This window comes from Gobio gobio (genome assembly GCF_949357685.1).
Source record: "Gobio gobio genome assembly, chromosome: 23".
Classification (NCBI taxonomy): Eukaryota; Metazoa; Chordata; class Actinopteri; order Cypriniformes; family Gobionidae; genus Gobio; species Gobio gobio.
This window is the reverse complement of record NC_137119.1, coordinates 39,578,284-39,633,294: the sequence shown is the minus strand read 5'-3', so window position 1 is coordinate 39,633,294 and position 55,011 is coordinate 39,578,284. Positions and strand designations below refer to the sequence as shown.

The window sequence follows — 55,011 nt, the reverse complement described above, 5'->3', positions numbered from 1 at the left end:
GTCATATTTTGTGTAATCAAAAAGGTTTTTAAAAGTATTAAGGTCAGTACTGCTAGATGAAATAAACTGCAAAATATTCGTATTAACATTTTAATATTTTCAAAAGTACTGTTTTATTAACTTTTTTGCGTAATATCCAAAGTAAACTTGATCCAAGAAGGCCGTAAAAAAATATTTTCAATTTATGTGCTACATGTACATTTATCAAAACTGACAGTGGCGTTATTATTTTATATATTATATATAATTTATATTATATTATTATTGACAAATGTTATGTTGGCCTCAGCTGTGTGGGCGGATCTTCTAATGAGAGGGCGTATTGTGATTGGACAGCGGATGCCAGAGGATGCAAGCGCTCCGCTGCTGTGTGGGCGGGTCTTCTTTCAACGGCGTGCTGTGATTGGTCAGTTGCAATCCCGCTGCCGTGTGTTGGACGCGAGGACGTGCTGTGATTGGTCAGTATCTCTCCTGGTTACCAGCCCTCACTGAAGGCAACAACACAGACGCCCTGCTCTCTAGCAAACCGAAGGGCGATTTCAGCCGAGAAATGTCATGGACTGTAAGTTGACAGCTTTTATTATCCAACTTGTTTATTGCAGGGTGTTTATAAACGGACACCAGAGGGAATATGATGGTTTTCGACGTACAGTTTAATGGCGGAGAGGGTTTGTGTGTGCTGTTAGCAGAGAGGCTAGTTTTCAGCATCTGTATAACATCTGTTTGTAAGTCTAGGTTAGCTTTTGGAATAATAATAATAATAAGCTTTGGAATATGGTAAAAACAAAAGCTTTACGTTGACACAGCATTATTAAACATTATAGGTCTGTATAGATGCACATACAGTATACACAATCAATGGATGTACAGTATTTAAAGTCACAGTGTTTATTAGTTACTCTTCCATCTGTTTAACTCATGTAGTGTTAGCTAACTAGTGTCTCTTTTCTCTAGCATGAGCTGTGTGATTTCTTTTAGCAGTTTCTGCCTTTCTTATTGTTTCCATTTTATTTCCATAAGTAACACTGTGTGTGTACTGAAAATACTCAATGTTCAGAGACCAGGGATATTATAATAAACTAAAACTTAAACCATCAAATAAATTAATAAATGAACAAATAAATAAACCTTGTGTTTTATTTCAGATAGTTGCCACGGCCGCGTTTCTCGTTTCCATTTAGTTTAACTTGATTTATTAAAATAACTAAAACTAAATAAAATTACTAAAACTATAAAGACATTAAAAAACGAATAAAAAATGACAAAACTCACAACAAAATTGCTACCACAATGAAAACGGAAAATAAAAAAATGTATTAATTAAAAATAAATATAAAATCAAATTATATATATATATATATATATATATATATATATATATATATATATATATATATATATATATATATATATTCTGATTTATCTGTATTTTTCTTCTCTGACAGCTCCATCTAGTTGTTAGTGTTATATATTTGGTTATGAGATTATAGTGTCAGGCTGAGATCTTTTTATATAACCTGATTTAAAGGTGCACTATGTAACATTTTTGCAGTAAAATATCCAAAAACCACTAGGCCAGTGTTATATATTTCGTTCAGTTGAGTACTTACAATATCCCAAATGTTTCCAACTATTTGTAAATCGTGAGAAAATTGCTATTTTAACTGAGGAACCGGGACGTGTGATGGAGTCGCCTGTCGATGGCGTCATATCTGTTTTCCCCTCGGTTTCCGGATTTATTTTTGCAGAAACGCTTTACTCTCACTGCAGTGTGAACAAGTGTCATAGCAGTCGCCGAGAGAACGCACAGAGTAACGCCATAACATCATTAACACACTCAGATGTGTCTAATATGATAAACTGAGCTGCGTTACCTCATACTCATGACCGGAAAAGCGGAAGTCCCGCTGACGACTGTGGCATAATAAAAGTCCCGCTGCTCGCGAGGCGTGTTTTCCGTTCATCTTATTAACAATCGCTCCAGTGGCCTTGCTCAGCTCCACAACACTCGTCCTGCTCTGCTTCAGACTACAGTAACGTTAATAATCACATCATGAACATGATTTCTGCCCGAGTTCTATCCCGAGTCTTTTCCACCGGTTGAGGTGAAGACCACATGTCCCAAGATTCTGCGCTCAAACGTGGCGTTATCAAACTACACCTTTGTTTTGAACAGGCGACCTCTAGCGGACGGAAAAGTTACACAGTGCAGCTTTAACATGATGCACAAATGTGTTTCATTAAATAATAATAATATTCATAATAATCATTTAATTTCCTTTGAAGAGGAAAGCTATAAAAAAAGGTATTTGAATTCTTATTGCAGCTGCTTAAAATAAATTATTTATGCTAAAAGCTCATGGTGATTCAGCAGAAGTAGGTTTGGGGTTACAGCATCAGTACAGCGATTTTACATTTCTGAAATGTGATAAGATGTGTCACGTGCGGTGGACACCTGACAGAAACACACGAGCTGCGTATTGAAATCATATTCTTTTCAATCAAGAGCAAATCTCCTTAGTTTCTTGATTTAAATCTAATATACACTTCGCTTCCTTCTCTTCCCTGTCTTTTCCCTTCTTCTCTTGTTTCACTCTCAGATGCTGTGATTGAAAAACAGTGCAGGTTCTGTAAGAGTCATCCTGACTATCACGTCTGTCTTCCTTCTCTCATGTCTGTCTCTCACGTCTTTCCTCGACAGCATGCAGCATGACCGGTGTAATTCAAATGACTCTTTTGAACTGATTCTTTTCAGTGAATCGTTCACAAACCAGTCTCAAACTCTTGAGTTATTGGTTTGATTCAGGCAAACAAATCAGTCGCTGAATCAGTTGAAACGGTTTTTGCTTGAAACACGTCAATATTTTTCAACTCAAAATGAACCATAAATTCATAGTTTGCGGCGTGTTGTCATGGATATTGTAATACATATCAATGTTTTGTTTAGCATATAGTTAGGGAGTTGACTTTCCTATTTAGTAGTTTTGTCTTGCCATTACAAATATTGAAAAATTATTTAAAGAAGAAAAATGACAAGATATGAAGTCTTGTTTTCTGAAAAATGTATCAAAATTGAGTGAGTTTATGCTTAAAACAAGAAAGAAAGACAAAATCTGCCGTGGGATAAGAAAACAAATAGTTTTCCCTTTGAGTTAGGTTGTTTTTTCTGAACTCGCTGGCAGATATTTGTTCTTATTTTAAGCATAACCTTAGAATATATATATATATATATATATATATGTATATATAAATATATATATATATATATATATATATATATATATATATATATATATATATATATATATATATATATATATATATATATATATATATATATATATATATATATATATATATAATATATCTTGATTTAAGAATGATGAGATATTTGCGCTGGAAAACAAGACAAAAATACTGAGGAAGAAAATCATTTTTTTGCAGTGAAAGTACTAAAATAATCATTAAATGAAAGCATTCCCATCCCAACTCTCTTCTTTCTGTCACATCTGTCTCTGTACGTGCATGAGTTTTTTGATCATCTAGTGTGTCATATATAGTTCATGATCATACTTTGAGATTGACTGAGAGTTTGTGTCGTCTGCAGGAGCTCAAGAGGAGCAGGGGAGGAAAACTGTCCTCCGCAGAGGAGAAGCTGGATGAATATTTAATCAACCTGCAGCACAAAAACAGGTTTGATGACACACCCGAACACAAATGTACAAACACAGGTCAGATAACACAAAAATAGGTTAACTGTGTGAGCTCAGGTTGAGCCATATGGCTTCAATTACGAGCGCAGCAGGAATCACACGCGGACGCCGCTCGTCCATGTGACGTTCGACAAGATTGGACCTGCTCTGATTGGCTGAAACCTGCTGGAGTGAAATTCTAACGGGCCGTGGAAATTTGTAACATTAAGTGACGTGTAGTCTTTGAACTCGGCTGCTAGTAAATATCTAAGCGCTCTCGCCTTTCTCCAGAACACATGAGAAAGAAGTTGCATGTTCAGCTTGTTTAGTCTGCATGCTAAAATTGCCAAGTCATTTACTGTATATGTAATTTAAGTCTAATATTATTAGATTCATTACTAATATTGCTCTCTAATATTAAATCTAATAAAAACACAAGGCGGGTTTTAACAATAAGGTTTTCTTCTTGTCTAGTTTTCCAGAAATTATGCATTTAAATGTATAATTTGAGATGCATTATTTAATGTTTATTTTCAAATGATTTAATTAATATTATAATATTTATTATTACATATAATTTTTTTTGTCTCTCAAATGTTAAGGGTTCTTTATCAAGAAAACTTGCAGCAATAGCTGTGAATTATATGGTTGTTATAATCATACAGGGAATACAAAAACAGCAATAGATTTCATAAAGTCTTTTGCTGGAAAAATGTTTTTTTAAAATTGATGGTTTTATTCATTTTATTGATATTTTATTTTCATAAATTTATCAAATGTCTGGCAGACAGACATTTATAATGTTATAAAAGATTATATTTCAAATAAATGCTGTTCTTTTGAGCTTTCTATTCATCAAAGAATCCTGAAAACAATCACAGTTTCACAATAATATTTAGCAGCACAACTGCTTTCAACACTAATAATAATCATAAATGTTCATGAGCAGCAGATCATCATATTAGAATGATTTCTGAGGATCATGTGACACTGAAGACTTGAGTAATGATGCTGAAAATACAGCTTTGATCACAGGAATAAATGACACTTTACAATTTATTATTCACATAGAAAACGGTTTCTTAAAATTGAAATAATATTTCACAATTTTACTGTTTATTGTACTGTATTTGATCAAATAAATGCAACCTTCGTGAACACAGGACTTCTTTCCAAAACATTTAAAAATCGTATCAACCACAAACTCGCAGAACCAGAACAAAATCACGTGCATGTCATCAAAATGTAAGATTTATTGCTGATCCAATAGAGACTGTGGGATTAGAAATGCCTGAATAATTACATGAATAAACTTAAATTAACACAATAGATTTAGTTTGTTTGTTTAAGAACAGAATTGTTTATTTTCCTGCCATTCTACCTGCATCTTTCTTCCACTCAATAAATGTGGGGATGTTTAATTTCCCCCCTTTAGGGCGTTGAGAAGACTGCAGAGGAAGGATCCCCGGCAGGCGGAGTTGGAGCTTTTAGAGCAGGGTTTCAATCTGTACATCAACGGCGCTCATATCAGCACCGCTAATGCGGCTCACAACAGCCAATCCAGCAGGAAAACCGCACAGCCTTTAGTAGAAGCCCATCCGCCGACACAAAGAACCACACGCACTGCAGGTAAACACTCACCCCACACTGCTGTATGAGCCCAGGCTTCCTGTGCTGTGACCTGACGAATGAGATAAAGTGGCCGTGTTCACATAGATTCCTCCAGAGCGAGTGCAGAGAAGAGTGATCGACTAGATCGACAGAAGCAGAGGAGCCACACGGCACCTGAGAAAACACAGAGACGGCGATGGGTGCAGGTAATGGCTTGATGTGTGCTTTCTACATCACTGATTTGAACAAATCATCCCACACTAAAGGTGGACTTCCCTCTCCTTCCTGGCACTGTATGTACGTGACTATAGGAATCTGTCTACATCTGCACTGAGAAAGGAAGTAAAGTGAAGATTTCACCAGAGCACAGATACTCTGATGACTTTGACCCGTACGAGAGCGTGGATATGGAGGTGAGAATATGTGTTTGTGTGTCTATGAATGTTCCAGTTTTGATCGCTAGAATTAACGCTGCATCCATAATTACATATTTGCAACGTCTAAGCCCTGACTTCCAGCTCCACCTGACCTTAAAACAGCTAAAATAGGTTATTCTGCAATATTCTGAGGTGAATTGATGTTGTCAAGTATTTTGCTGTCATTACTGATGTAATGAATTATTTATTAATTCAAAGACATGATCAACTCATAGTGTACAGTTGTGGCCAAAAGGAATGTCTGGCCTTGTACAATTGACATCTTGTATTAAAATATTATTTTAAAAAATTGTTAAAGATTTTTATAAGCACATTGCATAGTTCGGTGAATATTGTTTTATTTGTGACAATGCAATTAAACATGCCAAATTGTGCCGACATAATTTTTGGCCAGATTATCATACAAAGAAATCATGAACACAGGCAAAAACAAAGGGAGAACCAACAGAAAATATTAATAACTGATTATGTTGTATTCAACGTATGCTTTCTCCTGTGAGCTTTTTGCTTTTTTTTTTTCTGTAGTTTTCCTTTCTTTGAAAAAAAAAATAATTTTTTTTTTTAGTGTTTTGTTCTTCTGTCATATTTAAAATAAATAAATATAAGTATATTCACAGTACTGGTCAAAAGTTTTGAAACATTGCTATTTTTAAAGTTTTTAAAAGAAGTCTTTTATGCTCATCAAGCCTGCATTTATTTGATCAAAAATACAGAAAACACTGTAGTATTGTGAAATATTATTACAATTTTAAATGTACTTTAAAATATATTTTATTTCTGTAATCAAAGCTGAATTTTCAGCATCATTACACTAGTCTTCAGTGTCACGTGATCCACGAAGTGTTAGGCCACATAAAATCACAGGGCGGGGTCAGCGCATGCTGAGGGTCACAGTGCGCAGAAGTCGCCAACTTTCTGCAGAGTCAATATCTACAGACCTCCAAACTTCTGTGGCCTTCAGATGAGCTCAAGACCAGTGTGTAGAGCTTCATGGAATGGGTTTCCATGGCCGAGCAGCTCATCCAAGCCGCACATCACCAAGTGCAATGCAAAGTGTGGGATGCAGTGGGGTAAAGCGCGCCGCCACTGGACTCTAGAGCAGTGGAGACGTGTTCTCTGGAGTGACCAATCACGCTTTTCTGTCTGGCAATCCCATGGACGAGTCTGGGTTTGGCGTTTGCCAGGAGAATGGGACTTTCCTGACTGCATTGTGCCAAGTGTAAAGTTTGGTGGTGGGGGGATTATGGTGTGGGGGTTGTTTTTCAGGGGTTGGGCTTGGCCTCTTAGTTCCAGTGAAAGGAACTCTTAATGCTTCAGCAAACCAAGACATTTTGGACAGTTTCATGCTCCCAACTTTGTGGGAACAGTTTGGGGACGGCCTCTTCCTGTCCCAACATGACTGCACCAGTGCACAAAGCATCGGCCCATAAAGACATGGATGAGGAGTTTGGTGTGGAGGAACTTGACTGGCCTGCACAGAGTCCTGACCTCAACCTGATAGAACACCTTTGGGATGAATTAGAGCGGAGACTCTCGTCCAACATCAGTGCCTGATCTCACAAATACGCTTCTAGAAGAATGCTCAAAAATTCCCATAAACACACTCCTAAACCTTGAGGAAAGCCTTCCCAGAAGAGTTGAAGCTGTTAGAGCTGTAAAGGGTGGGCAAACTCCATATTAAACCCTGCGGATTAAGAGTGGGATGGCATTAAATTTCATGTGCATGTGAAGTCAGAAGTCCCAAATCTTTTGGCAATATAGTGTGTGTATATATATTCTTCATATTTTGATGGTTTCATTGAATTTGTAGGGTAATTAAAAACAAATATCCCCTCCAGACATCACTTTTGGCCGCTACTGTATAATATAATTATGCTAATTCTGTCACACAGCAGCATAAATATGGTGGTTTCGCATTTATAATCAACAAATAATGAGCATCTGAACAAATACTGTCACTAGCACATTACATTGTGGGATACAATGTGCCCTGGTACAGTTTGGCAAAAGTAGTTTGTTATCCAGAAAATACAGAAAATTAGTGTACATTGTCTGTTATACATACTGCACAGTTCTTTCAAAAATATCAGGTTGTATGCCATTGTGAACATTTTTCCAGTGGTTAAAGCATTTTAAAGTTTTTGCTGTATTCACCCTGTGTTTCTCTCTCAGTCTGCTCATGAAAGCAGTAAAGTGACACATTCACTCGGTCAGAGGTCGCGCAGTGAGCCGGAGCCTGTCGACAGGGTTCTTCTGAATGCTGACCAGGTCAAGGTCAGGAGCACGTCACACACTCAACCTTTGACCATATGCAGCTTTCTCTTAAAAGCATAGTTCACCTAAAAGTGTTTGTTTGTGCTTTGTCTGCCTTCACAGTGCTTGACTAGTGTTTGTGTGTTTTAGGCACTGCGTCGCAGCCTGGAGGTGAGCGTCAGGCGTAGCAGTCGAGACTCGGCCGGAGAGGAGTCGGAGGAGGAATGGATTGAGGAACAGATCGAAAGAGAGGAGAGCAGCGACAGCCTCCCTGACCTCACACTTCCTGTCCAACCCGCAAGCCAGCCAATCAGCAAGCAGCTCGGGCGAGATGACCTCATCATGCTGGAATTTGGCCCCTCATCACAAGGTAATGATTTCTGACAGCGAAGTGTCATAATAATCACAACATTTGCCAATGCAAAACCCTTTAAAAAAAACACCTGGAGCTCTTAAAAAATGAAATAATTATTTAGTTTTTTCTTCCCAAATGCGGCGCTAGTTTTGTTCTTGATTCCTCATACACCAGACAAGTGTCTAACCTCTCAAGTGAACAAACCCTCAAAATGAAGTTGTTACCTAGTGGAAATAGTCCATATTTTTAATGAGTTTTTGTGTGCAGGTGGACGAAAAATCGAACACTCTCTCTCAGCTAAAAGAAAGGACAACGTGGAGTCGTACATCCCTACCAAACCAGTCACCGTGAGGAGACAGACCGAGGGAGCATGTGGAAGCAGACAGGCCATGTCACGTAAGCGTCACTCACACTTACTCATCAGTATATGCTTGCAAACATTAACAAATTATAGTGAAATATGGACATAAGGTGTGGGCTGCACTGCAGCAAACAGATTACAGACGAAGTCAAAGAAATTTAGATTAGAAATAATTTATTCAGTGACAAATTCAATATAATTGAAATATTTTATCAAATATTTACGTGTTTAGGGTTTATTAAAGTAGGGCTGCACGACTGAAAATGAAGACATTAAGATTAATTAGTAAAAGTATTATTACTATTATTATTATATTATTTTTCTATATTATTATTATTATTATTATTATTATAGTAAGATTGATCTATATGATCATGACATTGCCAAATTGTGCAACCTCACAAACAAGCACAGGAAACTTTTTTAAAACAAATTACATTTTGAAATGTTTAATTTTTTTGCCTTATCGGAATGGGATGACACTTGGTGACTTTTGTTGCTTTAGCTATGTGAACACACAAAAAAATCAAGGAGATGATTCGGATATGTTAAAGGGATGTAAAAAAAATAGTCACACTTGTCTCCTTCGCGGTCAAAAATGACGACATATTTTACGCAAATATATAACCGCAAAAATACGAAAACTCAGAGAAACTTTTGGTGGTACAAACTACAAATCAGCCACTGTGCAGAAAAAAAGTGCACAGCAATGAAGGGGTGACACTCTAAAATGTCAAGAGTGCAAATTAGACACCCACACTCCCACTCCCACGCACACAAACACGCACACACACACACATAGAAATGAACAGGTAAGACTGCAACAGCAAATTTTGAGAGTATACTAAATAAAATCAATAAATGAAAAAAAAATACAAAAGTGACTCTCTCGCTCAAATGCGCACACACACACACACACACACACACACACACACACACACACACACACACACACACACACACACACACACACACACACACACACACACACACACACACACACACACACACACACACACACACACACAAATCGAGAGAGAGAGAGAGAGAGAGAGAGAGACAGAAATTAACAGACAAGACTGCATTTATTGAAAAAAAAAAAAAAGCTATAGCCTACAGATGGTTACACGACATTACACATGTTTTTATTTTTTTAACAGCTCCAGAAGGCGCTATTCTCACTTTAAAAAATGGATTTTAAAGGCCTGCACTCTATTGTAATGTGAAATGTTGCATTTTTGGGAAAACATTTTTTTTTATTTTATTTAAAATTAAATATTAATTCTAATGGAAAAATTGCTCATTAAAATTGTATAATTATTGCATAGTACCATAGAATCCCTTCAAAATTCTAAATAATAATTTAAAGTTAGTTAAAGTATTGCAGCATTCGTCTAATAACATGTTAATGCTTATCTACTGGAATCAATGCACTGAATATGGTTTGTTTTGTTGTAGGGCCGTGCAGTCGTATCGAGCGGCCCCTGTCTGCGGCTCGTAAGGTGCAGGAGGAGAGAGATTCAGACGAGATGGCTGTCGGTGTGTTTCAGGCCCTGCAGAGAGAAAACACACCGCTGCAAACACACCGGCAGAGAGGACAGGAGAGGAGCACGGCCCAACACACGCCGGTAGAGCTTCAGAACTCTTAATATGTCTTATATGTAAATGATAGATAATATAGCCTTATTAAGATGTCTATCTGCGTGTTTTTAAGGAGGAGGAGGAGGAGGAGGAAGATGATGATGATGACGCTCAGTATCGGGTTAACAGAGCGATGCGGAGAATCGCTCTCATGGAACCCAGGTATACATTCCTCTAGCATACAGTACATCAGGATTGTGAAACTAGATCTTCAAGCTTTAAGTTACTTGAAGTAACAAAAAGCAGCTATATTACTAATTTGAAATTATTTATGGGGGCAATATCTGGTGGCATAATTAAATATAGCCCCGAGCTGTATTCATCTGGCATCTCAACATGTGTGACTGACAGCATTAAATCGCGATGTATACAGTCTTGCTCAAAAGTTTAGACAACGCTTGCAGAATCGGTGAAAATGTGAATGATTTTAACAAAATATGAAAAATCACACAAAATGCATGTTATTTTTTATTTAGTGCTGTCCTGAATAAGATTTTTTAGCTAAAATATGTTTACATACAACCCACAAGACAAAAAAATTGCACAATTTAAAAAACTCTGGGTGTGAAAACTTATTGAATTTGAAGATCAAGGTAAATTGTACTTAATTTGTCTTCTAGGAAACATGTAAGTATCTTCTGTTGCTTCTGAAGGGCAGTACTAAATGAAAAAATGTCAAAAGTTGTCACCCCCCAGCTCTTAATGCATCGTGTTTCCTTCTGGAACATCAGTGAACGTTTCAACCTTTTTTTAATAGTTGAGATAAACTGTAATACAGCATTATTTAGTTATGAACCGCAGAATGCAACTAAATGGTTAAAACAATTTTAAAAACGTGCACACTTTGTCTGTCTCTCAGGCAGCAGAAGTGTTTGTTAAAGGCTCTCGAGAGGATCGATGCTGACGATCAGTCTGATCTCACTGACAGCAGCAGCTTCACTCTCGCTGTGAGTATATCTGATATCTCATTTAATATCTCATTTAATCGGATTTGGACCATGGCAATTGTTCTACCTGCTCTAACCAGCTTGACCAGGATGGACTCCCTAGTTTAGCAACTGGTAGGGCTGGATATATATATCGCACATACACATATATACTGCAGCACGTGAAATTGCATCATTAATTTATAGTTTTCAGTGAATTATTCATTCCAGTGTGTGTTTTGAAACATGAGCACTGTCATATTCTGTGATTGTTTGTGAAGAGTGCGAGCCTTCACGCATCATGCTGTGTGAAATACAGACTGAACGGAACGTCAAAACATCCCACCTCTGTATGGCCAGATGATACTGTACACTGAATTCTGGAAAGTTTTGTTCTGTAATGTTTTTTTTTTTCATGGGTGTGCATAAATGTATGAATTATGGACTCCTTTGGTTATTTGGTGTCTCCAAGTCTCCTTTTTGGAAAGACACAAATTTACAGTTTTGAAAATACAGTTTTGTGAGAATCTTCAATCTGATGATTTACTTTGCTGGATATATATCGAATTATGACAAAACTTAATTTAAGTTAAACAAGGTAAATGATGTATGCTTAATTACACGATAAGTAAAATCGCACGAAAGTGTGATAAATAGCAATTATAATTTTTAATCTATTGACTCTAATATATATATATATTATAATATATATAATATATATAATATATATATATACCGATCAGGCATAACATTATTCCTAATATTGTGTTGGTCCCCCTTTTGCTGCCAAAACAGCCCTGACCTGTCGAGTCATGGACTCCACTAGACCCCTGAAGGTGTGCTGTGGTATCTGGCACCAAGATGTTAGCAGCAGATCCTTTAAGTCCTGTAAGTTGCGAGGTGGGGCCTCCAAGGATCGGACTTGTTTGTTCAGCACATCCCACAGATGCTCGATTGGATTGAGATCTGGGGAATCCGGAGGCCAATTCAACACCTCAAACTCGTTGTGCTCCTCAAACCATTCCTGAACCATTTTGGCTTTTTACATCGGACCACACGGGCCAGCCTTCGCTCCCCTTGTGCATCAGTGAGCCTTGGCCGCCCATGACCCTGTGGCCGGTTCTCCACTGTTCCTTCCTTGGAGCACTTTTGATAGAGACTGACCACTGCAGACCGGGAACACCCCACAAGAGCTGCAGTTTTGGAGATGCTCTGACCCAGTCGTCTAGCCATCACAATTTGGCCCTTGTCAAACTCGCTCAAATCCTTACGCTTGCCCATTTTACCTGCTTCTAACACATCAACTCTGAGGACAAAATGTTCACTTGCTGTCTAATATATCCCACTCACTAACAGGTGCTGGGATGAAGAGATAATCAGTGATGTTCACTTCACCTGTCATAATGTTATGCCTGATTGGTGTATGTATATATATATATATATATATATATATATATATATATACACCAGTTTGTTATAAATTACATACAAATTGTTTACTGCAAAATCAACAATAGTTAAAAAGACCACTTGTTTCTTTTTACTGAATGAACACACAATTAGCACTTAAAATAATATTTACTTAAAGATACCAATATAAAATCATGAAACACAAAAAATATGAACATTTTACAAAAACTGCAATCTTCCTGTTAGTTATAATGAAAGCATCCACGAGCATGTAGAAGAATGAAACTCCAGCATATTGAGTTTTACGAATCGTACGTTCTTTATTTCCATGACAGCAGGAAGACGTATCTCTGCAGGTGACGCCCACTCTTTATGTTACGATGGAGATCTTGTCAAACTGGGGTAACCCGGGCCAGGTCGGGCTCACAGAAGTTCAGTTCTTCTGCCCACAAAACCAAAAACTCTACGTGTCTCCACATGACCTGGACATTCGAAACTCGGACCAGCCCGGGAATCTTGCTGCCCTGGTCAACGGGAAAACTAAAGTAAGTATTTGTGTACGTTACTACTGTAGTCCACTAATGCATAATAATTAAAGCATGATATTAGAATGTATTCTGTGTCTGTTCTGTGTGCGTTTAGACCACAAAAGAGCGTCACATGTGGACGTGTGCGTTCCACCCGCCGGTCCAGCTGTATTTTATCATCAGGAATGTGGAACGATCTCCAGACTTCAACATCTCTCGGATCAAAATTTGGAATTATAACCACAGCATTAACGTAAGTACAGCCGACAGGACAAACACCCAGAATTGTAACAGCGTTTACTGAAAGCAAGGGCAGCACCTCCTTCATTCCAAACGGTCAACTCAGTCTTTATCAGCAAGAATGTTTGCTGACCTGCACTTAGAAAACACATGGTCCACACATCAGTGAGCAGTGAACTTCATTGTTTAAAGCTTTCTCAGGGATGTGAGGTTTCTGTATTTATTAGGGGTGTAACGACACACTCATGTCACGATTCAATACAAACCGCGATAATGAACTCACAATCTGATACTATCGTGATATTTCTTATCTCAAGAAAGCGTGTCAAAATGACTATTCCTAAACTGTAAACGGTTAGTTCATCCAATATTTAGCATTTACTCTCTCATGTTGTTTTCACGTGCCACGCAAGCTTTTGAACGTCCGTGTTTACTACAGTATGCGCGTTGTTGTAAATCTGTTCGTCATTTAAAGCTATTGTGTGTTTGTGTGAGAGTGTGTGTGTGTGTGTGAGAGAGAGTGTGTGTGTGTCTGTGTCTCTGTGTGTGTCTGTGTCTCTGTGTGTGTCTGTGTCTCTGTTCGTGTGCGTGTGTCTCTGTGTGCCTGTGTCTCTGTGTGTGTGCCTGTGTCTCTGTGCGTGTGCCTGTGTCTCTGTGTGTGTGCCTGTGTCTCTGTGTGTGTGCCTGTCTCTGTGTGTGTGCCTGTGTCTCTGTGTGTGTGCCTGTGTCTCTGTGTGTGTGTGTCTCTGTGTGTGTGCGTGTGTCTCTGTGTGTGTGCCTGTGTCTCTGTGCGTGTGCCTGTGTCTGTGTGTGTGCCTGTGTCTCTGTTTGTGTGCCTGTGTCTCTGTGTGTGTGCCTGTGTCTCTGTGCGTGTGCCTGTGTCTCTGTGCGTGTGCCTGTGTCTGTGTGTGTGCGTGTGTCTCTGTGTGTGTGCCTGTGTCTCTGTTTGTGTGCCTGTGTCTCTGTGCGTGTGCCTGTGTCTCTGTGCGTGTGCCTGTGTCTCTGTGTGTGTGCCTGTGTCTCTGTGTGTGTGCTTGTGTCTCTGTGTGTGTGCTTGTGTCTCTGTGTTTGTGCCTGTGTGTCTGTGCGTGTGCGTGTGCCTGTGTCTCTGTGTGTGTGTGTGTGTGCCTGTGTCTCTGTGTGTGTGTGTGCCTGTGTCTCTGTGTGCGTGTGTCTCTGTGCGTGTGCCTGTGTCTCTGTGTGTGTGCCTGTGTCTCTGTGCGTGTGCTTGTGTCTCTGTGTGTGTGCCTGTGTGTCTGTGTCTCTGTGCGTGTGCCTGTGTCTCTGTGTGCGTGTGTCTCTGTGTGTGTGCCTGTGTCTCTGTGCGTGTGCCTGTGTCTCTGTGTGTGTGCCTGTGTCTCTGTGCGTGTGCCTGTGTCTCTGTGTGCGTGTGTCTCTGTGTGTGTGCCTGTGTCTCTGTGCGTGTGCCTGTGTCTCTGTGCGTGTGCCTGTGTCTCTGTGTGTGTGCCTGTGTCTCTGTGCGTGTGCCTGTGTCTCTGTGTGCGTGTGTCTCTGTGTGTGTGCCTGTGTCTCTGTGTGTGTGCCTGTGTCTCTGTGCGTGTGCCTGTGTCTCTGTGTGTGTGCGCCTGTGTCTCTGTGTGTGTGCCTGTGTCTCTGTGCGTGTGCTTGTGTCTCTGTGCGTGTGCCTGTGTGTCTGTGCGTGTGCCTGTGTCTCTGTGTGTGTGTGTCTGTGCGTGTGCCTGTGTCTCTGTGTGTGTGTGTGCCTGTGTCTGTGTGTGTGTGCATGTGTCTCTGTGTGTGTGCCTGTGTCTGTGTGTGTGTGCCTGTGTCTCTGTGCGTGTGCCTGTGTCTCTGTGTGTGTGCCTGTGTCTCTGTGTGCGTGCCTGTGTCTCTGTGTGCGTGTGTCTGTGTGTGTGCCTGTGTCTCTGTGTGCGTGCCTGTGTCTCTGTGTGTGTGCCTGTCTCTGTGTGTGTGCCTGTGTCTCTGTGTGTGTGCCTGTGTCTCTGTGTGTGTGTGTCTCTGTGTGTGTGCGTGTGTCTCTGTGTGTGTGCCTGTGTCTCTGTGCGTGTGCCTGTGTCTGTGTGTGTGCCTGTGTCTCTGTTTGTGTGCGTGTGTCTCTGTGCGTGTGCCTGTGTCTCTGTGTGTGCCTGTGTCTGTGTGTGTGTGTGTGCGTGTGTCTCTGTGTGTGTGCCTGTGTCTCTGTGCGTGTGCCTGTGTCTGTGTGTGTGCCTGTGTCTCTGTTTGTGTGCGTGTGTCTCTGTGCGTGTGCCTGTGTCTCTGTGTGTGCCTGTGTCTCTGTGTGTGTGTGTGCCTGTGTCTCTGTGTGTGTGTGTGCCTGTGTCTCTGTGTGCGTGTGTCTCTGTGCGTGTGCCTGTGTCTCTGTGCGTGTGTCTCTGTGTGCGTGTGTCTCTGTGCGTGTGCCTGTGTCTCTGTGCGTGTGTCTCTGTGTGCGTGTGTCTCTGTGTGTGCCTGTGTCTCTGTGCGTGTGTCTCTGTGTGCGTGTGTCTCTGTGTGTGCCTGTGTCTCTGTGCGTGTGTCTCTGTGTGCGTGTGTCTCTGTGCGTGTGTCTCTGTGTGCGTGTGTCTCTGTGCGTGTGCCTGTGTCTCTGTGTGCGTGTGTCTCTGTGCGTGTGTCTCTGTGTGCCTGTGTCTCTGTGCGTGTGTCTCTGTGTGCGTGTGTCTCTGTGCGTGTGTCTCTGTGTGCCTGTGTCTCTGTGCGTGTGTCTCTGTGTGCCTGTGTCTCTGTGCGTGTGTCTCTGTGTGCCTGTGTCTCTGTGCGTGTGTCTCTGTGTGCCTGTGTCTCTGTGCGTGTGTCTCTGTGTGCCTGTGTCTCTGTGCGTGTGTCTCTGTGTGCCTGTGTCTCTGTGCGTGTGTCTCTGTGTGCCTGTGTCTCTGTGCGTGTGTCTCTGTGTGCGTGTGTCTCTGTGTGCCTGTGTCTCTGTGCGTGTGTCTCTGTGTGCCTGTGTCTCTGTGCGTGTGTCTCTGTGTGCGTGTGTCTCTGTGTGCCTGTGTCTCTGTGCGTGTGTCTCTGTGTGCCTGTGTCTCTGTGCGTGTGTCTCTGTGTGCCTGTGTCTCTGTGCGTGTGCCTCTGTGTGCGTGTGTCTCTGTGCGTGTGCCTTTGTGTGCGTGTGTCTCTCTGTGCGTGTGTCTCTGTGCGTGTGTCTCTGTGCGTGTGTCTCTGTGCGTGTGTCTCTGTGCGTGTGTCTCTGTGCGTGTGTCTCTCTGTGCGTGTGTCTCTGTGCGTGTGTCTCTGTGTGTGTGTGTCTCTGTGCGTGTGTCTCTGTGCGTGTGTCTCTCTGTGCGTGTGTCTCTCTGTGCGTGTGTCTCTGTGCGTGTGTCTCTGTGCGTGTGTCTCTGTGCGTGTGTCTCTGTGCGTGTGTCTCTGTGTGCGTGTGTCTCTCTGTGCGTGTGTCTCTGTGCGTGTGTCTCTGTGTGCGTGTGTCTCTGTGCGTGTGTCTCTGTGCGTGTGTCTCTCTGTGTGTGTCTCTCTGTGTGTGTGTGTCTCTGTGTGCGTGTGTCTCTGTGTGTGTGTCTCTGTGTGTGTGTGTGTGTGTCTCTGTGTGTGTGTCTCTGTGCGTGTGTCTCTGTGTGTGTGCGTGTCTCTCTGTGTGTGTGTCTCTGTGCGTGTGTCTCTGTGTGTGTGTGTGTGTGTGTGTGTGTGTGTGTCTCTGTGTGTGTGTGTGTGTGTGTATGTAGAACAGTTGGAGATTAGCTGTAGGGATTAGCTGAGTTTAGCTCCCCCACACCAGCGCTCCGTCAGTCTGATCACTGCACACGTCTACGGCACAGAAGCGAAGCTGCTTCATCTCTTTACACATGAACTGATGTACAGATCGTGAGAGATTCAACGGTAGGGTGTGACTTCTGTCCTTGTGTGGGAGAATGTATGAGTGTTGCTATTCCTGATGTATAGATGCCCTTCCAACTTTTATTTTCTCCTAGTCTTCAGTATTTAGTGTTTGCTAAGTCAAGCATCACTATTGCTATCATTTATAGTTTGGGGCTTGTTCAAGTAACTTGTGCAGCACCTTATTTGACAAAAAATGCAATGTTTTGAAGTGAATTGTTATATTTTAATTTAATTACATCTTCAAAGATTGATTCAATTGTTTTAGGACTTAAAACCCACAATTAAAAGGCAGCTTCTCTGCAGAGTTTATATTTGCATTAATCACTGACATCTAGCAAACACGTGGAATTCATTTTCTTCCCCAGTAATGTTGTGGATATGGTGATAATTATTGATCGGTTATATGCACATTGGTAACTCTCACATAGTGAATATGCATGTGTTTTTCTGTCAGGATCTGGACGTGGGCGCTCGGCATGTTCGCTTGTATGTGAACAGCACTCTGGCCTTCGAGGGTCAGTTGGAGAAGGGTTGTGGTAACCAGGTCTTTGACTACAGCAACTCTATTGAACTCCAGGAACAACATTTCCCAGAGTGCACCTCTCCAAGCCCTGTCTCTTCAGGACACAGCCCACATGACCATGAGCCTCAGGAGTCAAATGCTGATTTCCCAATAGTAGAAACAAGCCAGGACAAATCAGACAGTGCCACAAACACAGCTGACCCTGGCAGCTGTGCGGCGGCCATGCAAAGAGACTCTCTAGAAAGAGAGTCGCCCCCTTTGGATCTCTCTTTACCCTCTGACCGGAAGGACGGGTTTCCACACATGGAGGTGATGAAGACTGTGACCACGCAGCCATCCTCCAGTCGGATCCCACATTGGCTCCAGCCTGTGAACCGGAGCGTAACGGAGGAAGCCGAAGGGTCTCTGGAGCGAGAGCTACCTCAGTGGCTCCAACAGCAGAATGCATCCGAGCGCAAATCCAAACACTCAGTGCTTCCTGAAATCTCATGCAACCCTGTACGTGCCTGCAAAGAGGCCTCGAGCCACAAGAGGCCGCAGAGGACAGCGTCCCGTGAATTCAGTTCTGATTCGTTGGATTTGGACCCTGATCTGGGGTTGAATTATAGGTTAGAGGCCAAACATGAGAGGGACCTGAGCATGCAGACAGAAGAAGAATCACACTTAGAGCAACACTTGAGTGATCGGTTGGACCAGGATTTGGACCTGTGGGATGAGCAGTTTGAGAGGACGGAGCGGCCCATCAGTGGCAGGAGAGGTTCAGCACGGTCTGTAAACAAAATGCAACCGAACCGCAGCAGCGACTTCACCACAACAGGTGCATTTCTCAAACTACACCAAAGCTACATCCGTATTTGCATACTAGCCGTCTAGAGTAGTATGCAAGATTAAGGTTAGTGCTGCGCAGATCATGTCTTCGCAAAACGTTTTCATGGAGCCTAAATTAAAAGGTAGCTATTCTGTGGCATTTATGTGGCATTTATTATTAATGTAATGTTCACATTAATTATTGAGTTCTCTAACAAGCATGTGGAATGAATTTTCTTTCCCAGTAATGATATGAAATGTGCGTGTGTGTGTTTGACCCTATTTACTGACATAATCTCCTGGTTTTATAGTGCACTTTATTCTAAAGATGAAAATGTTTTTGTAATGTGTTTGTAAATCCCACCCTTTATTTTCATATGTATATACATACAGCTCTGTAAAAATTAAAGAGACCACTTAATATTGAAAAATCAATGTTAAGTGGTCTCTTAATTTTTTCCAGAACTGTATATATAGTGCATACTAGAAATGTGCAAATTGGATGCAGCCAATCGCTTCCTCGTGGATTTATGCACCTTTTACACCATGCACCTTGTCTTTTTGTACATTTAGGGCGTTTTCACACCTGAAAGTCCGCACCAAGGTCCGAACCGAAGTTCATGTTTTGATACATTTTATACATTCGGTTAGTTTTGGTTTGGTTTCACATTGCAATTATGCGAGCGCACTACAGAACTCTACATGACACACTTACGTCCCCTCGTCTTCATCTATGTGAGCTGCATCTGGACATTGATTGGTTTGTAAACGGACGTGCGTCTGACGTCAGCATCTTTGACAAGAGTGAATGAACGGACGCATATCGTTGCCACTATTGAACAGTTCGCATTGCTTGACTATTTTCTTTTCGTTACGTTTAAAAGTGGACATTTCAAGCTTTATATATACACATATTTCTCATGTTTGTGAGACGAGTAGCTGCTGAGTTTCGGTTTATTTGAGACGTGCTCCAGTTCATGTGTAAAGCATGTGATCGCTCCCGTGATTATTGCCTGCTATAGACTATTTGCTTCTTATTTATTAAATCCAGGCAATTATCTGATTAAACGTTGATTAAAATTAAGATACAATTTATACAAAACGAAATTCACATGAAAGAAAGGCTTTCTAAGCAAAATCATACAAAATTTCTTTCAAAATCATTTCTGACCTTCTGTCTTCTGACATATTGCGCATCTTTTCACTTTTCATAATCAATATAGCCTAGATAAAATTTAAAAATAACATTATAATATTTAAACATAAACAGGAACTTCCTGCAAATGGTCTGAAAGTACGAACCGTACAGAAAATGCTTTCACACTAGAAACGAACCGAACCTTTGTTCAGTTTGATCCGGACCGAGACGACCTCTTTTCGTCGGACCAAATTTCGTCTGTTTGGTCCGGACCGTGGTCAGGAGAGGTTTCACACCTGTAATTTTGATCCAGACCAAACTGAAAAGTCAGAAAATCTGGACCAAACAAGGAATTTGTGAAAGCGCCCTTAGGGCTATTTTTTTGTTCATCTGTTTGTTCTTGTTGCCATAGAGGAAAGCAGCCCAGCGTCCGGCCGTAACAGAAGACTCAAACCTCATTGGTGTGAACCGGATGACCCATTAATGGAATCCTGGGACTCGTTAACAAAGTTTAACCAGTGTCAGCGAGGGCGAATCTCCAACATGGGACTGGAGGGCGATATTTTTGATGAGTTTGTTCAGCGTCAGTCCCGTCCGACACCCGTCTCCGCCCGACGCCCCTCCGCATCAGCGCTGCCTGATTTTGACGACCCTGAAGACGACCCTCGCGACCCTGACGAGGACTTCGAGATCCCGGTTCTCCCGCAAGGTCGCCACCTCGTCGTTAACATCCTGTCCACGTGGGGCGACCGTCACTACGTCGGCCTCAATGGCATTGAGATCTTTACCTCCACCGGTGAGCCGGTCAAACCAGTCCACATCACGGCCGACCCGCCTGATATCAATATCCTGCCGGCCTACGGGAAAGACCCACGGGTCGTTACCAACCTCATAGACGGCGTACACCGGACGCAGGACGACATGCACCTCTGGCTGGCTCCGTTCACCCCGGGCCGCAGGCACATCATCTCCGTGGATCTAGGTGTTAGATGTAACCTGGCAATGATCCGTGTTTGGAATTACAACAAGTCCAGGATACACTCGTTCAGAGGAGCAAGAGAAATGGAAATGATTCTTGATGGACGTTGCATCTTCCGAGGGGAGATCGCCAAAGCTTCTGGAACGCTCTCAGGAGGTATGGACAAAAAGATAATTGAAAGCAAAATGTTTGCCTATTCATTGCATTCCTGTTGCTCAAACAGCCCATGGGTTTGATTCCCAGGGAATGCATGAACTGATCAAATTAAAGGGTTAGTTCACCCAAAAATGAAAATTCTGTCATTAATTACTTCCCCTCATGTCGTTGGACACCCGTAAGACCTCCGTTCATCTTCAGGAGCCTCATTTATAAACGTTGCGTACGCACAAAAGAAGGCGTACGCCGCTCTCTACGCAATAATTGGTATTTATAAAAAGCAAACTTGACGGGAAAATGTGCGGTCCTTCACGCAAGTTCTGACCCAGGCGTACGCACAAAAACGGGTGAAATGAGAAATGGCGACACCGTCGGCAGATGGAAGAAACACGTGAAAGTGTGTGAAACTGTAGACCGTTGTGTAAAAGAAATGGCAATACTGCCTCTCATAAATAACAAGAAGACTTCACAAAGCAAGTCTTACGTAATCGAACAAACGGGTGTTCGTGTAGGCTGTTAATTGTACAATTAACAGCCTACACGAACACCCGTTTGATCGATCTGCAGTGTAAAACAAACAAAATCAAACGAAAATTACAACAGATGCAAATTAACCCATATTTGCAAAAAGAAAAGTGAAATATGTTCTGCAATAATATTGGCATGTTATGCAATTCATCCTCATAAATAATATGGTAAACAGAACGAAATAATGTGCAAACTGATATTCTCGTCAATGTGTCCGTCTGGCGGAGCAGATAGGCTATAGATTCAAGACAGATAGATAGATAATTAGGGAGATATATAGATAAATAGATAGATTGATGTATTCATTGTCCACTGGGGAAAGTTGTTTTCATAGTAAAAATGTCTTCATCAGCTACGGAATCATGGTATTCATGCATAGGCTATGCCTTTAGTTTGTTTTATTTTTGATAAAATAACGTGTCTCAACCATTCAGAAAGCTGCAAGACTTTCCATTTGCACTGAACTAAAGCCTATTTCCCATTTCCACGTAGATTATAACCGACATCTGTAGCTTGTCAGATGCAATTAAATGGATAGAAATAAAATGCCCCATCACAATGCATAATGACGCACAATGGCTGATATTGCGCTCTTAGAGGATGTGGCAAATGGAAGGAGTCGGAGTGAACGCATCTTCAGACAGCAAGAAGAGTTGCTGGCAAACGAGGACACACTCAGGCGATGGTGCGCTAGACGCTTTTTTGCCTCGACTTTGATGTCCGACCATTTCTTTTTTATTTCGGCCACGGTCCGAGGTTGTGAGGCTACAGCATTTACGGCGTCTGCAACCTTTTGCCACTCAAGTGCCTTTTTGGCATTAGTAGCCTAATGCCCACACTGTGCCCTCCAAAACAAAATTTTTCTCATCTTTTCCACCTCGCCAACGATAACTTCTACTTCACATTGAGTGACGTTACGTTTTTTTAGTTTTCAAATGTGGCAAATGTGTTTGCCATGATTTCCTCTCTGTGTTTGCCATGATTTCGCAATCGATGAATATTAACTTGGGGGCGTTTCGCGGACTATTTATAGGCAACTATGGGCGTGACATGAAGCCGCAAAAGCTACGCTACATTTAGAATTGATTGTGATTTATTAAGGGAAATCTGCGTAGGACGTGCGTGCGCACGGTTTTATAAATCCGAATATTTCTGTGCGTACGCACGTCCTATGTTTCATCCGTACGCCACTTCTGACGCAAATCCTACGCAAAGTTTTATAAATGAGGCCCCAGAACACAAAGGAAGATATTTTAGTTGAAATCTGATGGCTCTGAAAGGCCTCCATTGGCACAATGGCACGGTTCACTCTCAAGACCCTTAAAAGGTACTAAAGACATCGTTACAAAGTCCATCTCACTACAGTGGTTCTACAATAACTTTATGAATCGACGAGAATAGTTTTTGTGCGCAAAAAAACCCTAAATAACGACTTACATAGTGATGACGATTTCAAAACAAGGCCTCATGAAGCTTCGAAGCGTTATGAATCAGTGAGTCGATTCAGCGGTTTGAATCGCCAAATTTCAGCAGTTTGGCGGTTTGACACGCGATCCGAATCATGATTCGACTCACTGATTCATAACGCTTCGAAGCTTCATGATGCCGTGTTTTGAAATCGTCATCACTATATAAGTCGTTATTTAGGGTTTTTTTGCGCACAAAAACTATTATCGCCGATTCATAAAGTTATTGTAGAACCACTGTAGTGAGATGGACTTTGAAACAACGTCTTTAGTACCTTTTAAGGGTCTTGAGAGTGTAAAGTGCCATTGAGCCAATGGAGGCCTTTCAGAGCCATCAGATTTCAACTAAAATATCTTCATTTGTGTTCTGAAGATGAACGGAGGTCTGACGGGTGTCGAACGACATGAGGGTAAGTAATTAATGACAGAATTTTCTTTTTTGGGTGAACTAACCCTTTAATACCTTCAATGTAAATTGCTTTGGATAAAAGCATCTGCCAAATGCATAAATATTAGGTGTGTAACAATATATCGTGTCACAATATATGGCTATACAAAAATGCGACAGTAGAGTATAGTTCACCCAATATTTAAATTTAGTGTAACCCCTCCTGTTTGAACCGCCTGCTCCAAGCGGGACTCGAACCCGGGTCCGCTGGCATGAGTGTCAGACGCTCTAACAAGGAGGCTAAAGGCTGCAACCTCTAGGGCCAGTTGCTAGAGCGTCTCTTGAGATCAGAGGAGTGAGGTTTACTCGCACAGCAACTACTTGCTGGCCTCCGTTACATTAGCATTAAAGGGATAGTTCACCCAAAAACGAAAATGTTATGTTTTCTGCTTACCCCTAAGGCATCCAAGATGTAGGTGTCTTCGTTTCTTCAGTAGAACACAAATGAAGATTTTTAACTGCAACCGTTGCTGTGTGTCACTCATATAATGCTTGTCAATGGGGTCGAATTCTATTAGAGTAAAAAAAACATGGACAGACAACTTCAAATTAAACCCTGCGGCTCGTGATGACACATTGATGTCTTAAGACACGAAACGATTGGTTTCTGAGAGAAACCCAACGGTATTTATGCAAATATATCACCTCATATCAGACGAACGCTTCAGCTCTGCAGACTGCCATCACTTCCTGTCAGTGAGGTCAAAATTCTGGCCGGGTCATAGATATATACATAGATACCTCATTCGAGTGATCCACGCCTTGATCCGCGCAGGCACTAATGAGGTATCTATGTATATATCTATGACCCGGCCAGAATTTTGACCTCACTGACAGGAAGTGATGGCAGTCTGCAGAGCTGAAGCGTTCGTCTGATTTAAACCCAGGAGGTCATACAATTGATCTTCCATGTTTACTAAAGACTCCCTGTGGTGAAAAGCAAGTTTTTAATGTAGTTCATATGTCTATGTGGTGTTTTTAATATGATTTAGTTGGACAAACCATCTGCAAATTCATGATAATTGCTCAGTATTTTCCCCTTAAAATTGCAGTGAACCAAAGACGTGGTTTGAAAACTGCCCCTGTTTCCGTCACAAACATGTAACCGATCCTGTCCACATGTGGGGCGGGGCTTTTCCTTTCATTATTTCTAAGGACGCTGGTTTTAGAAAGCAGCTGTCTGACTGAGATGGTGAACGAGAACATGGCTTGTGTAGCATTAACAACACATTATTAGCTTGGTAGTAATTAGTTTGGTAACGTATTCAAGCCAAAGTCTAATCATATCAATTACTGTTATGTGTCCAACATTATAGAGAGCGATACATAGAATGCATTATCATTATGATTCATCGACTCGTAATCGAGCCTGGATAATTCACTCTTCCTCTTCTTCAGTTTCTATTTTAAATAATTTTCCACTTGTCTTTGTGGAGCGTTTACTACAGTTGAGCCAGTGGATCAGGTAATACAAGCTGCTGTGATTGAGTGGAGGTGAAGGCGGAGACTAATTTGCATATTAATGAGTCTACGTATACTAAATGAAGCAGAGGTGTAGAGTTACATTCAAGCAATTTTAAGGCATGAAGAAATTATTTTCACAGGAAAAACATTTAAATAGGCCTATGTCATTTTGATTATCAAAGATGAGTTTGAAGGAATACAATTATTAGCCCCGTTTCCACCGAAGTTACCCGAAACAATTTGTCCCAGGAACTCTTTTTTTCCCCCAGACCTGCTGCTGTCTGCGTTTCCATCGCGGTCTAAAGTACCGTGAAGATTAGACCGGTGACGTAGGACTGAGCGCGGACTCTACAGTTCCCGCTGGATTTCATCCTTTTTTTTCAAATAAATTTAATAAAGCCTGAACCTCGTCCTCGGCCCATCGGTTGTATTTTTTTTAACTCCATTGTTGATTCGAATTGCAATCAACTCTTACTGCATGCACTGCGTCCACAACAGACTTTTAAAAAGAGTGGTTGAAATAAAATGCTGCGTGAACTCAACCAATCAGCAGTTCCTGACCTTTGAAAAAGTACTACCTCGCGACTATTGACCGCAGGGGGACTTTAACCCTCTGGTGCTCTTCGTTTAGGGGTCGCATTGGTTGTCTTCCTGGTCATAAGTGACCCGGACACCTAAAAATTAAACTTCCTCCACCCCACTAAAACCAATGCAATTTATTTTTCTTCAATAATATTTTTCTTTTTAATTTTGTATTTTGAGATGATTTGATGGAATTTTTTTTATATTTATGCAATAATTATGGTCTATTTTTGCCATTGAAAATTATAAAAAAAAATATTATTGCAGTATTTCAGGTTAAAATAGAGACTAGGCCTTCAAAATAATATTTTTTGAAGGCAGATCCGCGCCCTCTTTTGGAATTATTTAAGAAATCATGCAACCATGGGTGTAATCACTAGAGGTCTCTATGGAGAGGCTTGAGAATTCCCTAGTTTTCTTTTGAACACATTTAATGATTTTTTGTTGTTGTTGATGGATTTGAATATATATTTAATAAATCTCAAAGACTATTTATTATTAAGTTTTAGATTTTTTTTGTTTTTTTTGTTAGAAATATAGATTTTTTTATGTGAATTTGTGTTTTTGCAGATTTCCCATTCATTTCCTATGGTGGCCATTTTTGACCAAAGAGCACAAGTGGGAGTTTTTTTACGACCAATTAGCATGCTCGAATCATGACCCCAATTATTTTGTGTGTTTACATACCTAATGCAAGAAAAGTCACCAAGTTTCATATCATTCCGATGAAGCGTGATTTTTAAAATTTCAAAACAGAAAATGTTCCGGTCAGAAATGACCGAAGAGCACCAGAGGGTTGATAAATTAAAAAGAAAATACAAAATACAAACTATTTAATAAATTACAACCCAGAGGGTCACACATTTGAGCTTCCATGATTATTAATTATTATTAATACATTAAAAAGAACATGCATATTATAAAAAATACAATATTGAAAACTTTTAGATGCATGTAAGTGTATACAATACATGTGTGTAGTCAGGGACCGAGTGCAAGCATATGCATATGTACTTTTAGCTTAGCGAATCGTGGATATTTTTAATCTCGTGTCAACATTGCCAAGCCTATTCAAAATTTAAATTTCGCATTTTAATCAATAGTATTTTTTCTGTTTATCATATGTCTTAGACGTAATATTTAAAAAGTTTACAGTTATAACTCTATTTTGGCTGTTTAAAGCATCATGAGAGTATCGTATCGTGAGATCAGTATCGTGTATCGAACCATATCGTGACATGAGAGTATTGTGTCACCCCTAATAAATGTAAACATGAACTTCATCATGGTTTTGTTTTCCTTTAGCACTGGATCAGTTCGGAGATACTATCCTGTTCACCACGGAAGATGACATCCTGGAGGCCATGGCGCAGTTTGACGACACGTTTGGGGGTGAGATGGAGATGGGCGGGCAGAGCGTCGAGGAAGAGGAGCTGCAGCGGCCACGCACGGCTGACGGTGAAGGAGAGGAGAGACCCTTCACACAGGCCGGGTTCAGGAAGGAGGATACGCCGGTGTGTGTCAGGGGATGCTGCTTTTGAAGCGGTCGTTTCATAGATACTTTTGGCTACCTTTCAAACGTTTTTTTAAGAAATTAATACTGACTGAGGTCATTTACAAATACAAATGTTAAAGGTACAGGAGCAAAAACGACCTTATCCTTAGAGTCAGACAAAGGAATGTCTTTGGACATGAAGATGCTATAGTTTGAGTTGCATGAAACCAAATACATGATATTATGAATGGAGAAAATAAAATGTAGCAGGGCTCGACATTAAGCCTGTTCACACGTAAATCTGTCATTCACTCAAAAAAGTAAAAAATTTGCTTGTCCGGATTTTTTTTGTAAATATAATCTATATTCTCACCAGTGTTCAATCAACTTTGACATATTTAAATATTCATATTTGTGATATTTTTACCTTTTTGTAAAGGGCATTTTTCCATAATCTTATTAAATATAGGATATGCTTCAGCTTTCTTTTTATATTCTTAAATTTGATCTATAAATTAAATTAGAATAAGACACTATAGGCTGTTACCAATCAAATTAAATCATTTACTCTGAAAAAATACAACTGCATTAAATAATGTTATGAGATTATTTTAAATACTTTTGAATATACAAATAAGAAATGTTGGAAAGATGAAACTAAACCACCAGTAGGTGGCAGTATGTGACCGTCTTAATGAGCGAGTCATTGAGTCGATTCAGTGAAACGGCTGATTCATTCAAGAATTAGGCGGTCGTTTACGAATAGGTCATTGAATCTTTGATTCAACCGATTCATTCAAACGCTGAATCATTCACTAACACACACTGTTGCTGTTACGGTTCTGCTGTAACATTTGTTTGGAACTATTTTCGTTGCTGAAATAGAACAAAAACAGTCCATATTTCATCTAAAATGTAACTGACTTAATGTTAACTAATTGTTTATGGAACTGGCGTATGAAATTAGTGTCATTTTCAGTCATGATGGTAGACATGTGCCGGTAAACGGTAATACGATATACCGCAATAATGAACATGCACAATATTGTTATCGTGGGCACTTCAAAATACCGTGAATAATTATTTATTACGAATTATTCAGATTTTTAGAATGAATTTTAAGAATACTTTACCCATCAACCGTTTAAAATGAAAAACACGTCAAAGAGGAACGCCGATGTAAATAGACCGTGCATGAGCCGAGCACATGGCGGAATGAGGAGACGCTGAAGTGCACATTCATTCTTCGACAGCAGAGGGCGCTGACAGAACAGCAGAAATGCAGCCGTTTCCCCAGTAATCACATAACCTAATACATAACACTTAAAGACTTAAGGCTATTCATTTTCAAACTTGCATTTTATATTTTAATCTGGACTAAATTACATGCCCTAGATATTGTTTGAATATGTTCTGACTGTTGTTCAATCACACCCTTTACAAGGCTCCAGTATTTAACATTAGTTCCTTCATTAACAAACTGACAATGAAAAATACTTCTAAAGCATGTATTAATCTTAGTTAAATGTACATTTCAGCATACCTATTGTTCTTTATCATTCTTTTGCACTTTAATCTGTTTTAAATATTTGTTTACTTTATACATTTTTGTGTATTGCTTTATTGTATTTAAATGTTTGGTTCTTTTGTTATAAGAAAGTGATTTAACCTGTTATATGACAACACTTTTTTTGCAACTTATTTCAATATCGTGATAATACCGTATACCGTGATAAAAGCTTCAGCAATTAATCGCAACATGAAAATTTGATACTGGCACATGCCTACGTGATGGTATTCAGGAAAACAACACTCTTGTTAGTGTGATGTTGCTTAACTGCATCATATGCTATAAATATAAAAACTCCACAATTTTAACCGTGTATGTTAACTGAGTTTCTTTGTATGAGCGGCGCTCATTTGTTTGCGGTTTTCTCCTCGAGAGGCTGTGCGAGCCTCAACAGCACAAACTTGATAACGTCAGTTCATTTTATATTATTATCCACTATCGACCTTTTAAATGTAACTCGTGTTTTGCTTCAGATGGATCTGGACCACATCCCCGCGGCTGAACCGTGTGCTGATGCTGTAGAGGAGACATCTGGACTTTACACTGGAGGCAGTGAGTATCAGTCAATCACAATACACTAACACAAACCCCACACACACAATGTCCTTCAAAATAAGATTGAAGAAATCTTCAAAAGTCTTCAGTGCAAAGACAATATTTTTGATATCACATCATCATCAGTGTCTATATATAGATTATGCACCTGATCTCATTTTACTGCACTATCCTAAACACGTTTACCATTATTATTCTAATGCTTGTATATTGAAGTCAATCAAAAAACTTAGATTAGATTAGATTAGATTCAACTTTATTGTCATTACACAAGTACAAGTACAAGGCAACGAAATGCAGTTTAGGTCTAACCAGAAGTGCAATAGCAGCAAGTGCAGGATATACAACGTTTGCATAAGTGCAGGACATGGATATGTACTGAGTATATATAAATATATCTATAAATAGAAAGATGGTTATTACTATAAACAGAATTTACAGGTGAATATGTACAGTGAATAATATACAGATGGTTATTACTATAAACAGAATTTACAGGTGGATATGTACTATGAATATAATATAATATACAGATGGCTATTACTATAAACAGAATTTTACAGATAGAGGTATACAATGATATGTTAGGCTAAAATGAGGAATATGGCAGTGGATTAAGGTAGTGCAATAAATTATGGACAGAAGCTATCCGAAAAAAAGTGTAAAAGTGCAGTGGAAAGTGATTGCATATTACAGTTAGAAGTACGGTGCAAAATACAAATGTAAACAGTAGGTACTGTAAATAACAGTCGGCAGTGCAAATGAGCATAATACAGTTACGGTGTGGTAGTGCAAAATGCATAAGTAAACAGTTGTTACTGTAATAAACAGTCGGTAGTGCAAATAACAAAGTGAAGGCAGATGTGAGGTAGGAGAGTTATCAGTATATGAGGGAAGTGGATCAGCGGGGGTTTGAGTTCAGTAAAGAGACAGCTCTGGGGAAAAACTGTTCTTTAGTCTGCTGGTCCTGGTCCGGTGGATCCTGAAACGCCTGCCGGAGGGCAGGAGAGAAAACAGTCTGTGGGCTGGGTGAGAGGAGTCCTTGAGGATGCTGTGAGCTCGATGCAGGCAGCGTTTCCTCTGGATGTGTTCGATGGCAGGCAGTGGAGTCCCTGTGATGCGCTGGGCAGTTTTCACCACCCGCTGCAGTGCCTTGCGCTCCGCAACAGAGCAGCTCCCATACCACACTGCCACACAGCTGGTCAGGATGCTTTCTATTGCGCAGCGATAGAAGTTCACCAGGATAGCCGAGGAGAGCTGATTCTTCCTCAGTGTCCTCAGGAAGAAGAGGCGCTGGTGAGCCTTCTTGACCAGGCTGGAGGTGTTGGTCGTCCATGACATGTCCGCCGAGATGTGGATCCCCAGGAACTGGAGACACGCTCAACAGCCATTCCATTGATGTGGATGGTGTTGTGTGTGCCTCTTGATTCTTTCCTGAAGTCCACGATGAGCTCCTTCGTTTTGGTGGTGTTGAGGAGCAGGTTATTTTCGGTACACCATGTGGCCAGGTGCTGGATCTCCTCCCTATAGGCAGTCTCATCGTTGTTGCTGATGAGCCCAATCACCGTTGTGTCGTCCGCAAACTTGACGATAGAGTTAGATCCATACACAGGCTTGCAGTCGGCGGTGAAGAGGGAGTAGAGAAACGGGCTTAGCACACAGCCCTGTGGTACACCAGTGTTAAGTGTGATGGATGTGGAGCAGGTGAATCCTGAACGAACATTCTGGGGTCTGTCAGTTAGGAAGTCCAAAATCCAGTTGCACATTGAGGTATTGATGCCCAGGTCTCCAAGTTTGGCTATTAACTTGGTTGGGATGACAGTGTTGAATGCTGAGCTGAAGTCAACAAACAGCATGCGTGCGTAAGTGTTCTTATTGTCTAGGTGAGTGAGCACAGAGTGGAGTGCCATGGAAACGGCATCCTCTGTGCTCCTATTGCTGCGGTAGGCAAACTGGTGTGAGTCCAATGTGTATGGTAGAGAGTCTTTTAGGTGTTCCAGGAGCCGCTCAAAGCACTTCATGACGATGGGTGTGAGTGCTACAGGGCGGTAGTCATTAGGGCACCTCGGGTTAGAGTGTTTTGGCACTGGCACAATGGAAGTGCGTTTAAAGCATGAAGGTACAGCTGCTTGGGCAAGAGACAGGTTGAAAATGTCTGTAAAAACCTCAGCGAGCTGCTCCGCACATACCCTGAGAACACGACCAGGGATGTCTGGTCCAGCAGCCTTGTGCGTGCTGATCCGGCTCAGTGACTTGCAGACATCTGTGGTGGAGAGTGTGATTGGTGGGTCTTGTTAGAAACTTGTTAGATACTTCAATAACTACATATGAATGTAAAAAATATACAACGATCAGGCATAACATTATGACAGGTGAAGTGAATAACACTGATGATCTCTTCATCACAGCACCTGTTAGTGGGTGGGATATATTAGGCAGCAAGTGAACATTTTGTCCTCAGAGTTGATGTGTTAGAAGCAGGAAAAATGGGCAAGCGTGAGGATTTGAGCGAGTTTGATAAAGGGCCAAATGGTGATGGCTAGAGGACTGGGTCAGAGCATCTCCAAAACTGCAGCTCTTGTGGGGTGTTCCCGGTCTGCAGTGGTCAGTCTCTATCAAAAGTGCTCCAAGGAAGGAACAGTGGAGAACCGGTGACAGGGTCATGAAGGAACAGTGGAGAACCGGCCACAGGGTCATGAAGGAACAGTGGAGAACCGGCCACAGGGTCATGAAGGAACAGTGGAGAACCGGCCACAGGGTCATGAAGGAACAGTGGAGAACCGGCCACAGGGTCATGAAGGAACAGTGGAGAACCGGCCACAGGGTCATGAAGGAACAGTGGAGAACCGGCCACAGGGTCATGAAGGAACAGTGGAGAACCGGCCACAGGGTCATGAAGGAACAGTGGAGAACCGGCCACAGGGTCATGGGCGGCCAAGGCTCATTGATGCACGTGGGGAGCGAAGGCTGGCCCGTGTGGTCCGATCAAACAGACGAGCTACTGGAGCTCAAACTGCTCAAGAACTATGGGAAGAAGGCGTGGCGGCGGAGGCAGTGATGCTTTGGGCAATGTTCTGCTGGGAAACCTTGGGTCCTTCATCCATGTGGATGTTACTTTGACACGCACCACCTACCTAAGCATTGCTGAGACCATGTACAGCCTTTCATGGAAACGGTATTCCCTGGTGGCTGTGGCTCTTTCAGCAGATAATGCGCCGCCACAAAACAAAAATGGTTCAGGAATGGTTTGAGGAGCACAACAATGAGTTTGAGGCGTTGACTTGACCTCCGGATTCCCCAGATCTCAGTCCAATCGAGCATCTGTGGGATGTGCTGAACAAATAAGTCCAATCCATGAAGGGCCCACCTCGCAATTTACAGGACTTAAAGGATCTGCTGCTAACATCTTGGTGCCAGATACCACAGCACACCTTCAGGGGTCTAGTGGAGTCCATGCCTCGACGGGTCAGGGCTGTTTTGGCAGCAAAAGGGGGATTAACACAATATTAGGAATATAATGTTATGCCTGATTTATATATATATATAATCATAATCCTCAAAATTATTAAATGTATGCATACACTAATTTAATGAAATAATACCATATCCATATAAATATATACTTCAAGTAGAAACTTTAAAAGTCCCCTCACACTTATAAAAGTACAACTGCTTTATATATAATGTATGGTAATTTAAAAAAAACAAGATAAGAAACATGATTACAAGTAACATGATTAGAAGAATAAACATTCAAAAGCTCTCGAGAGTATACCCAAGAAATCATAAAAAGTTGCTCAAAACATCACAAAATAAAACACACAAATGAATAGATGACTAAAGATCTTTAGGTTCTTACAAAAATAACCTGTAGCTTAATAGATCGCAGTTTTCATCATTTTCCCAATACAGTTTGAAGTACATTTTTCTTTATCTAGCCATGATTATATTCTGTTTATCATAATCTGATGTGTATTGTGAAAACCACTGTACAAATAAATGTGAATTGAGTTGAATACTTTAACTCTGATGTGTTTGTAGCTCTGCAGGTGAATCTGATGTTGTCGTGGGGTGACCCTCACTATATGGGATTGACGGGGTTAGAGGTCGTTGGTAAGGGCGGTGAGAGTATCTCTCTTGATGTCTCTATGGTAACAGCATCCCCCCGTGACCTCAATGACCTCCCAGATTACAGCAATGACCTTCGAACTCTGGACAAGTCAGTGAATCCGGGCTTTCTCTCGCAGAGACGTTCTGTATATCTCCGTTAAAACGGAAAGCATTGTGGGTGATTAAAATCCTGTTTTCTTTCTCTCTCAGGTTGTTTGATGGGATGAATATCACGACAGATGATAAACACATGTGGCTGATTCCCTTCACGTCCGGCTCTGATCACACACTCACTGTCAGGTTCGATCAGCCGCAGACCATCGTTGGATTCAGAATATGGAACTACAACAAATCGCCCGAAGACTCTTACAGAGGGGTGAGAAATCTGGCCTTTGTTATTCAAGCAAGTTTTGGGACATTGTTCTGATGGTTTCAACAACTGTGATCTAGTGTTTTAAAACGTTCACAGATAGGCTAGCTAAGAATACATAATAATTATATTTTAATTATGAATTATAGCTTTAAGGGTGTAGATAGCATAAATAGGAAATGTACATGTTTGAGAATAGCTTAGAAGTTAGGGTAAAGGGAGAAGAAATACGTAAATTAACTTACTCTCTAACCTCTAATTCTAGGAAATGATGTATGGCCATATTAAAGGGATAGTTCAACCGAAAATGAAAATTCTGTATTATTTAAAGTTTATTATTACTATAAACATGTATTAAGATGCATGAAAAAAAGTTTAGTTTGTAGATACTGCACTTTGCCTTTGCAATAGTGTTTTAGTTGTTTAAGGTCATCCAAAGGCAGAGTGCAGTATCTGCATTTTGGGGGTCAAAGATCACATCGGTGGTCATGGTTTTTATCTATAAAAAATGTCTTCCTAAGAAGGCAATACATGAATGCATTACCACTAATCTACCCACAACATGTTTGACTGGCTGGTGTAAAAACTTTAAAGCCATTTTTCTCAGTTTCAGTGTTTGCGTAGTTACTGCACTTAGCCTTTGTAGGGCAGTATAGATTTTTGCGTTTGCTTAATGCAAAACTCGGGTGCTTCTTTGTTTTTGCATGATTTTCCAGCGCTTTTTTCCCTTCATATTTAACTGAAATTTTGGCAGGACACAAAACGCAGGTAGCGGAGAACGGGTCTCCTTGGGGGAGGGCCTTACCCATTCAGAAAAGTTTTCTCTTTTCGCCCAGTCTGAGTTGTAGGTTGTAAATCGTTTTATCTTTGACACTGGCGGTGGCTCATCCGATTTTGTTGCGTTATCCTCCTAGTCCGTCTCTCCCCCCATTTCACAAAACTGAGTTAATATAAAGTTTTAAAAAAGCTAGCAACTGAACACTGTTTTATCCTGCATGTGCGTGGATGCGTGCGTGCGACCGACAGCACACAGGATTGGATACATAACCATGAAGAAAACACAGTAACAGTATAAGGAAACGGTTTAATTTGAAGCCAGGAAATTCTACTTTAGAAGTACATTTTCACAAAAAAACGGGACAATTTGTGTCCCGGGAAAGAATATACATTTTCCGGGACAGACGCTCAAAAAAGAGAACAATCCCGGGAAAACCGGGACGGGTGGCAACGCTAATTATGCTATTTTAAAGGGATAGTTCACCCAAAAATGAAAATTGTCTCACCCTCAAGTTGTTCCAAACCTGTATGAGTTTCTTTGTTCTGCTGAACACAAAAGAAGATAGAGTGAAGAATGTGTGTAACACAGCAGAGAGAGCAACCATTGACTACCATAGCATTTTTTTCCCTACTATGGTAGTCAATGGTTGCTCTCTCTGCTGTGTTACACACATTCTTCACTCTATCTTCTTTTGTGTTCAGCAGAACAAAGAAACTCATACAGGTTTGGAACAACTTGAGGGTGAGTAAATGATGACACAATTTTAATTTTTGGGTGAACTATCCCTTTAAAGGTTCCTAATGTTGTTCTGGGGTCTCTTACAATAGGTTTACATGCAAGGTTAAAAGTCTGTTGTGATTGGTCCACTCTGCTCTGATTGGTCAGATGGCCCAGTCTGTTGTGATTGGTCTACTCTGCTCTGATTGGTCAGATGGCCCAGTCTGTTGTGATTGGTCCACTCTGCTCTGATTGGTCAGATGGCCCAGTCTGTTGTGATTGGTCTACTCTGCTCTGATTGGTCAGATGGCCCAGTCTGTTGTGATTGGTCTACTCTGCTCTGATTGGTCAGATGGCCCAGTCTGTTGTGATTGGTCTACTCTGCTCTGATTGGTCAGATGGCCCAGTCTGTTGTGATTGGTCCACTCTGCTCTGATTGGTCAGATGGCCCAGTCTGTTGTGATTGGTCTACTCTGCTCTGATTGGTCAGATGGCCCAGTCTGTTGTGATTGGTCGACTGCTTACAGCACGGGTGGGCAATTCCAGTCCTGGAGGGCCACTGTCCAGCTAATCAATGTCTTCAGGATTACTAGAAGGCTAGAGGCTGGTGAGTTTGATCAGGGTTGGAGCTAAACTCTGCAGGACAGTGGCCCTCAAGGACTGGAATTGCCCATCCCTGGCCTACAGTGATATGAACAGTAACGATGGCGTCAGTTTTACTTTTTCAGTTTGAGTCCTAAATCTTTGGAAGTGTATCAAAGTGGATTTGCTTTGGCAGCAGAAAATGAACAACACAAACCAAACTCTTCCAGTCTCAGCTACAACTGCAGTGTTTTAGGGCGGGGCAAAGTAGACGTTCACAAGTAGCCAATAACAACCATAGACGGTTACACACCTACATTGTTTTGAGCAGGAAGTAAGACTGGAATTACTGGCAACATGTTTCAGGCAGCTCAAGAGTCAGTTCTTTTAATCCATTAATCCATTTATCCTGCACTGTGATCTTTAAAACGTTGCAGACGTTTTACGTTCACAAACACATTATATCACTCACTACATGACGTTAATATCTGAAAACGCATAATAATAAACATCATGTGTTTCCTCCAGGTGAAGGTTGTGCATGTGTTCCTGGACGGAGTGTGTATTTCTCCTCTCGAGGGGTTTCTCATTCGCAAGGGTCCGGGTAATTGCCACTTCGACTTCGCACAGGAAGTTCTGTTCCTGGACTACCTTCAGTGCAACATGAGCACGTCCGCCCTCACTGCCACCAGCAAAAACACAGATGACCCGCATGCTCACTGGTACAGCAAGCTTTGGGTATTATTACAGACGGCTTTGCTGAAAACATATATACATATATATATATCCCAAGACCATGTGTGCTTTCAGGGGTGGAACCCGGAGAGATGAGCTGGCCAGTATGGATTATGAGGCTCCATTGAGGCCATGTGGATGTATCCTCACTTTTGCTCATCTCAAATATCAGTTCCTCAAATTACATCTGTCCAGAGTCTTTAAAAATTATTTAGACTTTACAAGCAAAGTTAATGTATTAGTCATAAATGTATTGTCGTCACAAAAGGTATTTTCTATTTTTCCATTGATCCGTGCATTTGGATCATTTCTGTGTGTATGTGATGAGCTTTTCCTTGACTGATTGTGTGTCAGTTATCTTCCAGTTGCAGTTGTTGACAACGTGGGGCGACCCGTACTACATCGGCCTTAATGGACTGGAGTTCTATGACCAGAACAACCAGAAGATACCGCTCAGTGACAACAGTATCCTTAATTAGCACACACACACACACACACACACACACACACACACACACACACACACACACACACACACACACACACACACACACACACACACACACACACACACACACACACACACACACACACACACACACACACACACACACACACACACACACTCTCACTCTCACACTCACACTCTCACACCCACACACAAACACACACACGCTCTCACACACACTCACACACACTCAAACACACTCACACACAAACTCACACACACACACACACACACACACACACACACACACACACACACACACACACACACACACACACACACACACACACACACACACACACACACACACACACACACACACACACACACACACACACACACACACACACACACACACTCTCTCTCTCTCTCTCTCTCTCTCTCTCTCTCTCTCTCTCTCTCTCTCTCTCACTCACTCACTCACTCACTCACTCTCACACACAGACACACACACACAAACTCACACAGACAGACAGACACACACACACACACACAGACACACTGCTTTATTGTTGAATGAACTTTGCCACATCGCCACTGTTACTGAACTGAATCAACTGAATTAATATGAGCTAAATAAAAACACTGCTTCTTTAACAGTTTGTTTCTCAGACATCGCTGCGTTCCCCGACAGCGTGAATGTGTTAGATAATGTGTGCGGTGACGTCCGCACACCTGATAAACTGATAGATGGGATCAATAACACACATGATGGGCGACACATGTGGCTCGCACCAGTGCTGCCTGGACTGGTGAGGACAAACTGTGTGTGGATCTGCAATCATGCACTCTTAGGGAAAAAAGGTTCAATGGGATTCTAAACAGAACTCAAAGGGTTCTTTAAAATTGAGCCAAGAACCCTAATGTCAAAAAAGGTTCTATATAATTCATTAAATTAAATCAAAATACATAAAAATTTAATCATTAAAACTGAATCCATAAAATGATCCCATGATTGTCACCCCTAAAATGTTGTAAAGGCTATATCGAACGTTTTCTTCTAAGAGTGTAGCTTTATAAAACATCCCATTGGGATCATCTGGAGGTTTCTGTGAATGGTGTGATTTATAGTACAATGTGCTCATGAAGACGTCAAAAACTGCTTTATTGTTCCTTCCCTCTCTCTCATTTACACGTCTCTTCAGGTGAACCGTGTCTATGTCATCTTTGACCAGCCAATGACTGTTTCCATGATTAAATTATGGAACTATTCCAAAACACCTCAACGTGGAGTCAAGGAATTTGGGGTAAAACACACACACACACACACACACACACACACACACACACACACACACACACACACACACACACACACACACACACACACACACACACACACACACACACACACACACACACACACACACACACACAGACACACACACACACACACACACACACACACACACACACACACACACACACACACACACACACACACACACAGGTTTGTTTTGCTATCTAAGTGAGGACATTCCATAGGTGTAATGGTTTTCATACTGTACAAACTGTATATTTTGTCCCCCTACACTACCCCTACCCCTAAACCTACCCATCTCACATACACACACACACTACCCCTAAACCTACCCATCTCACATACAAACACACACACTACCCCTATACCTACCCATCTCACATACACACACACACTACCCCTAAACCTACCCATCTCACATACACACACACACTACCCCTTAACCTACCCATCTCACATACAAACACACACACTACCCCTATACCTACCCATCTCACATACACACACACACTACCCCTTAACCTACCCATCTCACATACACACACACACTACCCCTAAACCTACCCATCTCACATACACACACACACTACCCCTAAACCTACCCATCTCACATACACACACACACTACCCCTAAACCTACCCATCACAGAAAACATTCTGAAATGACATATGAAATGTCCTCATATTTCATGTTTACGCTGTAATACTAGTGTAATACTCGTGTCATTATACAAATTTGTGTCCTCTTAAATCACAAAAACAAACACACACATACACTTGCACACACACACTCTCTCTCTCACACACACACACACACACACACACACACACACACACACACACACACACACACACACGCACACACTCTAAAAGTTTTTCACCAAAGATGAGCTCAACACAAGAAAGAAAGCAAATTGCTGTGTCATTAACATATTTTAATGCAAAATACTTTTAATATACTCTACCGTCCAAAAGTTTGGGGGCTGTACGATTTTTTCAATGTATTTGATCAAAAGTACAGTAAATACAGTGATCTTGTGAAATATTATTCCAATTTAAAGTAACTGTTTTCTATGTGAATAAATATTCAAATGTAATTTATCCCTGTGATCAAAGTCCTTGCTGAATCAAAACATCAAAGATTTGTTGTGGTGTAAATGATCAGTGATAATAGACGTTTACACAGAAATACGTTTGTATACGTTGTTCATTCTGCTGTTTTTCTGTGTCTGATGTGCTTTCTCAGTTTTGACATGTTATGTGTTTGTTGATTTAGCTCCTAGTCGATGACCTGTTGGTCTATAATGGGATTTTGGAGTGTGTGAAAAACGTTTCTCGGGGAATTCTGCCCACCCTGGACCCCGTCGTTCCTCACCACACCATACTGTTCACAGACAACACGCGAATCACACACCGAGAGAAGAGCACAATCAGGTACAAACACGACACTCAATATGGTGCTTTTTTGTTTTTATCGATCTGAGGTCATGCAAATAATGGCAAAATATTCATTTTTAGTTAAATGTACCCCTTCTGGAGTGTTCTTAAAAATGTCCTCTATTGTATCAGACTTTTGTAACCTCTATATTTAAGATTGCATGAGTTACAAACCCTCATAAATGCATTAAACACACAGACACACAGCTTAAGAGAACACTCAATGCCAAACTCAGACAGAACACACACACACACACACACACACAAACCCACAACTGCTGTTGACTGACTCATTGTTTGGCCTGATCGCTCTCTCTCATGCCCCAGGCATGATGCTAAACAGACCGGATGATGACTTGAGAAACTGTGTGTGTGTGTGTGTGTGTGTGTGTGTGTGTAAACTGTATAAGACTCTGTGATCACTCTTATCTTCACTCTTATCTTCAGGCAACGGCTCACTTTCAGGCTGCATTTTTGTCCAATGATGCATTTTGCGTTCATGTAAACAAGTGGCTCACTGCATCCAAAATCGCATACTATATCAGGGGGTGTCTAAACTCGGTCCTGCTGGGCCACTGTCATGCAGTTTAGCTCCATCTTGCCTCAACACACCTGCCTGGAAGTGTCTAGTCAGACCTTGGCTGCGTCTGAAATCTCATACTCTCTCGAGTAGGTACTTTATTGAATAAGTAATTACTTTACAACCTCTAAAAAAGTATGTTCTTTATAGTATGAATATGTGTAGTACATACTATATTCGCCATGTTGCCCTTATCATGTGACCTACCAGCGTCACTGTCATTAACAAATCCTACATAAAGTGTCCTTATGCACTACTCGCTGGAAGTAGTAGGTCATCCAGGGACTTTTTGCCTACTCTTACGAGTACTGTGAATTCGGACATACATGATCTGAGCTACTAACACAAGCTCTTAAAGCTCCGCCCTCTTCTTGAAAGGGAGCCGGGAGCAGCAGTTCATTTGCATTTAAAGGGACACACACACAAAAACCCGCAGTTTCTCTTGAAGCCGATACGGAAGTGACTTAAACTGCAGTTCATGGACTGGCCACTAGAGACAGACTCCAGAAGGAGCAGAATCTCATTGAGCTCATGTTAAAATGCCCAACTTTACAGCAGAAGAACACATGTTTACAGTATGGGACAAATTGTGGTTTTGGTCTATACGGCTAATTTTGCCCTTCATGACGACTGTGAGGGGGGGGTTGTTTTAAAGGGTTAGTTCACCCAAAAATGAAAATTCTGTCATTAATTACTCACCCTCATGTCGTTGGACACCCGTAAGACCTCCGTTCATATTCGGAACACAAATGAAGATATTTTAGTTGAAAGCTGATGGTTGAGAAAGGCTTCACACAGGCCTCCATTGGCATTCAGTACATTGACACTTCCAAGATCCATGAAAGGCACTTAAAACGTCGTTACAAAGTCTATCTCACCACAGTGGCTCTACAATAATCATACAATGCGACGACAATAGTTTTTGTGCGCAAAAAAAAATCAAAATAACACCTTTATCCAACTTGTTCTCGACTTCCGTGTATGCCTCCACGACGCATGCGCGAGAATATGACGCAGATCCGGCGTTCGGACATATGACCCAGAAGCGATTTGTTTACGAGCAGAGGAAGACGCGCGTGTCTAAGCTGTTGGATTCTACATTGATCGTGCTTTAGGTCTCGGCGTAGTGCTCAAAATGGGGCTTAAGTATGTATTTCATCGATTCCCGAACACCGGCGCTACGTCATATTCTCGCGCATGCGTCGTGGAGGCACACACGGAAGTCGAGAACAAGTTGGATAAAGGCACAAAAACTATTGTCGTCGCATTGTATGATTATTGTAGAGCCACTGTGGTGAGATAGACTTTGTAACGACGTTTTAAGTGCCTTTCATGGATCTTGGAAGTGTCAATGTACTGAATGCCAATGGAGGCCTGTGTGAAGCCTTTCTCAGCCATCAGCTTTCAACAAAAATATCTTCATTTGTGTTCCGAATATGAACGGAGGTCTTACGGGTGTCCAACGACATGAGGGTGAGTAATTAATGACAGAATTTTCATTTTTGGGTGAACTAACCCTTTAACTCATTCGTTTACACTATATAAAGCCTTAAAGTTCTGCATAATTAAGGGTGTGGCTACTTTGAGTGACAGGTGGATAGCCATTTATCTGCTGTCTGTTAGTCATCGCGTCACCTCAGCTCCGCCCACGTCCCGCCTCTTTGCCCATTTTCTGTTATCCTGGAGTGACGCGCTGCCAAGATGGCGATGGCCAGCTCATCCCTTCTTTACGCTTCAAAACTGCTCTTCAGAATCCTATGGGTGACGTCACGGACTCTACCTCTAAGTGACAATTTTAACATACTATAAAAAGTGTGACTCTGGACCACAAAACCGGTCATAAGTCGCATGGATATAGCCAACAATACATCGTATGGGTCAAAATTATCCATTTTTCTTTTATGCCAAAAATCATTAGGATATTAAGTAAAGATCATGTTCCATGAAGATATTTAGTCAATTTACTACCGTGAATATATCACAAATGTATTGTTGTAAGTAATATGCGTTGCTAAGGACTCTCACTTTAAGAGCCAATATTATCTGAAACCAAGTAGTTGGGACAATAATTATTTTTGCATACAAAATCAGAGACTTTACACTTTCAGATCATGCTTCTGTTGCATTATTTTCACCCTCTAATGATTCTGCACAAATTGTGTTTACAACAAAAACAGCGCACATGCGATAACTGATTTTAAAAATACCCATTGAGGGCGTCAAGGGCTAAACGAAAAGGCTACCTTTGTTCCAAATGCTGGAACTTTTGATTACTTAATTACTATCACCACAAAATTTGATCCAGATGCAGCTCACATGTAGGAGAACCTCATCCAAAAAATCGTATTGCCTTCCTGAATTATTGCATGTCAAATAAGAAAGATATGTAAAATTATAATATTTTTTTTTATATATATTTGTTTTGTTTTTATCAGCAGTTTCTCAGCACGAGAATGTCCAGTTGTAATGTAATTTATATATTCTAAAATTTTAAAAAGTGTTCTATCAAACGATACCTACCTTTTGACTCTCCTTGCTATAGTTTTGGAGTTATGAGTCTTTACTTTTGTTCACTCAGAAGTCTAAAAATGCCTTCAGGTCTTAAAAGGCGATTTTCTCAATATTTTGATTTTTTTGCACCCTCAGATTCCAGATTTTCAAATAGTTGTATCTCGACCAAATATTGTCATATCCTAAGAAACCATACATCAATGGAAAGCTTAGTTGATGTATAAATCTCAATGTTAAAAAATGACCCTTATGGTTTTGTGGTCCAGGGTAACAAATGAGCTGTGGGGTTTTTTGAGCTAAAACTTCACATACACACTCAGACATCAGAGACTTATTTTACATCTTGTAAAAAGGGGCATAATAGGACCCTTTTAATTGAAGTTGAGCTGAACTCTACAGGACAGTGGCTCTCCAGGATTACGATTAGACACCCCTGCTGTATATAGTCGGTACTACACTTGGTTTGAAACTTACTTTGCAACCGTTAGAAAAGTATATTTATATAGAATGAAAGTATGTGGTATGGACATACTAAATCCGTCATGTTGTCATTTGTCATGTGATTTTCGGTGTCAGTTGCATCACTGCCATTCACAAATCCTCTCCCGTGGCCTCATGGGATAGTAAAGTGTCCTATGCACACTACAGAAGTAGTAGGTCATCCGGGTACTTTTCGCCTGCTGTACTGTGAATACTCAGCTCAGATACTGTTTTTCACCTACTATATAGTACGGAAGTAGGCGGACACAGCGCCCCTGTCACTCAACTCATTGATGGAATGTCTGTTGTTATAGCAACCACGTGGAGGACCAGGATGTGAAATTGACCAATGAGAATCAGATCATTCACCAGCACAAGAAGAAACAGACAGCGGACCCAGGTGCACAAAATCACCATCGCACGCACGTTTAATTAACTCGACGAGGACATGCATGCACTTCCGTTGTTTTAGATTAAGCAATTATGATTATCTCTTAAAGCCTACCATAAAGGAAAACTTAGTTTTGTGAATGTGTTTAATTTCAGCTCTGCGGCCCAAAACCTGCATGACGGACGCACGGAAACACGGAAAGCAGCGATACTGAGAGCAAGACGGCGGGGGTTATGAAAGCAGGTTTTCTTTTTCTCTTTCCCTCTGGGAATATTTGGAAAACTCAGTGACCTCAACACACACACACACACACACACACTCCAACTGTATGATAAAGCTGTATATTTGTTTTTTTGCTATGATGTTGTTGTATTACACTTGACAGTCATATATTTGAAGTAAGTGTCCTTTCAACCATGTCTTGTGATTTTGGATTGAAGTTCATGCGCAGTGTACACCAGTACATTTCTTTGTCACGTCTGTTAAACTTCAGATAATATGAATTTATAGCTTGTATATCCTACAGCCATATTTGAAATATTTCGACAGTCTTAATTGCGTAGAAATTTCGTAATATATCAGCAAAATTATTTCAGATTTACACAATTTCTAAGTCTTTCACAGTTCATTCCAGACACTTTTACAACTATTATGCAAATGCTGCCAGTTTACCTCAATTTAAAGACTGTAAATATTATTAAATATCACCTATACCTTTATTGTTTGTCCTATTTTTGTCTTACGACTTGAACTTGGGAGAAAAGCGTTTACAGCAGCGTAAACGGAGATTGAATTCTGATACTTTCATAGCTACAGATGCCGATTAATCCTAATCCTTGAGCAAACTCAAACATCAGAAACCCAGTTTTCATCTGAAGCCTAATCCATAACGGGAAAATTCATGTCAATTCCAGAGCGTTCTAGCAGTCGTTGCGTGAGATTTGATGATTATAATAGGACTTACATGTTTTGTCACTCACTCAAAAACTTGAGTTTGGACAAAAATGAATGTTACCTAAATGCTTATGACTTGCAGCATAAAGCCTGATCCACTAAACCATTTATGTTGTACAAGAACTGCCGACTTAAACGAGGGAGACCGTCTGACCATCTAGTTTTCTGCTGATGTCCTTTGGAGGTTTATTTTTTTTGTGCAACATGCATTGAATGCCAAGCAAAAAAACAAGCACGCAACAGCAGAATCATGTTTCAATGCCTGAGAATTTAATGCAGAATCTGCAGCATGTAAATAAGGAATGACATTAACAATCTATCTCCTCCTCCAGCCTGACAGGTGCATTTTAAAGAAACTTTGATAAGGCCCTGCTCGGCTGGGGTGAGACGATACCACAGACAGATGAGTTTCGGTTCCCCTGATGCTGTGTTTTGGAGATCTTCAGATCTTCCCTGGAAACGTGCCGTCGTCCCTCTGAGAGTCCCATTTCTCGAGCTGAGTGACACACCAAATATTGAGAGTAAAATATCTTTATGCGCAACTCTGCTGCTTACGCTTTGGGCAGAAGTTGGGAATATTTACCCAGGAAAGGGGGCAGAGAGACTTGTAGACCCTCTTGTACCAGTCACATGGGGCGGTGTCCACACCTTTGGCATCCAGAGCTTTTTGGCATCGATAAAAATCTATTAAAAAAAAATGTATTCTTTAATTTGGTACCATAGTCATTTCATGGTATTCTTTGAAGGTGAATCTCAAATACGGGTTCCATTTAAAATGTGCTTGGAAATAATAGAAAAACTGTTCTAGGCCTCATTATCTTTATGCAAAATTTAATTTCCTCTTTTTTTCTTTTGATTTTGAGGTGGAAATGTACATACACTACTGTTAAAATGTGTGGGGTCGGTAAGATTTTTAAATGTTTCTGAAAGTCTCTTCTGCTCACCAAGGCTGCATTTATTTGGGGGAAAAAATGCCTTAATATTGTGAAATATTATTTCAATTTAAAATTGCTTTTTTCTCTTGTAATATATTGTAAATATTTTAATTTATTCCTTTGATCAAAGCTGAATTTTCAGCATCATTACTCCAGTCTCCAGTGTCACATGTTCCTTCAGAAATCATGCTGCTTAATTATTTTGCTGAAACTGTATGTTTGTGTGTGTGTGTGTGTGTGTATATATATATATATATATATATATATATATATATATATATATATATATATATATATATATATATATATATACTGTATATGTACGTATATGTGTTTATATATACACTATATTGCCAAAAGTTTTGGCACTTTACATGCACATGAACTTTAATGCCATCCCACTCTTAATCCGCAGGGTTTAATATGGAGTTGGCCCACCCTTTGCAGCTCTAACAGCTTCAGCTCTTCTGGGAAGGCTTTCCACAAGGTTTAGGAGTGTGTTTATGGGAATTTTTGACCATTCTTCTAGAAGCGCATTTGTGAGATCAGGCACTGATGTTGGACGAGAGTCTCCGCTCTAATTCATCCCAAAGGTGTTCTATCAGGTTGAGGTCAGGACTCTGTGCAGGCCAGTCAAGTTCCTCCACACCAAACTCCTCATCCATGTCTTTACGGGCCGATGCTTTGTGCACTGGTGTGCAGTCATGTTGGGACAGGAAGGGGCCGTCCCCAAACTGTTCCCAAAAAGTTGAGAGCATGAAATTGTCCAAAATGTCTTGGTTTGCTGAAGCATTAAGAGTTCCTTTCACTGGAACTAAGAGGCCAAGCCCAACCCCTGAAAAACAACCCCACACCATAATCCCCCCACCACCAAACTTTACACGTGGCACAATGCAGTCAGGCAAGTCCCGTTCTCCTGGCAACCGCCAAACCCAGACTCGTCCATGGGATTGCCAGACAGAGAAGCGTGATTGGTCACTCCAGAGAACACGTCTCCACTGCTCTAGAGTCCAGTGGCGGCGTGCTTTACCCCACTGCATCCCACGCTTTGCATTTTCACTTGGTGATGTAAGGCTTGGATGAGCTGCTCGGCCATGGAAACCCATTCCATGAAGATCTACACACTGTTCTTGAGCTCATCTGAAGGCCACAGAAGTTTGAAGGTCTGTAACGACTTCTGCGCACTGTGACCCTCAGCATGGGCTGACCCCGCTCTGTTATAACAATTGCTTCCACTTTGTTATAACACCACTAACAGTTGAGCGTGGAATATTTAGTAGTGAGGAAATGTCCCGAATGGACTTATTGCACAGGTGGAAACCGATCACGGCCCCACGCTTGAGTTCTCTGAGCTCCTGAGAGCGGCCCATTCTCTCACTAATGTGTGTAGAAGCGTCTGCATGACTAGTGCTTGATTTATACACCTGTGGCCGTGAAGTGATTGAACATCTGAATTCAGTGATTTGGAGGGGCGTCCCAATACTTTTGGCAATTTAGTGTATATTCTTTGATAACTAGAAAGTTCAAAATAACGCCATTTATTTGAAATCAAATCTTTTGTAATATTAATATCATTCTTGCTAGGATTTTTTTCTGACCACAAACTTTCGACAGGTAGTGTATGTTTCGAATGGAATTGTATTAATTAATCATATCAGTTTTTAGAGCGCTATGTGCCAAGTTGCACATTTATATCATATCACAAGTATATAATAAGTTCTGTTTTTAAAAAAAAAAGTATTTTAAATAGCCAAAAACAATTCAAATGACTGGCGTAAATGTAGACCCACCTGAAAGTCGTGAAATAATTAGGACAAGGACAATTGTGCCCACAGTACAAAAGTTTAGTCACATAGACTGATTTTTGACTGACCCAGGTAGTTCTGCCAGCAGTTTTTCGTCTGGTTCTGGTTCGGGAAGCGGGTATCGAACGGTGCCGTGCGGTACTTCTCCAGTTTCTGCTGAATGTCCTCGGCCATGACTCGCGCGGTCCCTTTAACACATACAGATAACTGTGTAAATACTCCACATCTGTAGCACCCTAAAGACCAAAACGGCTGAAGATCAAACTATAACGTATCTCGAGTCGACACTAAAACGATCTTAAATAAATGCATCATATTCACAAACAGATGAATGATCTGTCACTCGCAGCACAATGCAGAGATATTTCAGAAAAATGCCCATATATGTCCATAAAGCTGCTTTAAGTCAGCATGAAAAACATTAGCTCATGAAAGTATTTATATTATATCTAGCCTATAATGATAGGCCTAGAACAGGAAAAGTGCGTATGACAAAGATACCTATACATTAATATATTTAATTGAGATTCCAATAGCGCATCTAATGTATGATGTTTCATTTATTATTCAATGTAAATGCATATTCGTTTTGCATTTTAAATAAGTTATACCGCTTTATAGGCGATGCCCTCGACATTATGATCACCACAGATTGTTACACTTTCGCTTTTAATGAGAATCAATATCTGATCTCGTATTGAATAATGTATGTTTTTCAATAAAAGGCGTTAAATTACTGCATGCAATGAAAGCATTGTATCATAATGAGTTTTACCTGTGTGAGGCGGCTGGCTGTTGAAAGTGACTTTTGTTCAGTGTCGCACAATCCTCATCCACTTGCTGTGAGTGATAGTAAGTGCACTTGAGCGCTCGTGCAGTCTTTTACTCGCGGTATGGCGGACTCAGGTCACATTGATGCGATGGGATGTACTGTACTTCACCGGGAAAACACCAGGCGCCCTCATGTGCTTGCATAGATGTGCAGTGTATAGATGGAAATAGCAAATGCATATCTTAATCTTGCGTTTATTTTATGTGAATTCACGTAACCTTCAGAAAATCAGTCCATGTCCTAATTTCCTGTTGTTCGCTACAGCAGGTTAATATTTAATCAGCTGGAGGAAATAATGTTTATGTTTGCATTGGTTGTGGAACTGCTGCACTGGGGTGCATTGCTCATTTTAAACAGGATAACACTGGAGAGATTATGTGGAGCTAAAGGTAAAAAATAACATTAAAGAAGTTGCTCGAGTCTGTGAATAGAACCCAGGGCCCCTGATTCCTTTATGGTACAGAGTTGCCATGCATACTCATTTCCTTGTGCAGAATTCAATATATTGCACTATTAAAAGGGCAGGCTTCAGGTATAGCCAGATGTGCTGATTTGAAATCAAATGACATTTGAATGTCCCTCCTAAACTCTTTCCCCCGGTCAAGACTCCTGTTGGAGTCCAGAAATCGCTGTATTAACCTCATTTCTGAACATCTCTTCTCAAGGGTTTTTTTTTTTTTGCAGCATCTTCAGAGAGTAAATGACATATTTTTATTCACATATCCACTTTGTCTAACATAGTTTTACTGTAAATTGAGAAAATATCAATGTTTTATATGGCAACGCACAGTGGAATTGCAGTAATGTATTTCCCCATTGTGATTTTTTTTATTGAAGTGTTTATTGTAGTATAGTTGTATTTATGTATAAATAACAAAATGATGTCTTCTCAGAAAATGAATACATAATACATTTACGGAAAGGGCAATAGGAAGAGTTAGCTCTTGCATGGGATGAGAGTGAGGAGGAGTTTTGAAGGTTAAATGATAGGGATATACTTACTTTTGGTTTGCATGAGTTCCAAGTATACGTCAATTTCTAAAAGAAATGTGCATTTAGATTGATAATTTTTTGGCCCATTTTCCATTGTGGTACAGCAATTTCGCTAAATATAGCCTAGTTATCCTGGTTAGAAGCATAATGCATACCATAGGTTAAAAATAAAAATGGAAAGATTGTTGTGGGCAGACTCCTTCAGTCATCCTCTATTTGACATCACTAGATAAGGCTATTGTGATAAATGGAAAGTATTTTGGTATGTAGCTCAGATGGCATCAAATGACAACACCCCAATGATTGTCATATTCATACAATGGTGAGCTACTTGCAAGTGACTGGAAAAAAAGTTGGTTGGAGAAAAGAAGTTGGAGCATATACAGTAGTTCTACAAGTCATTACAATGATCTAGATTGAATTTGTTTACAGCGCGCGGGTGCACGATGAGTTTTCTGTTTTCGCAAGAGACTATTTCATAGTGTGACGCTTACACTAATTTAGAAAAGTCTCAATAAACACATAAAGGTTCATTAACAAGCATCAGGGAAAGCTTGAATACATCATAATTCAATTCCTGCGAGAAAAAAAAGGTATTGTCTCGCAGCAGCATTGGACTCAGTGGTTCAGGAAACCGACAGGAGGTACGTGCATTCTTGCATGTGACAATGACCGATATCTGACTGGCTCGCGCGCCGGCGCGTGCACAGACACAAGAGCGCGTGAGTTATGCACACTTTCCTTGCGCGGTTCAAATGTCATGTGACACGTTTTAAAGGGTAACTAAACCCCTGCTCAGAGCTTAACTCCACCCACTGGCAGTTTTCAAAAAATGCTGGAAAAGTGGGCAGAGCCCGGCGGACACAGAGGGGACGAACCGAGGGCGGGGCTGAGCGGAGGGTGCGCACCTGAGACCCGCAGGGACGGGTTGTTTGACAGCTGTCAGACTCGCGAGTCGCAAAGATGGAGAATGACTGGAGTGACGCCAGCTTTGCAACAGAGCGGTCATTTCGCCTACCTTCACCTGAAGTGGAGGAGGGTGGATTGTCTGCAACAGACACAAACCCGGAGCCTTATCAATGCGAGCCGCTGCTCAAACTGCGTTAACTCCCGATGCAGACGATGCCAGTGAAGCAGCCGCGCAAGAGAACTGACCTAATCTATCTGCGTCCGCGGCAACCACTTGCGTGTCCGGGTTTGAAAGCGCGTCTCATGTATGAAAATGATCTGTACACATGACGGGCGGCAATAATATCGCAAGAAAAGCCTGACATGTACTGACAACTGCATTATTTAACCGTATTTTCTTCAATACAATTTTAAAGCAAGTGTCAAGTGAGTTTCATTCATAATGTTTCCACTTCATGTAACATGACAGTTCATACTGGAGTGAAGCCGTTCTCATCGTGTGATTGGGGGAAACATTTCTGAGGGCGTGGTGAGCTCGTGCTAGGGGCGCGGATAGTGAGCCGTTGGAGGTACCATCCTACGTCACGATGTACCACAACGTCCAATAGGAAAATTCAACTGCAGTAGCCACCGTTCAACCTTAGGAGGGCAGCACTTTGGCGGTTTTACACCATATTTTATAGAATTAAAACACTTTATACTCAAATGTCAAAACATTTACTCGAATCAATGAACAGCATTAATAAAGCCCCAGTATTACAGATCATTAACTAAAAAAAGTTGGTTTAGGGTTTAGTTACCCTTTAAACATGCATGCTATGTGCACGTCAGCTTTACTTTTTTAGTATATATAGTATTATAAATAACAAAATATGCATACGTTTGAATACAGTAATGTTGTTGTTGTATTAATATAATTATTAATTGTATTCATTAATTTGTAATGGTATATAAAATGCTTTGATCGTAGTGTATTGAATAATGTAGCCTTTTAGAATAACAAAAAAGGAGAAGAAAAAAAATATTCCTGTGATAAAAACTTGGCTTTTGAACATTAAAGCTGCAGTCTGTAACTCTCTTGTTTAAAAATGATCCAAAATCAACTTTTGAGCAAGTACATAACCAGCCATCTCCTTACCTTAGCCTGATTCCCAACGGTAAGCTTGTAATAATGTTATATTTTGAGTGGTAGGGGAGAGCAGGGACGAAAGTACCATTTTTCAGAAAATCGTAATTTTAAAAGATAATGTTTTAGACCGAGATATATTTTTGCTGTGGCCAATAACTCACAAGTGTGGTCTATCAATAGCAGGTGGTATTTTGCACAAATGTAGAATGACTACAGTATAATTTCACTTTGAACATAAGCTGCACATTGTTACTTTTGACCCCATCAGGTGGGACGAAAGTAACACAACAATTCAAGCTAGATTTTTTGGTGCTACTCTTGTTTTGATTAAACATACCTGACTATGACCTTGTTAATATGTAACTGCAAACATATTTTGTCCTTTATCTTTGCAAAAAAAATATTAAATTACATTTTCATTTTAAATGTTAAAGTTCATCAAATGTTTCAAATGTAATATGACAGTACAAACTTGAATTGTTTAGAATATTTTTTATTTGCAATGTCAATCTATTTGATACGTTTTTTATTCAACAGTATGAACAATGTAAAAATTAAATTAAATTAAATTTGCATAATATGCATTATATATATATAATAGCGGGACAAAAGTAACAAGTGTTACTTTCGTCCCGACAGGAAGTCCTGACATTTAAACACAATTTACTTTTATACTGAAAAACTCTGAAAAGACAAACCTTCAGGGTGTGTAACAGCACTAAATAACCCGTAGATTGATCATTACTGTGACACATGAAACAAGAAACACAACTTGTAATTAGAAAAAAAAGTACCGCTTCATTCATTTACTTGCCGTACTTGAAAACTGCATTTCGGACCAAACCGCGGGAAGCGATGGCGGAATCACGTGATATTTGGCAGATCCGTCAAGGGTTGTTTGCTGAACGTAAGGTCATAGCTTGAAATGCAAATGTATTCAGGGCTCGGAGAAAATCGCGTTGTTACTTTCGTCCCCTGTTACTTTCGCCCCGGTTCTCCCCTACTGGTGGATTTCCGCGGGAAATTCGAGCATGTCTTTGCTTCGTTACGTCACGTCTGTACACATAAAGTATGGCCCTGTCCCAAATGGCACACTTCATGTGCACTTTACGTCATGAAAGTGCGGACTCAGAGGAAGACCGTGAGGGTTTAGGCCCATTTGGGACAGGGCCAAGGAGTCTGGCTCGCATGTGAGGATGCTGCAGGTGGCGGATCATTTATAGCCGTTTCTCACAGCAGCTGGAATAATTAAATTGATCATTTTAATGGCGGATTGTAATCCAGAAAGATCCACATGACATCAACTGGAGATTCACCAGTAGTCAAAAGCAAAAGGTAAATTTAAATATTTTTTAATGGTGCGTTCACACCGGACGCGAATGAAGAGGTTTGCGCAAGTGATTTACATGTTAAGTCAATGCAAAGACGCAAATACATTCTGTAGTGAGCGCGTGAGTTGAAAAATCTGAACTTTGGCAGATATTCGCTCTGCATTAACCAATCAGGAGCTTGCTCTAGTAGTGACAACGAGGAGAAAATCATATGGTTTTTATTAATCATATATTAATATCTGGTTCAGACAAGTGTGCATATGATTATCACTGTGATAAAATTAAATGACATGAAACACAACCCAGTCTCTTTTTTGTTAAATGCAAGTTTGTTTGATCAATAATACAAAAGTATAAGTAAAAGGTATAATAAGCTATACATGAAATAAAGCATTCAAAATCAGTGCTAGTCGGCTACAACGACGTAAAGTTATAGCCTAAAAATAAAAAAAGTTATGAAACTTCACTTTGCCCTCAGCCTAAACGATTTGCCTGGGAACAAATTATAGATCCATGAGACCAAAGATCGTCCGGTACATCTACACAAGACGAATTATAACTCGGTACACACCACAGAGACATCAGAGCCAGCGGCAGAAGGACTGGCCCAGGAAAGGCTGCTCTCGCCGGGGTAAACGAGTGCTGAGCGCCGCTGATCCACTGGAGCTCACAACTCCGAAAACGCCAGATAAAATGTTCAAATAGGCACTCTCTTTATAAATAAACCACAGATTTGAGCTTTAAACAACTACATTATCGCCTGAAAAAGTCTTAAAACTACATTTTGTCACACATTAACAGTAGTATTTTAACAAAAAATAAGTGTAAACACAGCCCATGTCAGCCATTTCTCAACGAGACGAACCACCTGGCAGAAGCCCCTCCCATTACGCAACTTCGCGTCTGTTATGAAGTGAATGTCACATGCGAATTAAGCGAGTAAACTCAAAATGTTCAAGCGTCCAACTTCGCGCGAATAGTGTGAAAGCTCCATTATACACACTAAATACACAGTCACACAATGCTGATGTTGTTAACATGAACAATTTGAGAACAAAGTATAAAAATTATTTTCACGGTTTGATGTGATGTGAGCGAAGCGATCATTAGATTTAATCACAGTTGGTAGCGCAATTTATTGTAATGCTTTTTTTTCTCAGTTGGTCAGAACAAAAGTGGCCATGTTCACTTGTTCAGATGACATTTTGCGGGGAAAATTCTTATTTTGGTCATACCTTCGAGATGTGGAGTCTGTGATTCTGAAGTACAGTATCCACCGGTGCGGTGACTGACACACACACTCCTAAAAACATTAGATTCATCCGCGCTGAGGAGCCGCCGATGCACAACCCACATCAAGATGATAATTCAGCAAATAACTGCAACTGCAGGTTTCAAACAGAGATGGCGACACAGATGGGAAACTTACAGACTGCAGCTTTAAAATTGGTGTGACCTAATATTCTTGAGCTGAGCTCATTTTGATTGAAGGGAATGCAATGTGAGAAATAATCCTGCATTAAGGATTCAAAAACAAAAGCACTGAATGCATTCCATTTATTAGTGTAACAATGCAATCAAACACAATATTCTCAAATAAAGACAGAAAATAGCAAACATTAACTTTTTTGACCTGATCTACAGGTTTACAATATCAGACAACCTAAACCAATGAATACATCTCTAATAAATACAAAGCGTCAAGTTATCCGACTCATTTTAAACATGTTCATCTACTACACCATTATACAATCCACAGTGTTAGCGTTTACTTTGGCTTCTTTAGATGGAAAGGCATATCTGGTTTTTGGTGCAGCTGATCGTCCTGTTCTTCTGATGATGCACAGAAAACTCAAGACGACATAAAGCTCTGATTTGACTAGATTCTGCTCGTCGGTTCAAAGAAATGTCTACATCCCTGCTTTAAACTAAACCCACATTGTGTAGATAAGATGCAAAACAGCAGAGACAGATGCTCATAGCTGCACCTGTAGTGGTTTTCAGGTCCCTATTTAAGGCACTTAATGTACAGCATTATGTGAAACATATCAGTGACTTAACATGTATCGCAAAGGTACATCTTTAACAATAGCAGCAGCGTGAAACGGCAGAACACGTACAAACAAATCAACCAATAAATCATTTAAACAAGACAAAGCCTCACAAACCCGTGATATAGGAGCAAAACTGCACTGCAAATCTAACATAGTTAGGCCTTGTTTAGTGTTGCTTAGTGTGCATGAAACGATGCAGACTTGTGTAAACTCCTCCGCTATAGCGTTTAAAAGACTCCAAATACAATGAAAACAGCACAACGAATCTCATGTCCAGGTCATATTTCATACCGGAATCAAAACGGGGAGAATTAGACCATTTGCTGAAGAAAATTACGTCTATTTTTAGGGCGATTAATTGTGTTTTTATGACATTTAAAGGGTTAGTTCACCCAAAAATTAAAAATCTGTCATTAATTACTTACCCTCATGCCGTTCGACACCCGTCAGACCTCCGTTCATCTTCAGAACACAAATGAAGATATTTTAGTTGAAATCTGATGGCTCTGAAAGGCCTCCGTTGGCTCAATGGCACTTTACACTCTCAAGACCCTTAAAAGGCACTAAAGACGTCGTTACAAAGTCCATCTCACTACAGCGGTTCTACAATAACTTTATGAATCGGCGAGAATAGT

The 55,011-nt window shown here is 40.7% G+C and overlaps 3 protein-coding genes across 3 annotated transcripts in view; 1 reads left to right on the top strand and 2 right to left on the bottom strand.

The window, feature by feature from the left end:
- The first annotated feature begins 489 nt into the window (after positions 1 to 489).
- Positions 490 to 44,643, top strand: katnip (katanin interacting protein). The gene is made up of 27 exons (XM_079806326.1): positions 490 to 562; positions 3,608 to 3,693; positions 5,128 to 5,321; positions 5,409 to 5,509; positions 5,615 to 5,716; positions 7,913 to 8,014; positions 8,144 to 8,363; positions 8,616 to 8,744; positions 10,168 to 10,337; positions 10,424 to 10,512; positions 11,210 to 11,297; positions 13,022 to 13,231; positions 13,329 to 13,466; positions 17,718 to 18,603; positions 20,144 to 20,866; positions 26,660 to 26,868; positions 28,893 to 28,971; positions 33,016 to 33,193; positions 33,295 to 33,460; positions 36,060 to 36,253; positions 36,342 to 36,406; positions 36,621 to 36,731; positions 37,387 to 37,526; positions 37,920 to 38,021; positions 39,312 to 39,469; positions 43,358 to 43,443; positions 43,590 to 44,643. The coding sequence occupies exons 1-27, from the start codon at positions 551 to 553 to the stop codon at positions 43,646 to 43,648; spliced, it is 4,797 nt and encodes a 1,598-aa protein (XP_079662452.1). The 5' UTR covers positions 490 to 550; the 3' UTR covers positions 43,649 to 44,643.
- On the bottom strand, positions 44,637 to 48,033 carry cox6b1 (cytochrome c oxidase subunit 6B1). Its single transcript, XM_079806327.1, has 4 exons — positions 47,904 to 48,033; positions 47,197 to 47,316; positions 44,972 to 45,072; positions 44,637 to 44,884 (listed from the first exon to the last, which is right to left on the bottom strand). The coding sequence occupies exons 2-4, from the start codon at positions 47,300 to 47,302 to the stop codon at positions 44,831 to 44,833; spliced, it is 261 nt and encodes an 86-aa protein (XP_079662453.1). The 5' UTR covers positions 47,303 to 47,316; positions 47,904 to 48,033; the 3' UTR covers positions 44,637 to 44,830.
- Positions 48,034 to 54,737: 6,704 nt separating this feature from the next.
- fam234a (family with sequence similarity 234 member A) overlaps positions 54,738 to 55,011 on the bottom strand; it is a 16,532-nt gene continuing 16,258 nt past the window's right edge. Inside the window, exon 12 of the mRNA XM_079806325.1 lies at positions 54,738 to 55,011. This exon is cut by the window's right edge and continues 1,172 nt beyond it. The gene's annotated coding sequence lies outside the window, so the exon portion shown is untranslated.

What these genes read in the sequence shown, in the direction of transcription:
- katnip (XM_079806326.1), top strand. An exon ending in GCACGGCCCAACACACGCCG is followed by an intron (nt 10,338 to 10,423) that starts GTAGAGCTTCAG and finishes CGTGTTTTTAAG; the next exon opens with GAGGAGGAGGAGGAGGAGGA. An exon ending in CCGAAGACTCTTACAGAGGG is followed by an intron (nt 33,461 to 36,059) that starts GTGAGAAATCTG and finishes TGTTTCCTCCAG; the next exon opens with GTGAAGGTTGTGCATGTGTT.
- cox6b1 (XM_079806327.1), bottom strand. Translation starts at nt 47,302, where the DNA reads ATGGCCGAGGACATTCAGCAGAAACTGGAGAAGTACCGCACGGCACCG. An exon ending in CTGCTGGCAGAACTACCTGG is followed by an intron (nt 45,073 to 47,196) that starts GTCAGTCAAAAA and finishes TTTTTTTAATAG; the next exon opens with ATTTTTATCGATGCCAAAAA. An exon ending in CTCTCTGCCCCCTTTCCTGG is followed by an intron (nt 44,885 to 44,971) that starts GTAAATATTCCC and finishes TGTGTCACTCAG; the next exon opens with CTCGAGAAATGGGACTCTCA.